Source organism: Sabethes cyaneus, chromosome 2 (assembly GCF_943734655.1).
Source record: "Sabethes cyaneus chromosome 2, idSabCyanKW18_F2, whole genome shotgun sequence".
NCBI classification, from domain to species: domain Eukaryota; kingdom Metazoa; phylum Arthropoda; class Insecta; order Diptera; family Culicidae; genus Sabethes; species Sabethes cyaneus.
The window spans coordinates 220,377,253-220,443,389 of NC_071354.1; the positions used below are offsets into that span (position 1 = coordinate 220,377,253).

The 66,137-nt window shown below is 38.7% G+C and overlaps 1 protein-coding gene across 3 annotated transcripts; it reads left to right on the forward strand.

The window, feature by feature from the left end:
• Nucleotides 1-2,425: 2,425 nt before the first annotated feature.
• On the forward strand, nt 2,426-58,553 carry LOC128734934 (calcium-binding protein E63-1). 3 transcript variants are annotated; one of them, XM_053829343.1, is made up of 5 exons: nt 2,426-2,621; nt 27,983-28,126; nt 49,868-50,021; nt 50,107-50,255; nt 58,083-58,553. In XM_053829343.1, the coding sequence occupies exons 1-5, from the start codon at nt 2,585-2,587 to the stop codon at nt 58,103-58,105; spliced, it is 507 nt and encodes a 168-aa protein (XP_053685318.1). In that variant the 5' UTR covers nt 2,426-2,584; the 3' UTR covers nt 58,106-58,553. The 3 variants fall into 3 exon arrangements, with proteins under 3 accessions (XP_053685318.1, XP_053685316.1, XP_053685317.1); XM_053829341.1 differs by lacking the exon at nt 58,083-58,553 and adding an exon at nt 51,471-51,966; XM_053829342.1 differs by lacking the exons at nt 2,426-2,621; nt 58,083-58,553 and adding exons at nt 4,331-4,414; nt 51,471-51,966.
• Nucleotides 58,554-66,137: the final 7,584 nt, after the last annotated feature.

The following is a 66,137-nucleotide window of genomic DNA, read 5'->3' on the forward strand; positions in this document are numbered from 1 at the left end:
CCAACGGGGTAGCAGCATTGCAGCACCATAAATACAAAAGATACAGAAAAACTTTATTAGGTAATATTGTAGATAATAACTAGTTCAACAGATGTCTAATACATATTTTTTCTAATTTTACTCGGCTGAGTCGTTACGGTTAAATGAATCAAATTGACTACTTTTGAAAACGATTGTTAATTCGAAACCGAGATGCTAATAAATTTCAAATTGAGTGAGATTTGCGACCAAATTGAATATGATAAATAACGTACAATACCAATTTAGACAAATTAATACTAACAACAAGACCTTAGGAAAAACTTGAGCAGGCAGTAAAACTATTGCGACAAAGTTTAATCGTTATTTGGCTCCCATTTATACAAGTTTCGACTTTAGGCTGCCTCTTGATTTTGTCTAATTTCCAATCATTTTTGTCACTTTTTCTTGCAATGCTGTCATAATTTTGCTTCTTTTTCAGTTTGGTTTAGTTTTAGTTCTAAATATGTCGCCTAATTTTACATTCATTTTGAGTCACCGTTTTTTTTCTTAATTTCGTAGATTCCTAACTTACAATATACAGTGTCAACTGGCACAGTTGGCACACTACCAACTTCATATATCGTTTTAGGTTTGATTGCTTATGATTGCCCTTCACGTATTGTCTCACCCTGGAAATACTATCAACACCTTTGTTGCATTACTTTCATCCGCAATTTCCATCTTCTCTTGGAAAGACTATCGTAAAAAATGGTTATCAATATTTCTTTAAAGTGCGAAATTCTCCATTTCTTCCATTCGAAAACAAAGAGTACTTTTTGAATGCTGCTAGTAGCAACAGTACTGCCATTAATTTTACTCGTGCTAAGATCGACCACTATATAAATCTTAAATTTCGAGATGGCTATTTATCATGTCGCACTATTTTAAACCAGAGTAAAAGAAGCGGAAAAATGCTAGACATGACACAAATGAAAACACTTACAGACTCTGTAAAGAACTTCATACTTAAACTACCGGTTCGCTTTTGTTTCAGTTTGCTTAACTAGAAGAGTCTTTTCAAGCTTGAAAGCATGAAATTCTAGAGCTAATTTGTTTCCATTTTTAGTTGTCCTCCCCAGCGGATATTCCAGTTCGTTATTATGGTAGAGCAGCGCTTAATCTGACCATTTATTCAAGTCGTCCAGTAAAGTAATGCAATACCGGACTCATCCGCGTTCTCGAAATAATTAATTTGAATGCTGAAAAGTCTGCTGTTTGCCCAAGTTATATATTAGTCTAATAATTAAACAAAATTTATCAAATTTTCCTGTGTATGTGTGTTTTCCGAGCGGATATGACCATGATTGAAAGTGCAAATTTGCGCTTCCCAGCTGCACTTGATAATGATTCAAAAATGTCGTAATATTTATGCAACCACTCCTTGACCCTCCACATTTGCGATGAAAGATGCAATCGACCGACAAATTCATCCAAACTTAATTTGGTACGTCCGAGATGCAGATGGAACATTTAACTTTGCTGGGCTTCCTTTTCGTCTCATTGACTGCGATGCGAATAGATTTTTTTTTGCTCTCAATAAAACAGTTTATTTTACAATAGTACAACATCAAGCAAGCGGATTTAAATGAATTTAATTTACAAGCGGAGCGCTTTGCATTGCACCTATTGGCGGAAAACGATTACCCAGGGACTTGCAAAAATCAAGTACCAGCGAAGATTGCATGCTTTCGATAAAAAGTGATTGATTGATTCCATTTCCTCATTAATAAAGTACCACTTCTAACCTAACCATTCTGAAAATACACAGTGATTCAACCTGGTGCAAAGGAAAATTGATTGAACCCCTGCTTAGTGAGCCACTCTTAGTAGTTCCGGATAGACGAGAGAAAAGTAAACTGGAAAAAGTAAAAGAAACTCGCTACTGAAGTGAAAAGTAAAACCACTTATGTAACTGATGGATCATTGCATCTGCCGGTAGTTGCATTGCTCCCAAACTACTAGCGAACCAGTGACACCGGAGAAGCTCCCGGAAAAATCAAACCACCCTTCCTCCCAACCCGTCGGTAATGCATAATAAACTGCCCCTCTGATAGCATACCGAACCCGATCTTTTCTATCCCGCTTTGATCTATACACCCATACACTCATACACAACCGTCGAGAACCACTTCGTAAGCCTACCCTTGTGATCTCATCTTCAAAATTTTCCAATCGCCAAACACACCGAACCAACCAGTCGACCGACCACCCACTCTCTCTCTTGGGACTAGGCGTAGTGCACACACCCATTTATTTCTGCGGACGACGCGACGCCGGCGACCGCAACGACGACGGCGACAACAGGCTGGCTGTGCGGTGAAAAGTGAAGAAAATCGTTCAAGGCAGTCAGCTGATCTGAACGGCGACCACTACTGTGAGTGCTTCTTTCCTGCTGGCAGGAGACACAGAGAAAGAAAAACTGTTTTTCTGAGTGTGCACGGCTAAGTGAGTGAAAATTGCATCACAACCGAGAGAAGAAATTTAATCGTCACCTTTAAAAGTCGCCTAGCAACAAATACAACAACAACAACACCAACAACACCAAACAGCAGCAGCAGCAAAAATGAGTCAAAATTTTATAAATTTCTCCGAGATCAGAGGTAAGTGCCACGACCAAGCAGAAGTTAGATATTTTCGTTTCCCTGGTTCCCTGGCCCCGATCCGCCGCGGTAGCGCGTTTCGGGAGGTAGTTGTTATTGACAGAATTTCACTCTCCTCGAGTCACATGACAAATGGCTTTGTAGAAATGCCGTCCTGGCGCTTTTCGGCGCAATGGATGCCGCTGCCGATGCCACCGGTTTTGAGCGACAGGCGGCAGTGATTGGAAATGAAATTCCTCCTCTTTGAAAAACAATTTTATGTGAAGAATCCGGTGCGTGTTTTTGTTCGAACCTTCCCGTGGCTACGATGCTAGGTACTACGAAGGTGAACCGGTAAGCCAATAATGGAGATTTTTTTCATTAAGCTTCTGTTCTGGGAAGAAAATGTCTTCACAGTCAATTATTTTAGATTGAGCAGTCGTTTCGACACCGAAAAAAAAACTTCGGAACATGAAAAGAATTCGAATTTAGTCTTCAGCTTGTAAGTTGTAACGTAATTGGTATGTCACCGCATACCGGAATGTTGCTTTTCAAGTTCGTCTAGTCACTACTATTAACAATTCATACTGCTGGACAAGCCCTCGATAATATGATTGATAATTAGCATCCTTTGCTAATTTTAAACCTTTGCTTTCCTTTATTTACATCACATATTTTCACAATTAAACCAAAATGTTAGAAACATATTTTTCTTAGTTGAGAAAATAAGGAAATAATTTTCAGCCCTAAACTTGAGGTTAACCCAAAAGAATAATTATAGCGGATATTCTTATCAAACAGGCCGTAATAAGCTGAAAGGCTCGGTAGCCCTTTCCATTACGGCTTTGATTTATTCCGGCGAGCTCATCTTTTCCACTGCAGCTGAGAGTGTTCAAGCTGCTTCAATTAGATCATTAGATCAACAAGCCAATATTTACTTTCCTGTGCCACGTGGTCCAGTCATTGGCGACGTTTACCGTCTGCAGCTCTACTCTACGGTTTACTGAATGGATTTTTTCCATCCTGCGTACGGCGCGAACGTGTGGGACTGATTCATTATCGTTAGGTTAAGATTAGCACCGGTCGCCTACGCGTGCCCCGGGTGCATGACAAACCCAATTTAATAGGAAAGTACACTTGTAAACAAAAGCGCAGCCCACTACTGTGTGAATCGTTCGATTTTCGGAATTACGACTTAAAGACGACCGAATTCTTATCTCGAGTAAATCCACGAACCTATGTGTTGATACTACTGCTTCGTTTACCACTTTTACCGAAATAATCAAATTTATTTTATTTACCAAATTACTACTTGAGTTAAAAATTCTTTACCATCACCTTGATTCACCTATAAATTAAGGATTAAGCAAAACCACGATTTGAATTACTTATAATAAATCAAAAAACTTTCCCCTCGTGTGAAGTGAAACGCCTAGCGTAAGCTGCGAACATTGTGCTGCGTCTTCGACAGCTGTCAACCATCCCCGAAGATGACATCATTATATCAGTAGTGGCTGATGTGATGAGAAAATACATTCACTGTCTGTGTCGGAAATCGCTGCGCTGCCACCGCCACCGCCGTTCTGTCGACTGTAACCGACCCGACAAATGCCGGCCGACTCCGGTTCCGGTGAGCTAATTAGTAATCGATCAGCTCCTAGATTAAAACAGCCGGTATCCGCTTTCGCTGTTCGTCGTCCATGAGCAGTTGACGCATAATATGTTTTCTGGTTTCTTGTGTTGAAAAGGTTGCAGTTAAAGGTTAGATTCAATCAATCCAATGAAGAACGTAAGAACGTCCCAGTCACGACCAGGTAGATAATTATTTAAATTTGAGAATAGTTTGGGGATGAAATGCTTATAAACTGACTGACAATTTCCTTTTGCTATGTTTTCATGGGCTAAAATGGAAATTCATTTTTAAAGGTGATGACTAAGCATTTGCAAGTACTGATGATCAGGTTGTTTAGCGCCATTATTTTGTAAATTGGTTGATAAAGCCTTGCTATAACTTGCAGTCCTCTGTACCGATCGTACAGAGAAGAATATCTTTAGATCAGCAGCGTATAGTAGCTTGCAGCCCGATGGGATCACAGAGCAGAAGTCATTACAAATATGCTGAATAGTCGAAGTCCTAGGTTGCTTCCCTGCGTAACTCCGGATTCATTTTTTTTTTTTGAAACGGTAGTACTTTTACAATTGATGAAGGGACGGTAGAAGTAAGTAATGAAATTTTAGAGTGGAGGAGAAAGAGCGGAAAGGAAAATTTACTTGTTCGTAAATTTACTTGTTTGTGGGATACTCCTGTTGTAAGTTAATGTTTGAGAATGTACATGGTACATGGTGCTAGCGTTCAGGAAAAATGTGCGTGTAGATAATTGTTGTTGATTTTTTTGCCAACAGTTATGTATGTTTGTCTGTGCTTAAACAGAACGTCGAACACCAATGTGTCGGAAGCTTGTTTTGGCCTTTACCAAATTATCGCGAATGCTGATTACATTGAAAACTTTGTACTTCCGGGTGTTACACCATTAGGAGTTTTTTACATCAAATTTCACACAGCACAAGTGCCCCAGTGAACTTGAAACTTGATTTGAAATTTTACATAAAATTGGACATAATGTTAAATTAGCATTTGGATTAAAAGTTGAACTTGAAATTGGTATAAAATTCGACTTAAATTCATGTCAATTTAGACTTGATGTCTGATCACAAATTAGACTGATCATTGCCCGTTGAATTTGAATGAATTTGGACTTTAAATTCGAGTATGAAACAGGACTAGAAATTAGGCAGGAAATTTTAAATCAAATCAAGACTGCAATCAAACATGACATATCAGGCCATAGCAATTTATTTTAAGGGTGCATGTCATCCCTCCATGAAATTTGCTTGAAAATCGGAAGCTCTACAGCCTAAAATACTCCAAAAATGAGTATAGGGAGTATTAACGCTTCTAGCTCAAAACCGAAGTGGTATCTCTATACGTAAACTCTTTTTTGGGAATGAGAAGTGTCTCGTGTGAAGAATGATGAACTGGATAGAACATTTTGAAATGGACCAAAAATATATTGGAACGTTAAATAACAGGTGGGGTTCGCACCCACGTTGTTTCAGTTGATACCCGAGTGTTTTACTAACTGAAGTACTGCCGTCAAATTTTGTTTTTATTCTCCCAGTTCTATTACTCTATGCACCTAAAAGTAGATTTGAAATGGGAAGTGAAATTGAACTTTGAAACAAATTGGTTGAATTGGTTAAATTGAGGTTGGTATGAAATTAGCCATAAATGTGGACTATTTTAAGCATGAAGTTTTTCAGCAAACTGATAAATGGACTTACAATTGAACTTAAAATTAAACCTAAAATTGAACATGAGCTTAGACTACAAATAGGACTTGAAATTAGGCATAAAATAAGAGTTGGAAGAGGACATGAAGCTGGACAGGAAATTGGACTTAAAGTGAACTTGAAATAGGACACCATACGAACACATCCCTGGCACGAACGTCATTCTCATACATTTTTCTTGAAGCCGTTTGAGCCAGGCTTGCTGGCTCGATTTTACGTCAAATTTGACAGCATTTGATACATGCGTTTTCTCGTATTAATTTTGTTTTAAAATTTGTTGTCTCCCTCTATTACCACCACTATCGGAGGCGGCTTCAGTTGACAGCTGTCGTGACAGAGATCTGCATACAAACCGTTGCTTTTCAAGAGATGGCGCTTTTCTAGTGGTAGTAAAATCAAAATTTCTCACTTATCTATGTTTACCTATCTGAAAAACAATCACTAATCACATTTTTTTCACTCTGTTATACTTAATTTTCATGACTTCTGCCTAATTTTGATAAAAAACAAACTTTTCCTATACATCTCCTTAGCATCTTACTACCATTCATCCGGGAGTCCGGAAAAGTGATTTGATACCGTACGAGAGCTGAATAGGTTTGCGACATTTCAATTCGAAAAAATTAAATTTCGCAACATTAACGCAATAAATAAAAACAATGTTTACCAACTATTTATTGGTTCAGGTGTTAAACGTTATATTGCGATTAGCGATAAACACAAAAGAAACTGAGATGCACGAGAGAGTAATGTTGCTGCGTTGAGTAAATTTATAGTTGCGCAAAATTGGGCTGTTTCCGAAATGTACAATATGCGTTACAAAGTAACGACATCTGTTGTATTCAACAGGGAAACGTTGATAGTTTCAAGTAGGTATGCTCTCACGCATGGCGCATGATGAAACACTAGCGCCATTAAACATGAAACTTTAGTCAAAATAGGACCCCAAATAAAGATCTTTTGCTAAAAAAAATTTTCGTTAAATGTTCGATTTTGACTCCTCGAAATGATCCTCATATAAAATTTTATTTTATAAAGCCTCTAACTACTGTAAACATTTAAAACAATTAAAAAATACGTATATTTCACCCCATCGCTACACAGATATATGCCTTTTTATAGCAGTGTCCTCTATTTTCAGCACTTTCAAACCACACATTTTGTGCCACTCTTTACTCGTATGGCAAGAAACACTCGAGACGAAAAAAGAAAGTAATCATTACCTTACATTCGTTCTGCCTTTTTCACTTAGCCGCTGATACACATTATAGGTGTCCCACATCAAATTGCACCACGAAAGAAACACTGTACAAAATTACCTAATCGACCGATCCTTTTTAAACTTTCAGACAACAAAATACAACCCATTAGTAAGCTTCTGGCATATTTTTTCTAATCAACTTCAATACTATAACCGTATCCTCGCTCCTTACGCTTAACTCCACTCAAAAAGTTTTGTACAGCCTAGCTGCAGCTTCATCTGTACGGAAATCCACTTTTTCTTCATGTCTTCCTCAGACTTGACCTCCTTGGGATGCTTCCGTAGTGCCTGCTTCATAATCCGGTGCGTAAGAGACGTTCATGTCTTTGGGTACGAAAGTGACTCCGTTGGATTCGTACCACTCCAATACATCCTTTGAATATTGGCACGAAGATAGATCCGGCCAGAAGATCCTAGTTCCCTCGTGTTGCTTGGACAGAGAAGCGACAGTAAACACTCCTTGAGGTAGATCTACCCGTTTACAGTCCCGGTAGTCACGAACGGAGGACTCCGTTTGCCACAAGATGTATTTCTTGGCCAAAACATGTATTTCTTGACAAACTATGTAAGTTTCTGCGTCCTTACTTCCTCCGGAACATCAAACTTGTGCTGGGCGGCGAAGTACAGTAGCCCCGGAAGCTGCCGGAAGTCCGCCTTAACGTAAGTCTCATCATTCATGATGAGACTTTTGAGGATTTGTGGAATTGAGGAAGAGTGTAAACAATACACTCTAAATTAATTCTACTCAAATTTTCAAGAGAAAATACCCAATGGGTAATTTTCTAAGCGTTTCTTCCGTGGTGTAATATGATGTGGGGCACCTTTTATGTCAAAATATTTTGTGCAATGATGCCAGAAAATCTAAAAATTTTGAAACAGTGCAGGCGAAACGAATTTTTTAAAATTCAACATTCATCATTTGGTAAAAAAAATCCACATTCTTGCAATTTTACGTTGTTTAAAAAACCATAATAAATTCTTGACGCAATGAAAAAAATATATTTTTGCACCAATTTTACTCGAATTGTAAGCACTTTCGAGAAAAAATAAGAAAAGGACGGATATAAACTCACAGAAAACCTCTATTGAACATGAACATGAACATTCGTTTTGACTCCTACCTTTTATCCAATGCTGAGTGGATGAGTGTTGTGGGTTCGAATCCGGCAATAATCCCAGATAATAGCTTGGTTCGACCCATGCACCTTCCAGCATGGAGCAAAAGGTAGGAGTCACAACGACAACTTGCTAAGCGTAGCTACCTATTACCCCCCCCCCCCCCCTTCCTTTCCACTCTTTCCCCTCCATTCCCAAAAAATCCTTCTTCATTACCGGCAAATTTTCAGATTATTAGACGCCATCTTGAATCAGTAATGGCGGCTAGAGTGAATTTCTTTTTTCGCAGTTTACTCCGAAACCAAATATCATAAAAATCTGAAAAAAAATCACAGATGTTATGCTCATTGCAGGACACATTTCCATTATTTTTTACACTGTAGTCCTGCAGTGAGCATAACATCTGTGATTTTTTTCAGATTTTTATGATAATTGATTTCGGAGTAAACTGCGAAAAAAGAAATTCACTCTAGCCACCATTACTGATTCAAGATGGCGTCTAATGATCTGAAAATTTGCCAAAATGCTCCCCAGATCAAGTACTTTATTTGAATCATTTCATAATGTAATTAGGTTCGGGGGCATTTTTTGTATGAAAAAACCGGCTAGTTCCTTTTGATTTAAAACTAGATCTATTACGCAGTTAGCAAAAAACCCGGGCTATTAATTAATTATTTCTAGGCATACTTTGTGGAAAGTTCCTGAATTTGAGTAAGACCCTGGAATCATGCAAGATTGTACAGCTCTAAAAAATCATAAGTTTAGAAGGAAGCCTGATTTAGGAAACGAGGGGCTCCAAATCGGGTCTTCGCCAAGGGCGCTACAATGTCTCGCTACAGTACAGAAAAAGATATGGGAACTGTGGATAAAATGCTGAGTCGAGGCAAAACGTGCCACGGTGATGTATTTAGCATGTTTCGTAGAATTTACAAAATTTAGCAAACTTTTATAATCCACACGGGTTTATAATATAAAATAGAAGCGGTTGGCATCTTAATGACTGTTAGGAAGCGTGTAAGTATGTGTTCAATGTTACAGATGCGCATTTTTCCCGGACTGGGTATTTTATCCACAGGCATGGGCGTAGCGACGGGGAGGGGGGGGAGTTGGGGGTTCAAACCCCCCCCCCCCCCCCCAGATGAAAATATGTTCTACACTTTGTTAAGCTTCAAATGTCTGCTACCAATTGCTTAGAACACAGGAAAATTTACGGAACTAGTTGTACAATCCCCGTTGTCGTCATCAGTAGCATAGACCTCGTGCTGTTTCAACTAGTCGACTGCATGCAACTCAATCTTGGGTTACTCGTCGCCGATTTTCCAGGCGTTTCAGAAGGCGCAAATCGCAAGACCAAGTTGAGCCATCTCGCACGTAGAGCCCCTCTGTTCTGGGTGCCCGTGGGGTTGTTAAATAGAAACGTTTTCCTTATGACTGTCCGGTCCACCGTAGTTTACCGTTTGCTTCACCAGATGTCCGATGATAATCTTCCCAAGTTGTGTCTGCTGCTCGTGATTCATATACACGCAAATTTCGTTTTATGTCCACTATTATGGGGCGTAAGAACAATCGGTCGAAAAAACAGTGGACGTTAATTCAAATTTTAGACGTAAAACGAGCCGGATTAATTCAAATTCCGTATGTAAAAATATTGACGCAAAAGAAAATAACGTAAAATAAAAGGACGTAAAAAGAGATTCTAGTGTACCTCCGCCGCTCTTCGCTTCCAGCTTTTGCTCCGTGAAATATCGTCCGTAAGTGCGGGCATGTCCTCCCTGAGTATCGTCAAATCCATAAAAACTACCGTCTAATAAGGGCTATGTACTTTGTCAGCATCGTACGGTGGCTATCGTTTGCTAGCGGATGGAAGCGTTTTGCGAAGGGCAAAGTAGACTCGATTTTCTGCTTAAATGCGCCGCAAGATCTCCTTATTTGTGTTAACCGCGGCCACCAGCGATTCCAACGATTACCAACGATTACGTCCACGAAAAATGCACGTTCGTCTTCTTGAGCCTCTACCAATGATGTATTTGGTCTGCGACGCATTTATTTTTAGCCCAATCCTACTAGCTTCCGCTTTCAGTCTAGCGCAGGCGGCCTCCGCCGTTGCGAAGTTTCGGCCTACAATATCAAAGTCATCTGCGTAGCCAAGAAGTTTGCTACTTTCACTGAAAATTGAGTCTCTCGTTTCGATTTTGCTCGCCGGATCATCTTCTCTAGGGCGATGTTGAAAAGCATACAGGTTACGCTCTCAACTTGTCTCGACTTTTGCCGCGCTTGGAAGGGACTCGATCCTATTGACTCTAATAGTCTCTCCCAGCCAAGATTTGAATATACAACGTACTTCGATGTCAACTGGGAGGTGCAATTTCAACATGTACCTTCTTTTATATCAATTTGTTTTTTTTTTAAGTCAAATGAAGAACCCGGAGTATAAACCAAAAAAGCTTATGATGATTGAAAATAATTCCCCATTTCCTGAATAAACCCCTTAAGGTTAGGCTATGTAAATTTTTTTTGTAAACCCCCCTCCCCCCCCCCCTAAGAAAAATTTCTGGCTACGCCCCTGTCCACAGGTATAATACAACAAGAACACACTGATAGTGATAGTTTTTCCTCCAGAATATGAAGAACAGAAAATGGTTGCAAGATACGACGCCAACTGGAATAGTCAATATGGGGACAAATGAAACTTCAAAAGTGCAAGTAAGTGTTATTTTTATATGCCACGTGGCATATAAAAGTATAAACATAGAGTATAAACATAAATGGTACTAATGTTTATAAAATTTCTCATTGTATGTTTTTTAAGTCATAATGTTGGAAATTAAGTTTGGTTGCTATGGAAACATATTGTAGAAAATTTTTCGATAATGGAAACAACGATATGGAGCTGAATAGGTAGAAAACTGTTTATTTCAACGAATTTACTGTCGTCACACAAAAATAGAGAGTCGCAGAACAGCAAGCCTTGCATAGTTTAGTTGAGAGCATCATGATACTTTAGTTAGTTGTCATTACGAATTAATTTTACTACCAAAAACTTGACTATTCTTTGATCCATTTCCACACACGGGGGGATAGCAGAAATAGGTATAACCTCACGTCGCGCTGTATTAGTTCGAATGCAATAAAAATTGTATTATAATAAACCATTTATTTAACGATTTTCTCGCACAGTACAGCAAAACTATTATTTTCCTATAAATTGTTCGGAAAATTTTACATAACAGAAATGCAAACTTGTTCCATAACCGACATTATTGAAACTAGGAAGGGCCCATTCGTTCGGTTTTCAAACAACAATTACGAAATAAAAATGACATCCACAAAATGTTATTGCCATTCAACTTTATATAGAATTATGTTGTTCGATATTTTCCGACGTAATTTTTCAACTGAAATCGTAAAATAATTGTTTCCGTGGTTGAAATTGTAGTCCAATAAAATCATCGAACCGGGCGGAAACGGAAAACAGGTTTGATTGAATGATTTTCGCTTTACCGTCCGTGCCGGATGATGTCGAATAAATGTCTGTCGGTAGAAATATTGGTCGGTACTAACGCTGGAAACCCTACCACCAGCGGTGCATGTATACAGTGAAACACACTGAAAACAGAATTATTCTCCTGGAGTTGCTCTACAGAGCTGCGACCAGATAGGACTAACCGGAAAATCAAACAACAGTTCCGATATCGCATCACGGATAGCAACCACTAAATGTCTATTTGTCTATGATAGGAGACACGGCTCCTTCATGGAGAAAAAGCAATCAACATTTAGACACGTGATACATACAACAATCGCGACATAACTGGTTTAACCATGGCATATCGGAACGATTCATACTCGGGAAAGGGTCGAAAACTTTGATTGAATGTTAAAAGTGATAAAAGTCATTTTCGCACACAACCATGCGAAACTCCCGAAACAGCCATAAAAATGCAAATCTAAATTGATATTTGATTGATCGAAAATATTTGAACCAAACTAACCGTTCTCCGATTCCTGCAACGCAACGTACAGGATCCGGCGGCGAAGTGGCATGACCACCACAAGCGGTGATGGATCGTCGAGTGTGTATGATGCCGGAAATCCCACAGACAAATAATGCAATTTCCATCAGTGCAAGCAAAGAGCGTCATATCCATGCCAACCAACCAACCAACCAACGCGAGCGCCAGGACGGATGCGTACGCGTGTGCATGCGGGCGCATGTTTGCATTCACGGAACGATGGCCGGCTTCGCGCGCCCGGAACGGAAGTTGAAAATCCTTTTTTAAAATGAACTCTTAGCGTGGTGATATATTTTACGGTTTTGCTGTTGTACTCGTCGTCTGCATACTAATGAGATAGCCCCGTCTAAAAGCAAGCGGATAGAGAACATATTTTGCAGGAAATACTAACACTTAACAGCAAACCAAGCGAGAATAAAGCTGGACGATAACGACTTTCTAATTATTGCTCGAACAGTTGTTCATTTCACAAATGCTATTGCGTTCGTATCGTCATACACTAATCGGTTATAGTTGTGTTTGAATCTTCGCTTTTGCTCTATTTACAAAATTAATCTTAAATCTTAGCTCATATTAAAGCCAAAATCTTACTGTTGATTTATTGATTTTCTTGAAATAAAATTGTTGTACTCGTTTTCCGGTTTCTCTCCGCGAACCAAATCGCAGGATATATTTTCCACTTAACGGTCTGCGGATAACACGTTAATCATAAAATTGTTATGAACAGTACCTCTTCAAGGGTAGCTATTCGTGCTATTGCGATAAAACCCACTGGCAATATATGAAATTTTCCACCCGAAGGACTGTGTCGCTTTTCAACTTTGATTACCACTTCTATTGCATGTTATGATGACTGCCAACGCAAAAAAGCAGCATTAAAGTATGTTCGGAATCTACATTGGATGCCGGCAGGTGTTCGCTTGCCTGTACGATTGCTAACCTCCCTCGAACGAACCGGGGGGTAAAGACGGGAAAAAGCTCATTTGTCTGGAGCGGGAATTTTAATAACTTTTCTTTCCATTTTCATGCCCGCTTCCTGTCTTCTGGAACCGTCGCTCTTGCTAGTTTATTTCTCAATCATGGTCTGCGGGGAACGATGTTGATTGCGATGGGCGCCTGGGGAATCCACAACTATAACGGCGCACCTTCAGACAGGTGGCAGAAAAATATGCAAATCCCGTATATATTTATCACAGTTTATTTTTTGTTCTCTACTTTAAATTTTCTGCTTCATGATCATGAAGATTTACAGAAATTTGCTCTTAAACTAACAATTTATTTTTCAAATAAAATTTAGGTTTCATGGTCATGTTAAAATATAAAACTGTCATGTTCCAGGCATTTTACCTTGTCAGACCAGCTTAAAACAATTCCATTCATCTTGATAATGCGATTATTATTCGATTTGAGGACAGAAGCTCTTGTTGGCTTATGTTCCTACCGATTTTCAATACCTTCGCTATTGTATAACGAGGATAGAAACGACAGCCCAACCTGTACACCTGTACCACCGGGGCAACCATTCGTCGTTGAAAGGAAGAGAATGTAAGTAGTGGCAAACGTCGAATGATAAAGTTCTGGTCACTTAACTCCTACACAATTTTGCTGCCTAATTGGTTGTCTAGATTGTCGTGACTCCTAGCTCCTAGCCAGACAGGACACGACCCGTCCGTCCGTGTTGTATCCGCACTAGTTATGTATATTATGCGGCGGTAATTATCTGTTGGGTCCAGCGCACGGTTCACGCTCGTTAATATCATTACATACTAGCAAATAACAAACAACGAAAAAATAAATACTTTTCCGAGTAAATTATGGCACAGGGCAGCGCGGTTGCGGACATGAACGCAATGAAGCGGTATAAATTAGTGGGAATAATGTAATTACAGTTTAGCGGTTTTCGTCCCGGTTTTTGTGGATATTACCAACCACTCATATGGTTTTGGCTTTTTCTTTTTTGTTGTGAAATTATTTAATAGACGCTAATACCGTAAATGTTCGCATTGACGACGTATCATGACCCGAATCGATATTACTAAATTGTTTTCTTCGTTTTTGTTTATCTAAGATTCTTCTTTCTATCAAAATGTTGACTAGGATGATCATTCATTAATGATTTTCATTTAAATTTGGATGAAAAATACACTTCCCTTAGTTGCAGTTGAAGATGCAGTTAATATGATTTTATACAAGTGCGCTGAAGAAATCTCTAATTTGGTGCTTCAGTTGGACATTAAAAATATTGGTTTCTTTCATGTTTTCAAGTTTTGAGGACAAAAGAGACCTCCAGTCAGACTTATTATTTTTACTAAAAAACAGAAACTTTTCTGCGTATCTTGTCAATAACTCAGAGATGGTTTTTGGTTTGGTTTCGAAATTTGGTTTTCGAGAGAGGTATAATTTTTTAAAAAGTTAGGTTGCGATAAGGTAGTTGAGACGCATGGTGGGGTGCGGGGAAACAACAAGTGCCAGTGCTCGAAAAAATGGGCAGCCCTGCATGAAGGCGCATTCAGTATTACCCCTGGTAGTATTCTTTTGTCTGTCAGCCCATGGACATGACTACTGAACTGCTGACAGTGTTTGTCTTTCTTAGTTTTCTACCCTTCAAAAGAATTCATTCATAAGCTGTCAGTCAAATTTCTTGCTCTTGATTGATAGTTTAGATCTCAAAGGTTAGTTTTTTAAACTGCATGCGTTTTAAAATCAGCCAAAACTTGGATGAAAAAAAATTGTATTTGAAATTGGACTTAAATTTAAAGTAATGGGTTGGAAATTTTACTTGAAATTATACGTAAAATCGGACTTAAAAGAGAATTTCAAGAGTTTTTGGTTAGGTGATGGTTAGGGACCTCGCACCTCACTAAGAGGGTGGGCTCCCATACAAATGAAACACAAATTTCTGCCTAACTCGAGAACTAATCAAGCAAATGGAACAAAATTTGGCATGTGGGTGTTCTTGGAGACAAGATTTTTTTCTATGGTGAATGGAGATCCCTCCTCTCTTTACGAAAGGAATTATGACCCCTCTCCCCTTTAAGAGGGGAGGCTCCCATAGAAATGAAATACAAATTTCCTCATAATTTGGGTACTAATCAAGCAAATGGAACCAAATTTGGCATGTGAAGGGTTTGGAAGCAATAATTTGTTTTATGGTGAATTATGACCCCTCCCCACTTTGAAATACAAATTTCCTCATAACTCCAGAACTAATCAAGCAAATGGAACAAAATTTTGCATGTGGGTATTTTTGGATTAACATAATTCATCTTATATCAGGATTGACATAATTCATCTTATATCTAACACGTTTTACCTCTTTCACGTTCCTTTTTTCTTCTTTTCTGTACCGTTTTGCCTTCAGTTTTTCCTCATCCCTTCCATTTATCCTTTTTTCACTCATTTTTTTGTGTCCCGTATTTTTCGTTATTTTTTTCTTCGTTCCCTGTCCATTTTCTCTTATTTTAAATTCAGTTATTCCTCTTGTTTTTCATTAATTGATTTGTAAGTTTCTGTCCCATTTTCTGTCTTTTCTCTTCCCTTTCTCCTTTTTCCTCTCTTCATTTCCAGTTTTCGTCATTTTTCAACGCTCTTTCTACTCGTTTTTCATCTTCGTCTGTTCCGTTTTTCCTTCCCTTTTTCCTTTCTATTGCCCTTTAGCTTTCTCTATTTTTCTAATCAGTTTTCCAATTCTTATCTCATTTTCCCTCGTTTTCTTTTCCATTTTCTCACCGTTTCTATAACGTTTTTGCAATTTTTGTTCTCTTCACGGTCCCGTCTTCCATCTATTCGTCTCGTTATCGGTCTTTCACTCACTCTCTCGTCTTCCTTTCTTCCTCCCCACTGCTTCTTCTTTCTCTTGTTTTCTCCTTTTCCGTTTTTCGTCCTTTCAGTCAAGTTTTCAGTCCTATTTTTCTCTTTCATGTCCCGTTTTTGCACTTATTTTATTATTTTCAGGCCAGTTTTTCCTCTTTTCCAGTCTCGATTTTAGTTTTTTGTTCCGCCAACTCCTTTTCAATTATTTTGTAGAATCATCGTTCCAAAAAAAAAAATTATTTTGTTTTCGTCTGTTCAGTTCTTTTTTTTATTATGATCTTGAAATTTTTTCCGTTTTCGTTTTTTTTCTGTTTTACTCTTTTTTGATTTCGTTTCTCAATTTTCCTGCTACTGTATTTTCTTTTCTTATTTTTCAATCCCGTTTTTACTCCTTTTCTGCCCAATTTGTCCTTACTTTCTTTGTCGTTTTTCCTTTCCTTTGCTTTCCTTTCTGCGTCTTTTTCTATCTAGTCCCCACTTTTTGCTTTGTTTTATATATTTTCTCCCATTTTCCTCTCTCCGTTTTTTTTTATTTTTACGTCCCATTTTTCTTCCACTGAGTCACGATTTTTTTTTCTCGTTTGTTCAACCAATTTTTGTCACCTTTTCCCCCGCACTCTTTTCCTACCTCTAGATCGGTAATCCATCTGTGAATATGCTAAGCAAATTAATTTACATTTAAGAAAAAACTGTCAATACAGCGTACAATTTGGTTCACGAGATATAAATTCCTGAATTTGTTAAATACTCAGGAAAACTAGTTTTTCGGGCATAACTCAGGAACAACCAAAAAAGCAAACATGAAAATTTAATCAATAAAAGATTAAACTTTGACAGACAAGAAAAAAAAACATTTCCAAAAATTTTCATGCGGCAGAAAACAATTTTTCGACTTTTTTGGAGTTTTCCACCATCACCTAACTCGAAATCGAATTTTAAAGTTATAAAGAGGCTTAAAATTGGCCTTGAAGATGGATTTGAAATCGAAGTTAAACCACTTAAAATTGGACTTGAAATCAGTTTTCAAATTTGCACACCGCATATTTTCATTAAAAATCATATCATTCTCAAATGAATAGCTCTATGTACACATATTTTCCTAGATGTGTTAAATAAGATAAAAATTTGCAAGCATTTGGAACTTTCGACCAAAATGTGGAGTGCGTAGAATTAGGCACCATGCACAGAATTAGGTGCGTTTACAATACTTGAAGATGGATTTAAAATCTAATTTGAAATTAGACTTGACTAGAAATTAAACTTCACTCTTAAATGAGTCTTCCTGAAAATAGGTTAGATTTAGCTAAAACTTGGTAAAAACTACTCAAAATGCCCCTAAAGTGCGCAAACTCAGATTTTGAGTAGAAAATTTAATTAATTTTGGCTAATTAGTACCAAGAATTGAATTTTTCGCTGTGACAAATAACACAGTTTTGCGTTTCTACTACCAACTTTTTGGTTAAAAAACTACTCAGAATCTGAGTTTGTACACTTTAAGGGCATTTTTAGTAGTTTTAACCAAGTTTTAATTCAATCCAACTTATTTAAATCCATTTAAGAGTGTTGGAAATAAGTTGCATTCAAATTGCACTTGAGTGTTTGGAATTGTACTTAAACTAGACTTAAAATTGGACTTGAAACCAGTGTTGAAATTGATTTGAATTGAATTTTGAAAAGCTTTAAGCCTAAATTAGGCTGGAAACTAAACTTGAGATTCAATTTATTACTGGACTTGAAACTGGATCTATGTTTAAACAATTAGTTTATTTATCGCAAAAATATGTGAAATTAACTGCTTACTAAAATCGCCTCCAACTTATCCATTGTTTCGCATGCTGTGTGGCATTTACGCTGTCTTATTGCAACTACATATCAGCTGGATTCAATGTTTGTATTTGGTGCAACACAATAAGCCGTAATCGATATCCGATAGCAGGCTCCATTGAGTTCTCGATCGAAATATATATTCTCCTTCCAATTCATAAAAAAACACTAAAATAATTAAGCTCAATTTAAAATTACCCAAACACATAATAAAGTACCCACTCAAACGTTTTTCTGTAACGTTCCATTCTTCCGTTACATGATTGTTTTAATCCAGCTAGCCTCAACAACTCATTTCCTCGTGAACTCATTTAATTATTTAGTTCTTAATTTAGTGCGCAATTTTCCCCGAGACCGGCGGGTCTACGACTATTTACTGTAGTACTGTACAGCATCCGCTCGCAGACAATACTTCAATCCGAACTTTACTCGTTAGGAAACACTCCACTCGCTCGCTCGCTCGCTTGTAGGTATATTGTTCCACAGCTCATCTCAGCTCGTGCTCGTTACAGTCACAAGCAGTGGTGCTGTGCTGCCGCAGTTTTTGCCATCCTCAGCAGCAGGAAACATCTCCTTTGGGTATTTCCGGTCCGCTCTCTAACGACGCACCACGATCCGTCAATAAGGGATGTTCAATGTTTTCAGTATAATACTGGTAAAGTTCAGATTTCAGATCTTAATACCATTACCAATACGAAAAATTCAAAATAATATTCTTTGTAGATTATAATGATAAAGTAAAATGGTTTTCGGCAGAAAATTTCAATGGAACTTACATTAGATTGTCAACCAAGCATCTCTACCATTGATAACGACATAAACTTCAACCAATTAGTGCAATTGTCAAAAGTGCATGCTAAAGCAGCAAAGCAAGTGATAAACTTTCACATATCTACATGGTAAAGACTTCATGACTGACTGGCATATCACGAGTGTTTACGTCTATGTCAATATGAAAATCATTAAATTCTGAGCATTACGAGTGGTCTGTACATTGTTTATGGTAATGATGATGATGATAATTATGATGATACGCCTTTAGCAGTTTCCTTTTTCTTTTATTAAATAACCTTTTCATCGTTTAGAACCGAATTCTTACTCTTTTAAATACAATAAAAATATTTTCGAAGACCGAACATCGGGCTTAGAAATTTCATTGTTTTTCGAAGTCAAAGGAATTCTTCTTAGTATGCGTCATCTCTACTGCCTCTTACGCGTACATTTCATACAATTGATGACACTAGGCGTTCAGTTTGCATTTGATTTAAAAAACTTGTGATGAGCAGTACGACTATGAAATCCCATCACACAATCCCTTTGTTCCAGATGAAAACATGTTGAAAATTTTCATTTCAGAACCATACATTCCCTTCCAGGGCAGTTGTGTGGTTTAATATTTCCCGACCCCATAAAGTTTGTCAGTAGATAGATTTGCAATCTGTTCCAGTGGAAAATAAACTCTCCATTGTGTGTGTGTCGTTGATTTGCGGCCCTTGCTGTTGACCGCAGCCAGTTGCTATATTAATGCCACTTTGCCGGAAAACCTGGTCACGATATTTTGTTTTTTTTTTGCGACACCCATTTTTCCACACTGCCCGAGAAAAAAAAGCAACTTCCATTTTCCACCAGTGCCAATCGATTCGAGAAATACCTCCTAGCGGTAGTGTGAAAACAGATTGTAGCTGTCTTGCCGAGTAATAAATAATTTTCAGTGCCGTTTCACACTCGACCATGGTCTCGAGAAAAATCCAGTGCTGAAAGCAACCTTTCACAAAAGAGAAACAAACACAATTTATTATTCACCACCAGCAGCAACCAACCGGTGTGGAATGGAGAGCAGCTTGCTAGCTAACATTATTCTGTGGAACACAGGAAAATGATCATCAGAGAAAACTCGTTTTGTCTCGTCCAACAAATGGAGAATTTTTTCTGTCGTGATTTTTAACTGTCATAATGGAAGGACGGTTAGGATACACAAAAGGTTTTAACCCAATTCAAGGATTTCAGTAGACTTAACTGGTGACGGGAAAAAACGGACGATGAATAAAAGTCTAATGTTTGCCGCCTATGGTTGCCATAGCACAAAGTGTCATCCGTCGCCGTGATTCAAACCCACGCCGCATTTTTGGCGGAACAAGAAAAAAACGCTCAGCAAAAAACTAACTAAATGATATAGGTAGTCTTTAACTATGAAACTTTCACAAACGTAGGTGTATAGAAATGCTGATTTTCCAGTAAAACTCTTATCTTGCACCAATCTAACATCGAATTAAACCACCCACGCTCACCGCCTAATGACCATTGAACATTGTTTCGCACGATTTTATGAAGGACCGTACGTACAGGTTATGGTCGCTGTAATTGGTCGTGTCCATCATCGCCGCCGAGATTTTCCACCCTGATACGCCTTTCGCTTGATATCGTTCTGTTCTGCCTATATATCATCATCGTCAGTGACGTGCCCGGCCGGTCCTTCTACCGAGGAGGCACAACAAACTTTTGCAAAAAAAGTTGGCTTTTGATTTGAATTATAACCAGGCTTCTGCCGTGCTCTGCAAAAAATCTCAATTCTCGGCGTTTTACTGGCAAAGCGCAGAAGACGAATTGATTTGCTCTCACTCTCAGTCGGATGTTACCTTCTCCGACGTGACAAGTTTTGTTTTGCTTTTGCGGTGCTATGCTACTTTGCTCTACCGGCTAGTGAGCATCAGTTTGGTTCCATCTTTCTTTTTCACGGAGCTCGTCGTTGTGCTCCTTCTGCGCAAGATGAGTGGTCGTAAGAGAAAACAGTATTCACGTATCATTCGGAGGGAGAGGAAACGGTTGAACAGAAAACGAAAGCAACTTGATCGTTGTGAGAAGCGTATTGCTCTGCCTCTCTATGTAAGATGAGCAAAATGAAGCCTGATTATAACATATTCTCTAGTGTTTTTCGATTCTGTTTACTGAACCGTGCTGTCACAGAAGAATATTGAAATATAAGTGGTTCATTCTTATATTATTGCTATTTAATGTAGTTTTAACCAATTGGTCATTCACCACCACTCTTATATTATTTTTGAATTCTTTTAGTCATTTTATGTTCTGTTATTTTTATGCAATTATTGTGTCCTTTTGGTGTATTTTTTGTTTTTTTTTCGTCGTTTCTAGCACTTTTGTGATTATTGTAATGTTTTAACCAGTTGTTGCATTATTTTTGTGCCATATTTGTGCCATTTTTAGTTACTTTTGTGTCATCCAGAAATCAATTTTGAATCATTTTATATTATTTTATATATTTTATATTTTTGTGTCATTATTAGGGTATTGTCGTTGTCGTCGGGCCACTGTTATGGTCGGGCCATCACGATTTTACAGTTTTAGTAATTCATGATATCTATGATACAACCATTGTAAAACTTCTTACTGTGATAGCTAACTTTTCACTATATTGTGAGTTTCAATCGTGTATTCAAAACACCTGTACTAAATTCAGTGACTAAATCTTACAAAAAAAGTTTACCAGGCGCAATGAACTTTTCTTCAAGAAATAATTCATGAAATGCCATTATCGAGATAAATTTTGAAAAGGTATGAAGTGTGTTGTGCTGCACACGAAGACTGTAGAAAAATCCCCTCCAGTAAGGTGTTTTGGAAGGCTAAGGTGAAATACTAGAAAAGCGCTATTTGTAAAGGTCGGGCCACTTGAGTAGTCATGATTGGGCCACCATAATTTTATCACGTAAAATTTGATGAAATAAAGCAAAATTAATACGTTAAAAACCTGGATTTTTGTTGTTTTTTCATTGTAGTTGTACACTTCGGAAAAGGCGATTGTAGCAATATTGATTTTACAAGATTGCCAAAATTTCGCAAAAATGCAATTAAAAATAGGGTATTTGTACCTATATGAGCCGGAATTCGCGGAATTCATTCTTTTTATGTATCTATATAGAAATTCAATACGTATGTTTTAGCTTTTCTGCGGTGGCCCAGCCTGCACAACATGGCCCGACTATGGCAACCTTTTTTGTCTTCACGTGAATGCCTTTAACTTTTTTATTTTTCAAGCAATCAGTTCAAAACTTTCCGGAAATTTACCTTATTCTTAGACCTTTGCAACGATGCATTTAGATTTCCAAATTTTCTTTTGAAACGAAAGTTATAAGCGAATTCCAAAACGTGGCCCAACCACGACGACACTCCCCTATATCATTTTTACGTCGTTTGTTGTTTTCTTATCAATTTGGGCAATTTTCCTCCATCGATGATAGCGGCTGATACGTACAACTTTCTGAAGGGCACAGTTTGGTTTTGACATTCAATGCAGGAGCGGTTACTGCGGTTACTATGGAATCCACCACGGTTGTTTGCCGGTTGAGTGGAAGAATGTAAACATTGTTTAGTTTTCGTAGAGCAGCCGAAAAGAAATTTGGTTACACGGAAGCGCAGTTTTGGGGGTATTTTTTGCTGAAATATTGTCACATTGACCCAATGCAAAGATTATTAAATGATAGCTCAGAAAGCACAAAAATTCACTTCTATTCAATTAAATTCCTTTTCGGCTGGTCTGCGAAAACTAAACAATGTTTACATTTTTCCACTCAACCAGCAAACAACCGTAGTGGCTTCCATAGTAACCGCAGTAACCGCAGTAACCGCTCCTGCATTGAATGTCAAAACCTAACTATGCCCTTCAGAAAGTTGTACCCATCAGCCGCCATTATCGCTGGTGGAAAGCTGGATTGGAGGATTGCTAATGTCCGCACTTTTTCGAAACCAGACCACTGTACAGTGTTTCCCAACCTCTTTTGGTTCACGAGTCGCCATGGAATTTCGTATACTACTATTTTGCTGCGAGATAAATTTTTGGTAAACTCCTATTTGGGAAACGCTGTTTTACGCAATAAAAAAACACTAATTTTCGAGTGCACGCGTTTGAAAAATTACTAAATGTCATGGCATGTCCTACTTTTGTCATTTTCAATACATTTTGGCAAGAAAACGGGGTGTTTTACTAACACAGACATCAGTTTTATGTCACTGTGAAACATGAGCTTAACAAGAAAACTTTTTCTGCTCATTATATCACCAAGTTTTTAGGTACTGAGCGCATAAGATTTGAAACCATTCTTTTTTTTTGTATGCCAGACGGGCATTGGGTTAATAGGCCACTTCGACAGTCTTAATGATCGTCTTTTGTGGCAGATTCCAGAAACCATTCTTTGTTAGACCACCAGTTTCATTATCGATACAATTGTAGAAACTTGTGCTAGCAATATTCTAAATTCTGCATTTACTAACAATGAAGTGTCTTGCCAGGGCAAGTTATAATAGTGGTACTTGCTTGAGGTGCGAATAGTTGGTTTCAAGGTCCGATGCTGGTCTAACAAGCCAGTCGTCGTATGTTTGATTCTCGGCTAGGCGGTGCTGCTAGATAGAGTAAGTAGGATCGTTGCACTAGCCCCGTAACTGTCATGTACTCTAATAGCCGACTGCGAAGTCTGTCGATAAAGAAGGGTCAAGTTCTCAGGAGGACGTTTATACCCATGGCTTTGCTTTACTACCAGGTTCTAGGAACGAGATAGGTAATGCAAAAAGGAGTAAAAAACACATACACACCCTCACTTTGAGCTGAACTCTGCTTTACCGCCCATCAAAGGGATGAAATGCGGAATACAACACCTGGAGGATTTCAAAATAGATCAAAATACTGGTCATCCATACAAAAAATGGCCATGTTGCGAAACATGCTTTTTTGGAAAATGAGTGGTTTTTGCATGACCGATGAAATTTTGAGCTACACTGTGTTATTACTTTATTATTGCCACTCTGATTTTCAAGATTAGGATTTGATAGATAACATTTATGCAAAGGACAACAGGAATAAGATTTTAAATTTGGCATTTCTCGATTTCATCTCTATCAATAGCATTTATTTTTGGCAATACAAAATATCTCGCCTACCAAGGCTATGGTAAAATGCTAACTAGGGTAGATGCTCCATTAGTTGCGCCACTAAGCACAATATAACTTCATTTTTCTTGTTTATTGAGGCATATGCTTCAATTAACGCTTGTGGGATATAAATTTATCAAATACAATGTATTTGTCACAAGGCAAGACAATTTCTTTCGTTGTACGACAAGCTTTATAAAGAAAAAATAAATTTTCCGATTCAATTATATTGTACCAACAGTTGCGCTAATGTTTCCTTAATTAAGTTAGGTGTTCCTTTAATTGTGTTATTCCATATACATTGCTAGGTTGCTAAGTGAAAAAACATCGTAGCAAAACTATAGATGAGCGCCTATGTTGTGCGCTCCAATTGGGCGTTAGATTTTGGAAAATTGGCATTTTAGCAAATAATGCTTTAATTTTAAATGGTGTAGTCTATCTACCAATACTTCTAAAAGCCTGTTTTATATAATGAATGTAATTGTTTTATCTAAAATGCTACGGTGACGAAAATATGCATTAATAATGAATAGTAGCGCAACTATTGGTACTACCACAACTTTAGGATCAACTATTCTACATCTAACAGATGTATTCGTGTCTATAAACAAGCCTTCTGATTTTTTTGGGAAGGGAAGAAGTGTCTGATGCGAAGTTAGGTTGTGCAATGGCAAATGGGACACGAACCACAAGAATCTCTCAGTTCCCGGCCGAGTATTTTAGTCTTTAAACTATTGCCTCACCCTTGGAGGAATTAGTGAAATAACAATTCTAGACGAAATGGCAGCTTCTCAAACGCAAAAAACCGATTCGGCGTAAATTTTAACTAAATCCCTTAAATCTTCAAAATTCTTTATTTAAACAGACACGTTTGAAAATTTTCGCAGTAGTCTAGCAGAAGTTGGGGCAAACGCCCCAGTGTACTCCACCCTGGGCACACCCTTATTCATCCCACTTAGTCGCCGAGCTCAGTTTAATTTTCCAAAAGACGAAAGAAAAGTGCCAACGCAAATGTGGCCGACAAATTTCCCCCGGCCCGGCTAGGGGACAGCTGAAATCAGACGTCGTGAAATGTTTATGCATTGAACAGATGAATCGGACTGGAAAATCTCATTATGAATGCTGCTCACCTGTTGCGTGGGGTGGGCGGTGGGTGTCGATGTGAACTATGATCCAAACGTGTGAATGTCAAATTGAAAAGTTGGAAATAATAAATCGATTTTTCGAAATTGGTTTTTCTTTTCAAGCATTAAATCGTGAATTACTTGCACTTTCAGCAGAGTGTTTGCATGTTTATTTACTCACGAAGGATGACTCAAAAGGTCACAGGAACCTATAATTCTTCAATTTGCCCCTCCTCTAGAGAGGGGTGTAAATCACTAGACGACGCATTGCTTACTGTGTTTCCCTCCGTCAATATTCACCCTTCAGCTGTGACCTTTCAATGTACCATCAGTTAGGTAGGTACCTCTCTGTCTGGTTCCGAGTCCGTTGCTGGTAAACTTTCTTAGTTAAGTAAAGACGCAGTTGGAAATTGCTATCGCGATGGCAACTTTGCATGTCTAGAGCCGATTTACTCCCGCTTGATGAACGCACGGTAAATTAGGTTAGTTCGAAATTGAGTGAAATTTGCAATTTTCTCAAAAATTATCCTACCAAGTATTGGGGTTGAGTTTGATCAAACAAAAAAAAAAGTCTTCGTTTATAATAAAACTTTTTAAGTGCAGTTTTTTACAATTTCGTCCACCAATTATTCACTGTGTTAAAAATGCGAACTTCGTCCTTCCCTATGGGCAGTAGCACGTGTTACTGCTCCTGGTGCCCATGAAACGTAGTTCCTTCCCAACCTCAATCACGCCTTCACAAATCTCAAACCCATCTTAACGACTACTACTACCACTACTACCGAGGGTTTCCTTTTTCACTCGTCCACCCACGCATCGCCGATTCCAGTCCCCGCCGGGAAATTAATGTGCCTTTTCATAAATTACTACCGTTATTTTATTGCTCCACCCTCACACAACGCCGAGCTGCGATGCGATGGTACTGTGATTTTAGCAGCCATATACGGCATATCCTTTATTACACCCCCGGCCATGATTGTTAGGGACTTGCAAACTAGGCGCCAATAATGGCTGACCTTGAGGGAACCTTGCCTGCTGGCTTGTACGGTGTCATGTCACGGCAGCTTTTCGCTGAAACTTAGACGGCGGCACGACGTTGACGTGGTCACTACCAACCGGGGGGAATCCTCTTCCTTGAAAAGCAAATGGCCAATTTGTCCGACATCACGGAGCAAGCTAAGCATGTGCTTGTATGATGAAAAGGATAAGGAAAGTCATCTCATTTCGGTAGTAAGATTGACAGTCAGAAACAGGAGTTTTAACGAAGAACAGAAGAACGGCAAACAAAATGGCAAAAATCTTGTTGGCAAATCATGCCGATCAAACGCGCTTACGTTCACAGATTTCCCGTTTCGTGGCATTTTCTGCTCATACTAAGTAGAGCAGTCGGGTCTTTTTTCCCACCCAGCTATAGAAGGAACTGAGCATCGCGTTACGGACTCCCAAACCGACGATAAATATATCTTTTAGGGGGGAAATTTGAGTGAAATGTTTTTTTTTTTTTTTTCAGACCGGATATCGTCTCAAAGGCACTTACGTTCTACGAAGTAATTGCCTTCCTAATTAGATACCCGAGCTTCTCAAGTGATATAGGTTTTAGCAGCTGCGATTCATTCCAACCAGTTCGTGGGTTGACTCATGAATGTTGTTATGTGCCAAATTTAATTTTCAGCTTGCAAACTTTTAACTTACCTAACTGACAAGTTCCGCTTTCAAATCCTTCGTAAGTTGTTCCGACACTAGCAGATCGTTGGTGGCAAAAGGTCAACTTCAACCGGCATTTCTAACCGAGAAAGACATACGACCTGCCGAAAAGTTTTCAACAGATAGGAATATACTCAGCAAAAAGTCTGATTTATTGTGCAACTCTCTACGCACGCAAACTTTTGGCGACATGGAGAAAGCCCACAAAACTTTCTGTTTTTGCTTTCTTTTGTTGGTAAGACGAGAGGGTGTAATTTCAATCCGAAGACAAGCTTTTCATTTAAAAAGTTAAAAAGTGGAATACATTATGAGATCGTATGTTTTATACTGACTTTTAAACACGTTTTCTTCGAGGGGAAATTTACCCTTTGTTCTCCATTCCATTCCATTTGGTAACCTTTCCTGGGTTGACACATTGTGGAATTTTAAAAGTTCTTTTATTAACAGTTCAATTTAATTTGGGTTGATAAGATTTTACTCGGATAGTTTTTATCGCATCAACCAGTACTATTCGAAAAAAACACTGAAGGAAACTTAAAAACTATTTCAAGAAAACATGCCCTCACTAGTAGGTAGATTACAGTTGGTTTTTTAGTTGTGAATTTGATTATTGTATTATTGTCGTTGCCCCTCGGATACAGTTTTTCTTTTCTCGCTGATACAATATAAAAGTAAAACAAATCAGATGCTTTGTATTCCAAACGAATGCGCAGCAAGAAAAACTTGAAAGCTTACCAACATCATGATGAATGAGTTCTCCAGGAAAACCTCAACATCTTCCTTCTCCCAGCAACCGATACGACCGCCCACAGCATTCGATCCAAAACGCAGCTCAGTGAAGCCATCTCGCTGCTTGTCTCCTCTGGGGACATACTATCGAAAAAGGGATTTTTATGCTAATACTGGAAAGCTTCGGTAACAATTTGCACCGAAAAAAAGTTATGTGTGCCACCGGAGAAACTTCGTCTGTCCCTTCGAGGGCAATACGTTGTTTGTTCGTTCACTTCGAAAAACCATTATCAACTTGAGGCAATTCGACCACTGCTAGCGTTGCTACGCTATTGATGAGATTGCCCTCTACCACTTCGCTAGCAGGGCCAGACCGATCGAATCAAATCGAACTTCGTACGAAGTCACGTTTGGTATTTACTCTTTCGGCCAGGATTTTATCCTGCCCTAAGCCATCCGATTGAAGCACTGAAATGATTTGCATGTTTATTTCTCTCTTTCTTTTTTCAGATTTACGAACGGCATTTGACCTGTTGGACCGAGATCAGGACGGCCACGTGACACCAGAGGAACTGCAATTCATGCTGCGGAACCTAGGCATTCACGTGCGCGACGAGCTCATCGATGACCTGCTGCGTGAAGCCAGCCGAACAGGTAGGGTGTGCCGGAAACGCAGTTTTCCATTTTTTTAATCCGTAAATAAGGCTGTATAAAACACGTTAGTTTATCCATATAATGAAGCACCATTTAACACTTGAGGGATAATGCTCAAATCAAACTATTTGGATTTAGCGTGCTGTAGCAACAATGGCAGGGTAATTAACTCAATTATCGATAAGCTCAGCCTCAAATTGGATTGGATAAATGTGTATAATAAACATTGATATGGATCAAAAGCGTTACGGTGAATAATGACGATGGCCAGCGGTCTACGTATTACCACATAATAGTGGACGTGCACCTGGACACCAGTGGCAGTGCCATGACCTGATATCAAGGGCAGCACCAGAAGAAGTACATTCAGAGTGAATTAATCTGCAGATTTTACTGGGTACTAAGTACGTGACAATGCATAACTTTCGTTTATTGAGACGATTGCAGGCATTGTGAGATCACCTTTTGACTTTAGTGCAGCAATTTTTGTTAAACAAGTTTTGCTAGTTACAAGTTACAATTGAGTGCAAATCTCGAATTTTATGTTCATAGTCGAATCTTAAAATATTTGCATAGTAAGATAATGTATAATTTTGCTAATGATGCCAAAAACCGGATCATGCAATGCAGATGCACTCAAGTGCATCTCTATAAAACTCTACGAAAATGGTAAACAATCACTAGCAACGGCACTCACTGGAAAATTTTCGGGATTTTTGAAGAGGAGAAACTACCGAAAGACTGGATTAAAGGTGTAGTTTGTCCCACCAAAAAGAGTGTTCTGCTTGATTAGTGTAATTACCCCGGCATTACACTGATCAACGCCACCAACAAGGTGCTCTCCCAGATTTGGTTACGTCGTCTATCCTCATTAGCAAGAGATTACATAGGGCAGTATCAGGCAAACTTTATGGGGCTATTGCTATTACGGATCAAATTGTTGGATCAGAAATGTCAGGATCAAAACCTGCCTACGTATCATATTTTTGTGGATTTCAAGGCATCATATGATACAGTTGAGCGTGTTACTTCGCGTGTCGGAAGGACCACGACAATCGACCCCAGTCCCTGGTCGAACCACTGGGGACTATCCGGGGCTGGGCTCCGAAGGCCTCTTCTTATGGCTAGCTCGAGCGTGAGGTCCGGAGGCTCAAGATCGGCTCTGGGACAATGTGACACCAATCGGAAATCCAAACACGGTCTTTTTAGCAAACTTTTTATTCTAACTTACTGGATGTGTAGGGTACGTGTACGGTGCTGGGCCGGCCGGCTGATGCTGGATCTGGCGGTGTCGAATCGGGTGGTGATGATGTCTGGTGGATCTGCAGGACAGTTGACAATGTCCGAGGGCCAATTTACAGGCCTAGTAACTTCAGCTACGCGTTATTACCGCTGCCGTACGTTCCGCTCGGATGACATAGACCGCGGCTTACCAGCCACGCGGTTGACTTTGAGCAAATTAGCAATAATGGGTCCTGGAGGTTGGGGAGGGAGGAACAAAACGAAACTATAATTTTCTGCCTTTAATTTTCATTCACTTAAGCCAGTAATACCTGATTCTCTTAACTTTTACTCGTCCTTAACTTTTATCTTCCGGTTTTTCCTTTAACTTTCTTCACTCGTATCTCTTTTTTGCCTTCGATACGCTATCTTTCCTTTTTCAATAACTACTTATAGTATTTATCCTCTCTGTAGTCTTTGGTGGTTTAGCAACGAATGGTATTACTTTTTAGGCTTCTATCGTTTCTAACCTAACTGCCCCTTCCTCCCTTTTCCAACCTCCCTTTGCACCTCTGACATCCCTCCTTCCAGTGCTCATTCCATCCAGGTGTTTCCGCTTTCCCAGATCCAGCAATATTTTGTGTTTAGTGTGTTAACAATTTTATTCCTTATTCTAATCCTAGCCTTAGACCGTAGATCTTTAATTTTAGTGCCTAATTTAACCCTATCTCCTAATATACAAATAACATTTATTACAAATTATTCAAAAAACTACCAATGACAACTATGACGGGACTTTAGACAAATTATAGCAACATTAAATTGACGCAACTCATGCTGAATAGCAGTATACCCGTTCTCTCGCGTTGCTATTCCTGTGTGGTATATGGGGTAAAATGTGCAAACGGTAACAAGCGTCTAGAGCTGTGGCAGAGAATGCATGCATTCTTCGGACAAGCTCACGCGGTTCATTAAAGCCTATGTTGCGAATCGAGCGAAAAGTCAACGATGCCTACTAACACTCGAAATAGTATGAGAAACATAGCATTCAACGCTTACACCGCACACGCCGCTGTTTTGTGCGGACATTCTGCTACCCACACACTCGCGCACCCTCATCCGCATATCGTCTTCCTGCATAGCTTATTCGCGAGTCAAAAAACTCGTGAGGAATCAGCTGCCCATGAGGTTAGTGGCGCACTGGGATAGAAATTTTGCATTACTTTTTCTTTTTTTCTTGATCTTCGCTCTCGATTCTACTCACGGGCGAGAGTGCAAGCCGTCGCGAGTAATCGGTATCAGCAGATCGAGCTGCAACGACGAACGAGAGCTACGACCGTAACTGTTAGCTAAACACATACTCACAAAAACTCGTTGCAGTGCATGAATAAATAAGAGTGAGAGTCCAGAAGGGATGCTTATACCGACGTGTTTATTAGAATGAGTACGCGTGTGTGAAAAATTAGACCACACGAATATGGGCTTCGCAACACTGATTAAACTATGGACTATGGACTACTATGGAACGAGTACGTACGCTATGCTACGTATGCTACGTACGTATTTCGGGAGCACTTTCGAGTCCCTCCACATCGCGCAGAAGTAACTTTACAACACTATTTTCTATTTTTTTACAACTCATCTGAGTTATCAAACCTAATGAACTAAACTCGATAGTGAACTAGATCCAGTAACTAATCGCTTAAAAATAATCAAAAGTTCGCCGTAGTCAAAATATTTTTCAACACGGTTGAACTTTCTAATGCACGACGCAATCGGTTTATTTCGGGCAAACTTAATGCGGTGTAAACGGTTGGTCAGCAGTGACAAAAACTTACTAACAAAAGTAATTGCGATGAATCGACCTTGCCGTGTAACAGTTTTGCCACAAACAAAGTCGGTTGAGTTTTGTGTCGACGTTCTAGTGTATCTAAACCAAGCAAGCGGTGACGATCGGAAGCTAGTTGGGGATCGAGAATTACACCAAAATCATTCATATGCTCAACTCGTTTCAAACCGTGATCGTCAATTTCGTAGCCGAAAATTAGATGTCGTAGCCGGTGGAAGGAGCGGAGTGGAGGAGTAACTGCCTAGAAGGGTAGCCTTCCTTGTCGGGACAAGTTTTCTTTTCACGGATAACACGAATTAACTTTGTCTACTTTAATCTCACATATTTAAAATACAGCGACTATATACAACTATGTACAATTTAATACAAAGCGACGTGCACTATTTGGCATCTACATGCCTACTGGACTATACGGCATCTGAATGCTTACTGACTTTCAACTCACTTTGCTGCTGCTGTTCAGAGTGGTTTTATAACTTTTAGTTACAATGTCAGTATTGTTGGCAGAGGAAATAAAGGCTTAATTGTCGACAGCAATTGCGCGCGAACTGGTGCGCTTGGGTTAGCAGTAACTCACCGTTGGCTTACAGCGAGTCGACGCTTAGTACTGGTTGGAGTATTCCAACATTAGAAATTAGAAATTTAGTGACACTTCCAGTCAAGTTATTTATTTTACACCAATTCACAAATGTATACAAAAGAAATTTAAGACGGTGACCATCCTGGATGTAAGGAATCGTCAAGTAGATTTGTTAACTAGTCAACATATACCAGCCTGCAGCCTGTTTCAAGCGCAGAACTAGCGTCGTTAAAGAATAAAATGAACAAAAGTGATCCCAGGCTGCTGCCTTGCGGTACACCACATATATTCGTGAACGGGAACGATGCTTTCGCGTCAAGTTTTACCCTGTCACACAAATACGAGCGTAACCATGTGACAAACCGTTGCGGTACACCCAGTCGTGACATTTTGTCAAGCAGTGCGCGATGATTGATGCGATCGAAGGCAGCTGTCAAATCAGCTGTTGATGGTGTGATCCGATGAGCGGATACCGAAACAAGAGGCTCGTTTTAGAACAGTTTCTGAACAGTTTGAGAGCAATTTAGGGAAAAAAAATCAGAGTAGTTTCAGGGTTATGTCAGAGCATATTTTATCAGTTCCTGAATACTTTAAAAATTTCAGTTCTGTGAAGTTTCTAAACAGCTTTAAAGAATTTTCAAGAGTATTTAGCGTTTTTAAAGCAGTTTTAGTTTAGAACAGCGTATTTTTGGAATGGCTTCCAAACAGTTTCATGGCAATTTTAGAGCAGTTCAAGTGGGGTGTACCCCACAGACGATGGGAATATGCACGCTCAGCATACGGACGTTAGGCATAATGGATGTTAGGCATAGTGGACAATAGGCATAATATGCGCAAGGCATAATGTATGGTGGCCAAGGCTCCGTAGCCGCAAGGTTGCAGAGTCTGCTTTGACAAACGAATGGTCGTGGGTTCGAATCTTAGTACAATCAAGGACATTTAATGTCAAATGGCTTAAGCATGGGTTAAATCTTAGACGCCTCACTATCCTTTCTTTGAGCTGAGTTTCATATTACCCCTATAACGCCTTTCATGGTTTGTGTACTGGACGGAAGACCTGTCGAGAGAGCATTTAGCCACATCTGATGAGGCTACGCCAGGGTCATTTAAAACGAAGCGAAACTGGTTAGTAGAGAACTTCGAAAGAAGGGTTAGAAAAAACCTCTATACGCTTAAGTCGTTTTTTACGCGAAGGATACGTTCCGGCCCCTGGGCAATATCACAATAAAGGGTGTCCCACATCACATTGCACCATGGAAGAAACGCTGTAGAAAGTTACTCATTGGGTATTTTCTCTTGGAAATTTGAGTAGAAGTAGTTTAGACTGTATTGTTTACACTCTATTTTTATGGCGGTTAGTTTTTCGAAAATTGGAAAAAATGGTGTCACCCGAAAAGTAAGTTTATTTTGCGCAAACACCTGGAAAATCCTTAACTCTCCCATCATGGGTGATGAGACTTACGTCAAGGCGGACTTCCGGACACCGGAACTAATGCCCATCGAAAAATACTAGGCTATTATCAAGCAGACATTACGGGATCATGCCAGGAAGGTCATATCTGAGGAAGACATGAAGAAAAAGTGGGTTTCCGTACAGATGAAGCTGCAGCCAGGTTGTACAAAAAATTTTGAGTGGAGTAAAGAGTAAGGTGCGAGCATACGGTTATGGTGTTGAAGGCAATTTTCTACAGCGTTTCTTCTGTGGTGCAATTTGCTGCGGGACACCCTTTACATCTAAGTGCTGGTCGCGATGATGAGACCAACAACAACGCGATAACAATCTGCTTATTGCATCTGGTCCGAACTTAGGAGTCTTCTCCACGCTTGTCGGTCTTGGGCTACTACTCTCCAACAACCGCTGTTCTAGCATCCTCGTCAACAGCGCTAATCCAACAGGTACAGGGTCTGCTTCCAAATCAGCGGCCTCTGCCGGGTTTTCAGCTGTATATTGTTTTCGCTGATCACTCATCCGACATCCTTGCTACGTGTTCAGTCCACTGTAGCCCGCCGTGTTTTATTTGCTTCACAGTAACCACATCTTTGTATACTATACCTGGTAAATTAGGGATAAACCCATACAGGAAAAAATTACAGGCCTATGGAGTTTCATATAAAAATGAGACTGTTAGGCGAGTAGTGGCAGTAAAGGACACTAAGAAATTTGCCGTTAGCGTAATAGCAGATATTAGAGCAGTCTCAAGGTTATCTCGGAGCATTTCTTATATCACTTCCTGAAGAAGTCTCTGAAAAAAAGTTTCAGAGCAGCTATTGACCAGTTTCTAAACAGTTATAGAGCAGTTTCAAAACAATTTTTAGCGTCTTTAGAACAGTTTCCGAGCATTTTTGGAATGGTTTCTAAGCAGTTTTAGGGCCATTTTAGAGCAGTTTAAGAGATTAAGCATAATGTGCGGAAGGTATAATGTATGGTAGGTATAATGGACGTTAAGCAATTTGCCGTAAGCTTGCAAGAGGTTAAATCAACTCATATTAAAAAAGCATTGCATATAGGGTGAGTCGGATTACCTACGAATGGCCGAAACCCGAATAACCGAATCACGAATGGCCGAAACACAATTGGACGAAATAACCAATAGCATAATATGTCTAATAGCCGAATTACAAATGGCTGGATGTCATAGAAAATATTGGACCTGCTCAAATATTTGTTATAAACTGTCCTTAGCTAATACCCCATCCCCCCCCCCCCCTCCCGTAGTGTCTGGAACTTCCGACGGCGGATCACGACAACACGGCGCGCAATGATTTAATGACTTCAAAGCTCGAAATCATGAATTTTTGTACTAACTCTTTTAATACAGATTTTTATTACATAGTGCCTTTGGAATAATTCTGCAGTGCACTGATTCTGCAGCGTCACCTGTGATTGAGTTCCGGACTAAACCTAATGATCTACCATTGCGCCTATTGATACTAAACTAAATCTGAAATTAATTAAAAGAAAACTTTTTCCAAATTAAATTCTACTAGGGTATGTTGCTGCTTCGTCGTAATTGCCTATTCCCGTCCTATCCAACACAAATTATTAAAAATATCAGCGATTTTTATGACACACAATGCAATTATTCCCTAATATTTTAGTTTGTTGACTATCATACGCGATCAATCAAAGTGAGCTGAGTTCTATTTAAATGCTTTTTTCATTAAGGAATTCCTAGCAGCCAAATTTCCTACGTTTTTTCGTGCGACGAAGAAGAAAATGTCCACTAATTGTTTCAATTTTCGTCATTCATAAATGAAAATAACTTACGCAACGCATTGTCGTTATTTTGCAACCGGGAAAACTTACATGACCTGCAGAAATGTTGCAGAATAACATCTGTCATGCCGTCCTACACAAATACATGCGCGCTAGCTTCATAGACATTATTGTGCTTCTAGTTCGGACGATGAAAAATTTTGATGGACGGATTTTAAAGCGGTACGATGAATTTTAGAAATAAAGTCTGTTGCGTAATTTTAATAAAATGCTTTACTAATCACTTTTTAGTGAATTCAAAGTGCACGGATCGGGATCGATTTCACTCAGTTCGAAAACAGTATCTGTCGCGAATAAATATAAATAATAGAATTTGATTTGGAAAAAGTTTTCTTTTATTTAATTTCAGGTTTTGTTTTCTACTAAGACGCTCCAAAACACTTCAGACTAAACTAAATGTTGTGGAAGCGTGTGTCAAATAGCATTATTTTTCATCATTATGCCAAATGGCTTTATGTTAACTGGGCAATACCTATTCGCATTGCATTGTGACCGAATTATGCTATATGTATCTATGACAAATGGTGCCTTCCAATAATGCCAATATTTTAGTGGCAAACGATGTTATAAGGCAAACAGCCTAAAATGTTAAATTACCTCGTGCTAAATGGACGGCCCCGATTTCCATTGTATTGTGACGATTGGCTCAAGTGAATATTCATAGGAAAGGGAAGTTTTGTAAATTACGCCTGCCGTTCATTATGCCTATCATCCATTATACCTAAAGCCCGAATGCCCAACATCCGTATGTCGAACATCGCGCACCCGTTTAAGAGCACTTTCTGACAAATTTCAGAACAGCTTGTGGACAGATTTAAAGCGGTTTCTGATCGTTTAAACAATTCTGAGCACTCAACATACTTAAGCTATTTACGGTGGCTACCTTGATGATTGCAGTTTTCCGAATCGCTTCTTGGATGTGAGTTCCGATCCTAACGACATAATAAGTGTATAAATGGATTTTCAATCAACATTAGAGAAGATAATCATTGTGTTTTGTTTTCAGCTGTTTTTGACTTTATTCTGCTGATCATGATCATGTAAAACCCAAGTAAATCCAGGTTAAATGAGTAAACGATTTTACATTGTCTTCTCCGATTGCAATGAAACTTTCGAGATCCGCGGATCTCCCAGTTTGGTTAGAACTGACTGTAAATGGAAGTGAATTAAAAAATAAACAATAAATCCTACAAAGTGCGTGACTTGAAACGATAACTGTTTAGAATTCACTTTGCTCTTAATGGACGGAATAAAATAGTTGTTTTGCAGAATAAATGAGCCTCCTGTGTATTAGCTTTGCAGCTAATAAATCCACACATTATCAATAAAGTACTTAGAAATACCCCAGGGCCCTACCTAGCACCGCAAATATTATAGGATATACAAACAGTCCTGAAGTACAAACAGTAATAGCCTCATTTACAGTTATAAATATTCCGGTCTCAGCTGTTGAAATCAAATTGTGTTGATTTATCGAAGTTGACTGACTGGATCCCACTTCCTGTTTAACTAGCCAGTAGGGCTTCGATATAAATGAGAACCATTAGCCAGAGTTAGTCAAACAGAACCGACCGACACAATCGGCGAAGCCACGTTCAACAGCACTGCTATACTTCTGCTACTCTGTTGTTCTAACGGAGGTAATTGCGAAACCATTACACCGATCTGTTGCGATCCTTTCGGTCACCAATCGGTCGTGGCAAACTCCGTTAGTCAATTGCGTGTGCAGCACTGGAACACAATAGGAGCAGTCTCTCTCTCTCTCTCTCTTGCACTGCATCAAAATTAATTTACTGAAAGCAGCGACCAACGGCAGCAGCGGTTTCAATTTAATTTAATTGGATTAGTTTACAATTAATTTTCATCGCTTTTTGTTTGCGCCTGCAGCCATTCGTGACGATTGTCCATCATTACACTTAACAATTAACAAGGATTGTCTGATTGGAATTGTATTGTTTCGTTGTTTCGTCGAACTTTTACGAGTACCGATGAATGGATCACCGATCAATGGATTGTCATGAGAAAAGGAATGGAATGTACGATGTCTTTGATTCACATTCAATGGTTTTTGCCTTTCTACTATATAAATATATAGTATAAAGGTATAGAAATCACTTGGAAAACCGGAAATGGAAAGAAGGTCCTGCGGGCCGAATGTTATATACCATTCGACTCAGTTTCGAAAACTGAGCATTTTCTGTGTGTGTGTATGTATGTGTGTGTGTGTGTGTGTGTGTGTGTGTGTGTGTGTGTGTGTGTGTGTGTGTGTGTGTGTGTGTGTGTGTGTGTGTGTGTGTGTGTGTGTGTGTGTGTGTGTGTGTGTGTGTGTGTGTGTGTGTGTGTGTGTGTGTGTGTGTGTGTGTGTGTGTGTGTGTGTGTGTGTGTGTGTGTGTGTGTGTGTGTGTGTGTGTGTGTATGTGTGTGTGTGTGTATGTGACGCTTTTAATCTCACTCACTTTTCTCGGAGATGGCTGGACCGATTTTAATGTTCTTAGTGTCAAATGAAAGGTCTAGGTGTCCCATTGGTCGCTATTGAATTTCATACTGATCGGAATTTTAGTTCAAAAGTTATGTATAAAAATACGAAAAATATGGGACTTCATTATCTCATAGGTCTCTTAACCGATTTGAACAAAATTGATTGCATATGAAAGAGGAGCCTTGCAAACCCTTAACTTCCAAATTTCATGACGATTGGACTTGTAGTTTGAAAGTTACATAAAGAAATGTGAAAAAATAGTATTTAAAACATATTTATGTAACATATAAGCATTAATTTAATGAAAAACATCACACATTTTATGATTATTTGAAAATTACTGCTGAGATCTATCAAACGAAACCAAGTTATTTAAAATCGAACGGTTCATTCAAAAGTTATTCAAACTTTAACACTTAAGCACCGTATATTAAACCGTTAAAACGTGTGAAATCAAAACATATCAATCAAATGTTGATTGTATTCAATGTATGAGATGTGTGTGATGTATGTATGTATATATGTATGTATGTATGTATGTATGTATGTATGTATGTATATATGTATGCATGTATGTATGTATGTATGTGTGTATGTATGTATGTATGTATGTGATGACAATTTGCAATTTTAAAATTTGCAATGAAATTCAAGAAAAGTGAGAAACATGTCAATTGTCTGAAGTTTTTGAAGCCTCTTAGTGGAATACGAACTCTGAAATTAAAGAAAAGAAAAAACTTTTACCGACTAAATTCCACTATTTAATATTTATTCGCGACAGATACGTATACGCTTTGAAATAAGACACTGATGAAGCCTGCACGTCGTAGGTGAACTACGTGTCTGTTGCAAATAAATATTAAATAGTGGGATTCAATCGAAAAGTTTTTTCTTTTCTTTGATTTCAGATTTCAATTGTCATTTTCTTCACTTGCTGTTACTCACAATTGTACAAGAAAAGCAAAAAGCGAAGAAAAGCAGTTTATTTAAGCATGTAGGTATAGGGGTGTATAGAATCAAAAATACTAGTGAGTTGATTTTTCCAAATAAATTTGTACAAATTTCAAACAAATTCTGCGCATCAATAGCTGCTCTTTTCAATCAATAGATACTAGAGCTTAGAAATGTTGTATGAAAAATAGGAAGTAAACGTTGCACGGTAGATATTTTGTAAGATTTGTTTTCGTTAGTGATATTTTAAAGGACAGATGTCATGTTTTAATAAATAAATCAAAAAAAGACAAGCACTGGGAATCATATCGATCGTATTTCCCATTCTCAAGCATGTTTATGGCGCAGCTTTGGCACTATTTTTCGACCTCATCTTGTTTTCCTAACCCTCTAACATTGTAAAAACGATGCGATCAAGCTAATGACTATCTTTTCATGAAAGTACATTCAAAAGAAGCTTAAGTTTTGATTTTCATGCAAAAATAATTATCTGAAGGAGCGCTAGCTAAGAAATAGTTCCATTTCTCGTTTTCATATCTAATGCTCTATTCAGTTTTTTTTTTAATTCAGATATATTGCAAAATTGAAGCCAAGCAAACCAATAGTAACATTTTGAGATCAATCATTTTGTTGTAGATATCCTTTTTCTTCAAAAGCGAAATATAATAATAATTTTTCTGAACTCTTGTTTTTCAAAGATGCTAACTTTTGAATGCATGGTAGCAATATCAATATATCAAAAAATCTGCTATGAACAAATACTTCATATTGTCAATTCAAAACAAGTTTCGTATGTGGCTCTGAAGCCCGATAGTTAAGGCCTTCTGTAGACCCGTTAGAAGGTTAATTTCTAATTTTCTACACATATTCATTCAAGTCTGTAAAAATTATCTTTTGTGTTTACATTATTTTTTTATAAATATTATAAAACTAAATAAGGTGTTCATCAAGTAACATAAATGACGCTTACATGTATTTACGCACCCAAGAAAAGAAAATATAATTCTACACAATACGTTGTGAATTTTACTGGCAAATAAGGAATTTGAGGAATACGGAACGGATATTTAAAAATATAGTCTAATATAACATCTATACATCTACAATTAAGTTCCTGAGAAATTAAATAATGATTATTGTGGCAGTAGAAAGGCTAGATCACGCCGCTAGGTGGATTAATTCGGGTTTTTTTTTTAATTGTTATCTACCAGTCGATGGTGCTCGACATAGGAAGGATTTTAATTCTGAAGCCAAGAGCTATTACGACGAACTCTTCAGGAAAGCGAATCATTCGAAATGCAAGCAAACTTTCATAGTCGCTCAATTGTGCGGATAGCCTTAGAGCAAAGCGTAATTTAATTAAAATAAATCGAAAAGAAATGAGCTTGAACCACTACTCGGGTCGGCATCAGAACGGGGCGAGAAAGTACCGATTGCAAAGCAAAATAGCCTTCAGTCAGGTTGCACGACGAAGGAAGCAGGTTTTCATTGTGCTGTTGCGGTTGCAACTAATGAGCGGAGCGGGAAACCCTCGAACGGAAAATTGAATCATTATTCTCGCTGTGCAATTACATAAATTGATTGAATTCAATTAATTCGGCATATCAATCGGCGGTCGGTGGGAACAACACGATGCATTAGTAGCCGATGGAAGTTGGTCGAAATCAACATTTTCAAATTCAAATTGATTCACCAATAACGATAGGTTATTATGATGATTTTGTCATCTTCATAGGAAACATATATAAAGGTCGACATACGCTTGATAGCACAACGGTGAACCCATAGGCAAATGCAATATTCGAAACCTTTCGACTTCCCCAATAATCGGGGGTTAGATTGCCCGATTCGCTAACAAAGGTCGAACAAGAGGATGCCTATTAGGGGAGTATTTCGTTTGACACAGCACGCAGGACGGCAGGCGGGCAGTAAAGGCGAAGGAGAAGGTTCGAAGGAAAGCGATTGAGTCTGATCTCTTTGACTGACATCACCGCAAATTCAAAGAATCCGGCAACAACCGGTTGGGGCGAATAACTCTTTGAGCTTCAAAGCTATCTCTATGCGACTTTGATCTGAAAAATTCAAAATTTTGTTTGATACCAAAATAATCTACATTTTTTTCTCGATGCCAGCTTAATACTAAGCTGGTTTCGGAAACATTCAAGTGTAGGTATTAAAGAGTTGTCCGTTTCATTCGCATTTGTTGGTTGAATTCTATATACCTCTTGATGTAACCAATTTGATTAGATTATGTTATCCTTGCTTTTCTAGTGGTAGGATTATCTCATTTACGTGCGGATCCTTCTCAGTTCATTGTAACGAGCCGGTCCTTTTAAACCTTTTTTCCGAACGAACTCCGTTGTTTTTGGTAAATATAAAAGAGGAGACACCCGCTTTGTCAATCTATCGATTTTCCATAAAAACGAAACGGTTACTGCTAGTACTTTGCCGTGTGACAGGAAATACTTCTATCTTCTAATCGAAGAAGGTTCTAGCGCTGGGTCGGCTTTTGAGAGACTCCAGTGCGAGGAGTCTAGTAACAAACAGCGATATCAAACTTATCACCGTTAGCCCACGCAATCGAATACGTGCGTTTCCTTTCCAGAGTGAGTGCGCCTTCACGGTGAAAGTTCTGTGTTATTTGCCACCGTGAAAGGGCGAAGATATAACCGAAAAAGAGCCATTTCGGTTGATGTAAGAGCAAAGTAGAAGGCATCCAATATTTTCCCAAGCATTATGACACTTGACTGGAAACTTTGGCTTCACTTCAAGGCAACGCGGCTGGTGACTAGGACTGGGAGGCAAAAATGAGGGTGAAGCTTTGCTGAGATAATTGCTAAAATGGAAATGACGCCCACACCTTGCGGTTGGACTTGGCGACAGTGAATCGAGACACTAGATGCAAGCAAAAGCACAGAATGAAACTATTCTAGAAGAACGACTTAGCTGAGTGCAGTAAAAATACATTTTCATTTCCATTTTATGGTTTTTGAATGGACGATTAAAAGTATTCAATAACAATTTCAAACAGGGCTTAAGATAAGGGAAGAACAATTTCAACATGTTTAGTATCTTTTAAATTGTACTAATAATTCGCAAATCGGTTTAATTATCTCCGAGAAATGGGTGGGACGGATCTTACGCTCATCATCGCGTTTCTGGTCTCTAACCATCTGGTCACAAGTCACAACGGTAAAACAAAATCTGTTATGTAATTCGTTGCTTAATACAGTCTACCATTAGTTAACGTTCAAAATCAGCAGCACAATCAACACGAAATTCGTACTGAAACGGAAACTCACTGGATATGCCCACCCAACTGCAAGCGGAATCAAAGTTCACTCGAATTGCTCACGTGTAAGTAATTAAACCGGGTTGGTTTCCGTTTCCTGCCTGCACGCAGCTGTTGCTCAAACACAATCCCGGTTTCACCAGTTGGTATCATAACAATAACACCCGAATCGGTTGATGGTTACGTCCTTGTTAACTGTGTGTATGTGTGGTCGGTACGTGTGGCAGTCGGCAGTTCAGCAGGCAGTCGTCGTTCGTACAGAAACTAGGTTAACGGCAGCTACGGAGCAATAATCGGTTCATGAATATTACAGGCTACCCTTTTCCGTGCAGTTCCGTGCGGTGCAGTCAATGAGCACGGAATTGGTGCCAAAGGCAGACCGACCGATGCCGCACAAAACACGACCACCGGCTGTCACGTGTCGGTTTCAAAGTGTGCCGTCGTCACGTGTGAGGCAGTAGGGCGCTGCCAGTGAGCTGTGCCACGATGCGAAAATCATGCACTGAGGATTGAGCAATTTCAAATTTAGCCAAATACTAGGTTGAATGGTTTCAATATGTTCACAGAGATATTATTTTAAGCTTTGTTCTTGTTTAGTGTATAGAACCTATTTTAAGCGAACCTAACACCCATATTAATTCCCGTCACTGAAAAATGGTGTTTAATGCACCATCTGCAAATGGTTGCTTAATACTTGAGTTACAGTGACGATAATTTACGCATATAGCACATACCTATAAGCTAAAACGTCTGTATCTGCGATAAGACGGCATATCCTTTGAAACAATGGCGTACCGGGGGCCTCCATTGAAATTCTTTTGTGGTCGATAACTACGACTGACTTGAAATTGATCGGAAAATTGCATAAAAGGTCAAAGGAATCTATTCAATTAGGAATTTCACCCGAATTCCACTCCTTAGTAATCAACTGACTCTGTTCTGTTCTGTTGATACCATGGCTGTGCGCTTTTGCGATGCTTCGCTTATATGGCTAAATGATAATTTGCCTTTTGTGAAACCGGCTTCCTCTGTTGCGTGGAGCACACGTTACGTGCGTCGTCGTCGTTTGAAGCGTGTACGCAATAAATGCCAACGTAAGCATTATCGGTGACGCTAGTCTTTACAAGTCGTACGTTTTGGGCGTTCAAACAGACCTACGTAGATGTCCAAAAAAGCTTTAGACGTTTTTGTATTCAAAACAATGTTTTCCAACTCCCTTCGAAGCTTACTTTAATGAAACTGAGTCAACCACTGAATCAAATTCCGATGAATTATTTACTGCGTTTTTCTCGTCTATTTTCGATTGCAATCTCGGATTAACAGGCGATGTTGATTATGCTACGTTGAATGTATTGAATGTTCCTGATCATTGCGTTGATTTTGATATATTTAAGATTGCTCCTGATATGATTACGGCTGCTGCCAAAAATTGCAGACATCGTATTTTTCTGGATCTGATGGAATTCCGTTATCCTTTGCCGGTGCCACCGAAACTTTAGCTGTACCTTTGTGTTGCATTTTTACCCACTCGTGTGAATGAGGAAAATTTCCGGAGGTTTGGAAGCATTCTCTTGTGTTTCCGGTCTTTAAGGGTGGGTCTTTAAGGAATACCGAAGTGTAAGAAACTACGGTGGTATTATTAGTTTATCTGCTGCCTACAAATTATTCGAAATAATTGTGAGTGTCACATCAGTTCAACGCACTAGATACTACATTTCATCGGACCAAATGGCCAATGCACAGTGGTTTGATTGCTCGGACTCGTGAACTTTTTTAACAACTCTTTTCATAGTATTTTTTTTCAATATGGCGTCTTCGGAAGAATTTCTGTATATCAATAGACGCAACGACTGGTGGTTAGTATTAGTTCGGAACTCAAACACAGGTGGCGCTGCAAAATTTAACTTTCTAATTTGATGATAAAGAGCTATAGTACATTCTAGAAAGTTTTAGATAATCTTATTATGAAGCTTTTTGCTGCAAGCATTATTCCTCTAAGTATCACAGTTTTTGAGATATTGAGCGTCTTTCATGACGGACTCCCAAAAATCGGGGTTTTCACTGTAGCTTCAAAACTATATGATTTAGGGAAAAATAATGTTCTGAAAACATTTGCATCTATTAAAATCACACACTTTTGCAGAAAAAAGTGAACACGTATCTTATATACAGAGCGAGTTAATGAACGATTTAGGTAAAAATTAACCATACTTCATACTGCTATACAATAAAAAGTTGGAAAAACTGGCGACCGTGATATAATTAAAGTGAAAGTACATTCAAAACTGATCTTAAAGCATGCTAAGTCATTTGTCTCTTTTAGTATCTTCATCTTTTAATTTGCATTTCCAAAAAGTGTTACTCAGAGTTTGGAGACATATATCATAATGTTTACTATATCCCATTGCCCTGCTAGCAGCAAGATACGATGCTAATGTAGCAAGCCAGTCATTGTATGTACTAATCCCGGGTGTGCGGTACTGCTAGAGTTTAATAGGATCCTTACACTCGCCCTGTAATTGTCCTGTACTCTAATAACCGGCTGCGAAATCTGTCGTTAAAGAAGGGTAATATCTTAAAGACGGTTATACCCAAAGCTCTGCTCTACTTGCACCTAAATCGTTCATTAACTCGCTCTGTATAGAAGATATGTGTACACTTTCTCCCGCAAAAGTGTGTAATTTCTATAGATGCAAATGTTTGCGGAACATTATTTTTCCCAAAATCACATAGTTTTGAAGCTACAGTGAAAACCCCGATTTTTGGGGGTCCGGCATGGAGACGCCTAATATCTCAAAAACTGTGATACTTAGAGGAATAATGTTTTCAGCAAAAAGCTTCATAATAATTGTAACATGTGACCATGTCTCATAGCGAATGTAAATAGTTGTAAAAATTGTATTTTGTATTTGCATGTTAGGAGGTAGGAAATATTGTTCATTTTTAAAATAAAATTCCCTCTCGAGACGCCGCGGTTACCAATGGCTCCATTATACCGACCGAAGGGGAGCGGAGAGATCGCGTAACGCTTGGGAGTTGGGCTGAAGCCCGCAAGAGGGAGTTGCCAGCGGACGGCAACTGGATCGGAGCTTTTGTATTCGGGCAAGCAAGGCGATCGAATGTGCCGTAAAGTCCGCTCCTTGAGTCGGTTCGGAGTTTTACATGCGGATCCTACGTGGCGGTAAAAAGTGGTTATAGATCCCATCGTCGGTGGATCGAAAAGTGTGTGCGTGGCCCGGGAAAAGTCCCCGCCACATAGTTATCGTTGAAGTGCCCAGAAAATCGTGTGACCGTGTTCAAACCCGATAGGATGTAATTGCGCCAATCCGTGCCACAATACCCGTCCGTGCAAGTGGGAGATTAATGTACCAGAAAATCGCACCAGCCACCACGGTTTTTACAGTGTTCTGTGAAGTTCCAAAAAAATTACCCTCCCGTCATCGACCCCGGTCCGAGCCACAAGGAGCCGCCAAGCGTCCGGGGAAAGTTGCCGCGTTTATATTCGATCAGTTAGGCAGATCCCTGGGATATGGCAAGTCTACAACCCGTACTTACATAATCTAAAACTTTCTTGAACATACTATAACTCTATATCATCAAATTAGAAAGTTAAATGCTGCAGCGCCACCTGTGTTTGAGTTCCGAACTTATACTAACCACCAGTCGTTACGTCTATTGACATACAGAAATTCTTCCGAAGACACCATATTGAAAAAAACACTGTGAAAATAGTTATTAAAAAAGTTCACGATTCCGAGCCACTTCCGAATCAAACCACTGTGCAATGGCTGGCCGTCCAGGGCGGTCAATCCCCGCTAGGCCATCTGGGCGTTTCGCAACAGTTCAACACATAATTACTTGAGTCCCATAGAGTTCTACAAATGAAAGTCCCCATTCACAAATAAATCTTGTGTAGCCCAAAGCAGTTACTTAGGACCATTTCTATTTATTTTCTTTTTCAACCCTCTAACAGGCAAAGCCATCTGTAGCCGTAAGCGGCTATCGTATTTAACGATGATAATTATTAATTATATGTGTGATGATGTGCTCGGTGAATTTATAACTTATTCTGACCAGGGCTTGAAAAGGGATCGCAAGATGAATGTGACTGCCGTGAATGCGAACTTTCCGCATTCAAACTCCGCTTTTTGAACGATCATTTGACTGTTTTTTGAATCCAGTCAATCTGCCGCTTGCGCTGCTGCCGTCTTACAATTCATGCGGCATCTCAGCAAAAGCAAACATCCGATCTCCCGTTTTACTTTGCGCTTTGAGAATATAAACTGCAAACTGACTGGAAGCATACGGTGACGTATTTTTTCGTTTCTCTTTTTGTCTCCAAATCGGCTGCTCACAGTAATAGTTTGTCACCCGGACGTCGGTCCGACGCAAGCAAAATATTCGTTTGTATTGGACGGAATCCGACCGACTTCTTCCATGCACATGTAATGGTTTGTTTTTTTTTTTTTTTTGTAGTATTGAATCATACGATTGTGCGGTTGCTTTTCGTTAGCGTGGTGACTGCCAGTCATTTGACTGTTTTGCAGTCATTCGCTGCTCCAAACGGTAAAGGTAACTTGATCGAAACGAAAATGTTAAAAAGCTTAAGCACGCGTTCGTTCTACTGCGTGCAATCGGCGTTTGACTGAGCAAACTGCCAGTTGTGTTATGCATAGCGTACTCCACCACTAAACGGACGGTGTGAACTTGAATGCGCGTTAGTGTGACTGCGGTAGAAAAAAAGGATCGGTCGTAGCCCTGATTCTGACAAATCCCACGCATTTCTCATCATACCACTCATTTTCCCTGCGAATCTGAGCCTCCTTTTCCGACGTAAAGTCATTCTGAATGTTGAATGGCCGCCAAATTTCCTCCGATGTTTTACCTTTGATCATATTCGCTACAGTTTTACAGCAAGTGTCCAAAAAGAGGCTTGATATCCAGATAGTTGGCCGTCAAAATTAGATCAAAACACCGTTCCCTGATCGACCCGTAGGAAATCCTGTTTCCACGGACAGATATCATCCGTCCGTTTGATTTGAAAGTGTAATTAACTTGATTACTTTTATCTACCATTTTAAAGCTCTGGTATCGTCAGCGTCGTAGACCTCCCCCCCCCCCCCCTAGAAGGTAAGCAATGACGTCGACTATATTCTTCCGCGCCAAATACCCCAGTAACATCCTTCTGTGGCTGACGATCAGCAACAAAAGAATGTTCAAGCCGCTGTTGTTTTGTTCGGGGTTCACGGCAGATATAGTACGAAGTACCTACTGGAAGTTGCCGTCTTCATCAAGAAGTATCGCGCAAAGGTGTCCGGACCTAGCCTTGGTCCAGAAAATCACTAGAGGAAATGAACCGGCCGAAGATAAACGTTATACCGTCGATCACCAACTCTCCCAATGTTCTCCATCTGTAACCAATACAAAATTTTTGTGGTGAAGCTCAAAAGTAGCATTTACTCCTATAATTTTGTTACCCAAACGGAGCGGGAGCTGATTGCCAACGCCACAAAACTCATACATATTTCTTCCCGCTTGATCACATTATGCTTTGCTTCATCTGCTACCCGGAGCTATGCACATATACATACAAACTCCTTGTTGAACATCATAGGCATTCTCTCGTGCGATACGTAACTGTGAGTGAGTGTGAGGGAATAAATCTCTAAATAAATCGCAAAGTTAAACTAAAACGCACATTTAAATTACATGTTTATCTAGCTCTTATTAGGACTGTTATTTTTTAGTTAAGAAAATGTCGATTCCCGCGAAGGAAAAATATAAATTCCGCCAATATGTTTGCCATCTTAATTCATGAATGTGTGTTGCATTTTTCGCTGCGGATGTTTTCTCTGACGGTAGATTCTCTTTTGCTCTCTGGTTCGTTGTATGAAATACCAGCTGTGGAAGAAGTAAGCAAAATGCTCACAGCTAAATTTGGTTCACATCGCATAGCAACAGAGACATCGCGTATAATAGCGAAAGAAATTCACATGTGAGATTCGCACTTGTGATCAAGGTTGAAATTTCATGTTTGAAAACTCATTGAGTTTTTTGCTGCTATGAATTTTTCAACACTGCTCCCTACGGCCACTTTATCTTTCCAGGACAAAACATGGTTCTGGAAGCTTAGGTGGCCCACGCAGGTAACCAGTAAGCATTTCCAATGCAATTTAAATGCAAGACAATAAGCATTTAAGTTGCCATAAATGCTACTTAAATGCTATTTTGGCAAAATATGCGGCTACTTTACTGCTAGCCCTCTTATAGTGCTGACAATGCTTATTTGCAGCTAGTACAAGAAGAATTTAAATAGAATTGTGGATGCCAATTTACAACAGTTCTGCAGTCAAAAGGCTGATAAACAGCAACCTACAGTGTAAAACGCCAGCGATGCTAATAAACGATTGATTTACTGCTTATACTAATGCTTATTGGTTACCTGGACATCTTCTGTTTATGTGTGAGTCAACTAGTCTGCATTTAGCGGAGCATAATAAAAGTGCACATTTCTCTTAAAAAGATCGTAAAAACCTCTTGAATAATACAGAAACTGCTCCTATATAATGAGAGAGAGAGTCAATAGGATCGTAGCAATTGGCCTTGCAATTGTACTGTACTCTAACAGCTGGCTGCGAAGTCTGTCGTATAAAAACAGAAGGTCAAGTTTCGATAACGGAATGTATCACCTAGGCTTCCACGTCCACGGTAAAATTGCAACAACAGAAAAGGAAAAAGACACCAAACTCATTCGTTCGGGATGTGACAAAAAAACAGAATCTGAGCAAGAGTATCGTGTAGAGGGCCAAAACTCGAACTGCCCAAGTAGCACATTTTAGGTTCATTTAGTTGAAGCAACCGAATTACGACTAAAATTTATTATAATTCGGTTACCACAACTACTTTGTAACAACCGTGCTAGTAGGGTGGGATACGTACGTTCAAGGTTCAGAAGGCCCCAACTCCTCGTAATGGACGACGAGACCTATGTGATAGCGGACTTCAACCAAATTCCGGGGAACTAGTATTTCACTGCCAAGGATAAGTTTGATGTTCCAGAGAACCTCCAAAACCAGAAATTGTCGAAGTTTGTCAAGAAATTCTGATTCTTTGCTGGAGTGGCAAATAAGGTCGATTTTGTGCCAAAAGATCTTAACCCCCAAACCCAAACAGACCAGAGCTGCGACCGATCGAGAAATTCTGGGCTATTTTGAAGCAGAATCTTCTGAAACGTATTAAAGTAGTAAAAACAGTTGAAGAAATGAAGCAAGCATGGGTAAATATGCAAAAATATGTCGGTTATGCAGAATCTCGTGGGGTCCTGAAAATTTGATGGCAACCGAATAAAAACTCGAATTTTGCTAATTAATTTTGTGTGTGGCAATTTTAAATGGTTACTTGGAAAATGCGCTCTGAATTAGTTAGCTTGATATTGACATAAAAAAAATTCAAAAAACAGTTCCCATTACATCGCCATCCGAAATCAACCTATTTTTTTAATGCATACGAAAAAAGATTCTCGAAATACCGTTCAATCAAACGGCAAGTGAATATCCCTTTCACAACGCGAAATAAGTTGACGGAGATCTACATTCGTAAGCCCGTATGAAATGATTTGGCTGAACGGACAAACCAGTTAACCACAACCAGACATAAACGAACCAGAAGGGCAATAAATTATTAGCGCTTGAATTTCGCCGCTTTAATTAGGCTGTCAATTTCTATCCAAATATATAGCCGCGGCATAAGCAACGCATTCGGCTAGACTTTTTCGGATAAACTGTGCTGTTTGACAGAATTGTGTCATACCTGTAGGTACATGTTTACTGAAAAATGATTCAAGCCGGCTTAAAACTAAATGAGATGTTTTTTTTTCAATTTTTTACGACGCCACACAGAGAGGGTTGTATGAAACAATTAATTTAATAAAAAAAAACTATTAGAGCAATTCAGGCAGATAGGTATTAATAAACATTAAAATTAGTGACCTATACCGATTGTTTCAATTGTTTCAATTACGAAGATGAATGCCAGTTGTATCGAAGTAGACAATTTTAAATCTAACCTTAATTTTTCTATCTTCCTCCCGCAGGCAGCGGACTGATAGACGAAACCGAGTTCCTGCAGTGGGTGGCCCGCATTCAAGCGCTGAAAGAAGACAGTAGCACAAGCAGCAGCAGTAGTAGCACCAGCGCCACCCAAGCGGCGGACGATGACCTCACGCAGGACTTGGTGGCGGCTTTCAGGTATGACACGGAAATCGACTCGGCGACAATGCGCCTACACGACATCGGGCAAACAGCAATTAACTAATGTCAATTCTAATTTTAGGGTTTTCGACCGAGACGGCAATGGTTACATTACGCGGGACGAGCTCAAGTCAGCCATGGACATGATTGGCGAGAACGTGACGGAGTACCAGCTCAACGAAATGCTGGAACTGGCCGATGCGGACAAGGACGGCCGGATCAACTACGAAGGTATGGAGGATTAACTTTTGATCTTTGATTTGGGCTAAACAATAGTAATATTACTTCATTCAAATGTGGCTCACATTGCCGTTCTACATGTGTTTGTGCGCGTGTATTTGTGCCCACAGAAATTGGTCATCTGTAAATATGAATATTCATTCGCATTGGAAAGTTGCTGGCGTTAAATACTTAGCTGTGCTATGTAATATTCAGTACTGAATTGTTGATTTTTGGAACAAACCAGCCCGAGGCTGATAGACTAACTCATACATCTAATTGGTAATTGGGGTTTTGTTTGGAAAATGTATTGGTCCAATTGAAAATAGTTAAATTAGCATCATGTCACGCGCGTCAACAATCGACTGCTTAGGATCACCATCACTTAACGCCACGTTCATCAGTGTATGTCTATGCTAAAGCGTTTTCTTGCTGCTACTTGCCTGTTTTGAGACTTAATCTTATTTTAGAATACTATTACCTAGTTCTTTCTCACCTAAATCTCCCTTCAGTTCTTCTATCTATCCGCACAGTTTTTCTTAAGTTATTTCGAAGCTTTAAAACTCCATAATTTGGTACTACAGTGACAGATTTATGGAGACGCAAGGTCATCTGTTAATTGTAGGTATCAAATTTTTAAATTTATTGTAATTAAAACCAGTTTACTTAAATGACATTATCTTAACAGTGAACCTACTTCAAATCCTTGTGTTTCTGTATTTTCGTTGGTCATATAAGCTTGCAATATTACAAAATCTTCTTTTCCATGGACTTTTTAATGCATAAGACGTTACATACGTGTGAGAATTCATGAAAATATATATTACAAATGGAAGATACATATTTATTAATAACATAGTGTTATTGATCTTCAGCAAATCCATAACAAATAACTTAAATAAATGTGCAAAATTCTTAATTTAGGTTTAAACGTTAGTTTAAAGCAACAGCAAGTTCATTCACTTAATAACAGCGTTCATCTGCAGTTACCAGTGCCTTCATTGCTAGAATACAGTCCAACGGTTTGGAACACCGCGCCAAAATCATCCACTCCTTCAATCAAAATCCATCAGTTTTTACGAACGACCAGGGTCTGTTCATTTGTGCGCTTTTAATCGTTTCTGAAAATCGTGTTTTGCCGTTTGCTCTGCTCCATTCGAGATTCGTTTGTTACCCGTTTCGTATTTCTTTTTTAAAAATCCCCTTCATCTGCTATTTATCCCACAGACTTCCAGAACTTTTTCCTTAACAATATCGACACGTTTGTGCAAAATGGACGCAAATAAGCGATGCGGGATTTAGCGAGCGCACGGTGACACAGGACGCACCGAACGCACGTACATATTATTATTGATCGTCCCTGCTTGGAATACACACAAAAAATAAACAAACAAAAAACGAAAGCGATTTTATTCGCCTACTATCCCTACAGATAAACAATATTATGATATTCTAGCGAGAGTGATACCTAGTTGCTACAACAATGGCGATTATTACTAAAACTTTGTGATTGTTACTGTTGTATTATGATAATCAACCTACAGATAATATACATAGTGATATATGTGATTCAGTGATGAGGCAATAAATAATGTTCAAAAGGAGTGCTGTGGTGAAACTATAGACTTTACTTGTGTCAAGGAACTTCCGTTGATCGTCGAAACAAAAACAAAACAACAACAAACAGGTTCGATTGTGCGAAGAAAAATCGTGTGCTGAATAACTAGACCTACTAGATAATAAACAGTTTAATTTTATGTTCGTCTTTTGCTTTATTTGTGTTGGTATACTAATAATATCTTCCGTTTTAGAGTTTCGGTAGCCTTACCAAAGTGCAGTAGAGATGCATGGCTGGCGGTGGATATTTTGTTATGCTTTCATTTCGTTCTATGCTCATTGGAAGGAATAGAAAATTATGCGAAACGTTTTTCGATCATTTTGGTAGAGACCAAACTTCATTTAAATGCAATAGACAGGGTAATTTATATAATTTGGACAGGCGATACGCGTACTCTATTTCGGACTTTCACGGTAAATCATATGGAAAATGTCAAAAATAGAGTACCCGTAACGCTTGTCCAAAATAGATAAATCACCCTAGTAATCTAAAACTAGCCCATAGGTCTTTCTTTCGCTCTTACTAAAGAGGACGAAGGTCTAAAGAGTCTACTAAAGAGTACTGAAGTGAGGACAGTAATGTTCTCAGCATGAATATTTTATTAATCTTATATTGCCGAACCGTCGCGTCAAGGTAAAGGGAAATGAAAGTGTTCCAGCGGAACACTCTCAAACGCAAAACTTATATAAAAGCCATCGTCGTCGTTGTCATCAGCAGCATAGAACCGAGACGCCTCGTGCTGTTTCAAGCAGTCGTCTCCATTGAACTCGATCTTGGGCCACTCGTTGTCAATTTCCCAGTCATCTCAGGAGTCGCAAAACACTTTCGACCTGGTCGAGCCATCCTGCACATTGAGTCCCCCTGTTCCTGGTCCCGATAGGGTTGTTGAAGAGATCTATTTTTGTCGCATTGTCGTCCGGCATCCTTGCGACGTGTCCAGCCCGCTATAGCCTACCGACTTTCGCCAGACTTTCATATCGTATGAATATCTCCAGGCAGTGCCTGTAACTCGTGATTCATACGCTTCCACCGCTCTCCACTTTTAGTTTGTACTCCGCCAAATATAGTCCCCAGCACTTTTCGCTCGAGCACTGCAAGGCCGCGTATATCCTCTGTGAGCAGCGTCACGACTTTAAGTCCATAAGTCCGTCCAATAAGGGTTTTGTACATCTTGATCGTAGTGTTTTCCGAAGGGCAAAGTAGGCTAGAATGCGCCACTGGATCTCCTTAGAAGTATTATTGTCTGCGGTCACCAACGATCCCAAATACACGAACTCATCTACCACTGTTGGTTCGTCGCCGTAAATGGTTACTGTCCGTGGAATGCACACGTTTGTTTCTCTCTGGTGTAGATTGGCAGTCTGGCGTAGACTGACTCCTCCGTCGCAAAGTCCCTGGTTATGATATTAAAGTTATCTGCAAAACCAAACAGTTGGCTACCCTTGACGAAAATCGTGTCGGCGCCTGCTCGTTAGATCACGCCCTCAAGAACAATATGTTTCTTATTCTTTATTTCGAAGGTTTTCGACCTGCAGCTGGTTCGCCTCTTGAGTATGCAGCTGAAAAAAAACAGCTCAAAAAAAATCCTGCTATTTGCTGAAGAAATTTTGACAACTGCAAGGCAAGCAACTATACCTCAGTCATTTTTTCTTGTGGTAACAATTGAGTCGGATATTATTCCGTTCAGAAAGGTGACGTTATTCACTTGCATATAACTGCGCCATCTGAGCGTAAAATAATATTACTTATGAGGTACGTATGTAGGGTACTCGATCCAGTAGTTGTGGTAGTACCAATAGTTGCGCTACTATTCATTATTAATGCATATTTTCGTCACCGTAGCATTTTAGATAAAACAATTACATTCATTATACAAAACAGGTTTTTATAAGTATTGGTAGTTAGACTACACCATTTAAAATTAAAGCATTATTTGCTAAAATGCCAATTTTCCAAAATCCAACGCGCAGTTGGAGCGCACAACTATAGGCGCTCATCTATAGTTTTGCTACGATGTTTTTTCACTTAGCAACCTAGCAATGTATATGGAATACCACAATTAAAGGAACATCAAACTTAATTAAGGAAACATTAGCGCAACTGTTGGTACAATATAATTGAATCGGAAAATTCATTTTTTCTTCATAAAGCTTCTCGTACAACGAAAGCAATTGTCTTGCCTTGTGACAAATACCTTGTATTTGATAAATTAAAATCCCACAAGCATTAATTGAAGCATATATCTCAATAAACAAGCAAAATGAAGTTATATTGTGCTTAGTAGCGCAACTAATGGATCATCTACCCTACTGGTTAAGAAACCATTAGAGAAGTCGAGCATTTCTTGTTCTATCTTTTTACCCATTTCTTTTCAGCAGCGTACTCCGCTTTAAGGTGAAATTAGTCGTCATCGTTTGTTTGTTTTGTTTGAAACAAAAATTCTGTTCATGAAAATTCATTTGAAGTGTTCAGATTCGCAAGAAGAATGCAGTATTTACAACTTTACGAAGAAAACTCCGCTTTTGGGCCCAAAAACTGCTTCCAAAATTAGGCTTTCCGACGAAAAGTTGATGACTGCTAATTTCCCGTTAAGAGCGATGGTGAATAATATACAGAATAAGCCGTCATCTTGTCTCAACACATCACTCGATCTAATGTACCGTCATAAGACAGAGAAAACAATTGTGTTTACAAGAAAAATTCACTTGGTTTCTAAATATTTAAGAACAGTGCCTTTTTTGAAAAAAGACTTTTTTTATGGGTGCCATTTACCGCTCATATTTTTTATTGTTGCCAAATAAAAAAAAACTCCGCGTTTTGACCCATGTTTTGGGTCTGGCTTTTATAGTAAGTAAGAACGCTAATATGAATACTGTTGGCATGTTTCACGTTATTTAGAAGAATAGTTTCTAAATAACCAAGGCAACAAGCTCGCTTGAGCTAAAACTTAATTTAGTCATTTGCACGCGACTAACTATAAAGATTATTTATTTTGGAAATGAGCTTTTATGAACATAGTGGAAATTTCACGGGGCGAATCACTTCAAATTTATTAAATGTATTAAATCTATTTACGCATATTTACATACTTTTACCCGGGTGCTAAATATATTTACCGGTATTGTTGAATATTTTACAAATGTTTCCACCTTTTTCAATAGGATCTTGAGCTGTCAAGTCCCATGAGTCCACCCCGGTGGCAACTTTGACGTTTGCGAACAAAATAGGTGAAGCCAACATAGCTGGATCACTGGATCACTTTTATACGTATTGGATCACTAGTGTGCGTGTAAAAGAACGATTCACACGATATTTCTGCAGCACCACACGTGATTTTCGCTGCATTATTATTTATTTCTTGTCCTAAAGGCAAAGTTTTCTGTTAGTTGATAGTAAATCATTTTATCGATGAATTGTTATTGAGATTCATGTAAAATTCTTCACTTCTACGTGATTATGTTTTGTTGGCTTGATCGCATCACTTCACTGCCGTGTGAATGCTGCGTATTAAAAGCAAAACGCCTATAGCGCCACCTCATTTTGTGTCGGTTTCAGGAAACATAGTAGATGCCCGGAGGTTGCATGAGTCCCATAAAAGTATGTGGCAAGAGTTGTTATGATGAGGTGGACACATTTAAAATAGTAAATTACCACATATTGAATATTTACGCAGGAAGTGATTTACCCCGTGGGAAATTTATGTTTAATTCGTTTCATCAAACATACAAAATTATTATTTGTTAATAGTGTTTACAATATAGGGTATGTTGCTGCTTCATCATAATTGCCTATTCCCGTCCTATCCAACGTAAATTATTAAAAATATCAGCGATTTTTTGACTCACAATGCAAAATTAGTTATTCCCTAATATTTTAGTTTGTTGTCTATCATACGCGATCAATCAAAGTGAGCTGAGATTTATTTAAATGCCATTTTTCATTAACGGGAATTTAGCAGTCATCAACTTTTCGTCGAAAAGCCTAATTTTGGAAGCAGTTTTTGGGCCCAAACTCGGAGTTTTCTTCGTAAAATTGTAAATACTGCATTCTTCTTGCGAATCTGAACACTTCAAATATATTTTCATGAACAGAACTTTTGTTTCAAACAAAAAACCTGTTTTTGAAATTGGCAGAATCGATGACGACTAATTTCACCTTAAAGAATTCCTAGCAGCCAAATTTCCTATGTTTTTTCGTGCGACGAAGAAGAAAATGTCGACTAATCGTTTCAATTTCCGTCATTCATAAAATGAAAATAACTCACGCAACGCATTGTCGTTATTCTGCAGCCGGGAAAACTTGCATGACCTGCAGAAATTTTGCAGAATAACATTTGTCATGCCGTCCTACACAAATACATGCGAGCTAAACATTATTGTGATTTTTAGTTCGGACGATGAAAAATTTTGATGGACGGATTTTAAAACGGTACGACGAATTTAAGAAATAAAGTCAGTTGCGTAATTTCAATAAAATGGTTTAATAATCGCTTTTAGTGAATTCAAAGTTCACGGATCCGAAGGTAAGTGTGTCAAATCAGCAGCAGAACTTTGGGATATTGATTAAATCCACCTAAGAAATGATGAAAATTAGAGTAGGAAAGCCACTCTAATTTTCATCATTTCTTAGGTAGATTTAATCAATACTACTACGATGGGAATTAGAAATAAACCCTATGAGCCATTTTAAAAAGATATAAGCATTTTTTGTTTGAAATGCGCGGTAAATGGAGCTGAGCGGTGAATGGCGACCTTATGGTAGCTCTGATCAGTCGCGTCAGTTTATCTGGAAAATCATGATTGTACAGAAGTACTTTTTTACACGGGCTATTTTTTCGAATATTAAGAACGGGCCAACTTAGGTACCATTGATTTATTTCTCAATACATTTGGGAGAGGCCCGACATTCGTCACGTATTTTGTAAATGGTCCCTAAGTTGCACCGTTCTTGAGTAATCGAAAAAAAAACGTGTAAAAAAAGAGTTGAGTGATATCTGGTCTCGATCAACAGTATCCTATGCTGCTTTGAAATCAATAAATATGTGACGCATGGGCACGTTGTACTCCCGACAGTACTGCAACGTCTGTCGGATGGTAAAAATGCGGTCCGTAGTTGCGTGAGCTCCCATGAAGCCCGTCTGGTAATTCTCTACGAAGCTTTGTGCTATCAGTGACACCCGGCGTAACAGGATCTGGGAGAGTATATTGTAAGGAACGTAATCCTCAAGCCACAGAGCAGCGTTTGCCAGCGTTATGCCATGATTGTTGTAATAGTCGAGTTGATCACCCTTTTTATTGATGGGGCAAAACACTCCTTCCATCCATTCCTCCGGTAGCTTCTCCTCATTCTATATCTTGGAAATAACTGAAGTTTTAGGAGCGTCTTAGTAGAATGTGAAACCTGAACTTAAATAAAAAAGAAAACTTTCGTGTGCATCCAAACACGCACACGCTACTTTCTACAGATGATAGCGAACCTGGTGTTAGCAAGTAACTTTTTTGCACGAAAACACACGAATGCACACGAAATCATTTGAAAGCATGTAGAAGTGATAGGTACCGAGCGTTCTGCTTATATTGCTGTTATTCTTTTCTATGCGAAATCAAAAGAGATTCTGTAACCTTTTTTGATCGCCGCGATGTTTGAACTTTCACCTATGTTCTGTGGTAATGCCATCCAGGTGGTTTTTCTGTATTCCGCTCTTCGTTCTTTTTGTTGTGGCCATCCTTCAATACCGGAATTGTGACCGACGTTTCTCCTAATGATGCTGAGATTTATTTGTCAAACGCGTTACTTGAACCCAGCTCATTGCACTGTGATCGATTCCCTGTTGAAGAAGATCCGTGATGGTTGAAGCGAAGAACATGTTGTCGAAAGCGCCTTCAATATCAAGAAAAGCACAAAGGGCTGTCTCTTGTTATTGGATCGATTTCTTAATTAACGCTACTAAGCAGTGGCAGTACGGTTTTCGTAGATTTAAAACCGAATGAGATAGAACATAGCTTTTCCGACCATCGTAAAACATTTGGTAGCAAATCTTCCCCACATAATATTTTTTCTAGACTGTAGAGATTCTCTTACATACCCACAAAAAATATTTGTTCTACGATGCTTGATTCAAAAGCCACGAAGTTATTAAAATAAGCTGGCGTGCTGTAGATGGTTGCAGATAGAAAAAATTATTTATAATGTAATAACTTTTACTGTTTTATTCATTCCAGAATTTGCTCGGTTGCTGTTGTAATAAGGAACCTCGAGACAACTTCCGTTTACTCACACAGAATGAACGCGAAAATAATAAGCCGACGACAGCAACGTGGAACTGAAGACACGGACATTGCAGTCTGTTTCGGTCATGATCGGCAGTGTGCAAGGGTGCATCAAGAAACTTCTCATTGAGCAGATGTACCCTTCTTGTTTTATATGCAATAGCACTAGACTTACAAACGTTACTCATTAGGAAACGCAGGACTTTATTTTGTTAGCTTATTCAGCATGTTATAATTTAGTGAGACGAAAATTCAAAATGGAAGACCAACATAAAAGTGTTACTAAAAGTAACGTGCTGGCTCTACATTCTTTTTTTTTTGGTCCATTTTGCACACCGTTATTACGAGTCCGGCGCTGGATGCATAGCTAAGCAAAAATATTTAGGATAGTTAGCTTAACATTGTTGATTTTTCATAATTTATTTTACCCGTTTTGTTTGTTTGATTGTTGTTGTTATTACCACTGAAAAAAAAACTATTAGTGCTGCAAAATGCATTATAAATATCCCCACTAAACCTAAACACATAATATAAACTCCAGAATACCTATATCTAGTAATAATCACGAACGGTGAATAAAAGTATATATAATGTTTGAGGTTATGTTTAAAAGTAAATTTGTACAAATCTATTTCCAACTTCTTCCCCCGATTGTTTCGATTGACAAAGCTTTGTACAACTAACTCACACGACTTCTGATGGTGCGTGTGTGTGGTCTTTGTCGCATTAACACGGCCTCCTCGTGCTCGCAGCCGCCAGGCCCGATCTATTTAAGTGAGTGAACTAGTTAGGTTCTGATATGTTTTAAGTTTGAAAATCAATTAAGACCGAAGCAAAGCAAATGTGGGAAAAGCATATACGTTTACTGCTACTAAAGGATAATATCGTTATAGAAAAAAAAAAAAAACAAAGCAAACATTGAAACTAATATTTAAGACACATACACAAGCTGCTAACACAAGTGAAACAAAAACAAACAAACATTACTCAAGTTGGCGAATGATTGCACCGTGAAAACACAACTAATAATTTACAGCTGAAAGTGGCAGTGCACCTTAATCTGCACCAAAAGTGTCGTCATTGGTTTGTTTTTCGTGAATATGCTTCAGTAAGAAAAAATATGCTTTCAGTGTGGCAAATTTCACTTCTTCCTTTTCATTTGTGAAATAACATCCAGTAGAGTGAATACACCTTTGATATTTTGTTACTAATCTACTTTTTGTTTTAAGTTACTCCGATTGAACCGAAGATATTAATAAAAGCTGCACAAGATCCTGACGCATATTGTCCAATTCTTGCGATGATATGAGGTGGGGTAAATTCCGACGACACCACTCTTGTGTTGCTTTTGATTAATGAAAAGGAGTAGAATCTTGCTGAAAGTAGTAGTTTCCATTTGGGAATAACTTTGTAGCATAAATTGGCAAATAATTCTTCAAAACTTGTTTTATAATTGGTGTAGATTTGAACCCTCGCATCTATGAAAAGTGAAATTCCACCTCAAACCATCACTCTCAACACATGTTGAAATTGCGCAACAGTGAACAATAAGGTACATAAATATTTTTTTGTTTTTTTTTTTCATTTACTGCTTTGCATTTAACCTGCTCTAAAAGATGCTTTAAATTTTACCAAAAACGACATACAAATTAACTTCGAACCTCTCAATACAGATGTATTAAAAACCTACACTTTTACACAGTATCAACGCAGTTGAAAACATGCCTATCCTGGAGTTCTAGAAACATGCGAAAAACGAAATGACAGAATATATACTTCTTACGCACGATATCCTCAATTGAAAGTATGCTTAAACATAACCTCACTGAAAATAAAACAATTGTGTACCAACACAAACATGTTAAATAAATGTAGTTCCAATCCTAGCAACCCTAACCCCCTATTCGATGAAATGAAATGAAAAACATAAACTTAAACCAACCAAAGTTCAAACCGAACAAAAAGTTAGTGCACCAAGTACTGTTACTGTCAATAATGAAAAAGACAAAGTACAGAACAACAGCAATTGACGTCTGGGCCACATACATTAATAAATTTGCGAAAATAGACAAAAGAGAGATGTCAATATTATATATATTGCTATAATCGTAATGTTACATAATCGTTATTGAATCGTATAAAATATTGCAGAGAAAAAAATATAGTGAATGTTGCAAATACTTTCAGCAAATGAACGCTTATTTTATACACGCTCGTTGTTTTCCAAAGAGAAAGAAAAAAAACGAAAAATAGAAACTAACGGTCTATTCTTCTGATCATTGAAGAATAAGGGCGCTCAATCAAAACGACACTTTACGGATACGGTAGAATTGGGTTTCAAAACAATAATACAGAAGAAAAAACTAATTAAATTGACTGATTTTTACACGTAATAGCAGAGAATATAACGTTTTAATGTGAAATTATTATTGTTATCATTATAGAAGAATGTACATCTGCAACAAAAAACACAGAACGAAAGTGAGCAAATTGCAATTTTAGAGGGATTGTTATATCACAAAATATTCGAAATAATCATCAGAGCTAACAACGTGAGCTAGACAAATAAACAAACCTATTTGAGCCTAAAGTTTTCCGAATCAAAAATCTACAAATTGCAAATTAACAAAACACTCTACTTCAGGAGTTGGTTTGCTCCCCCTTGAACTTCCTTGCCATTGACACGTGCGTATGATTTGCCCCATCCAATTCAGGGTAATTGTACCTTCACAATCTCAGCAACCCAATGTGTGCTTCGCAAGTTTGTGTTGTTGAAAATCCTCGATTTGAACACTCATGATACTGGCAACACTTTAGGTACCCCTCAGAAGCAATAGGAAATGGTATGGTTTTTGAATGGTGAAGAGAAGTCCTTTTACTGTTAGCAATATCCATCCATATTACGAAATGAATCGCAAGCGTTTCGCACCTGCAATACTGTTTGTAGCAATTTGAAACACAAAAGCACCGAATGTATTTGGACAGAATTGAAACAAAATTGCAATTGTTATAAAAAGTGGTCCGTGCTTTCCAATCGTTTGTTGATCAGTATTGCCAGAGTGAAAATGTTTATCGTATTAATCGAATATTTTGATTTACTAGTTGATATACGTTACCATGCCTCTCCATATTATTTTGGTTTCTAGATTGCAGAACATGTCAGCAAAAAACACACATCCGTACGTAATATAGTCAGAAAGAAAGACATTAAAACGTGCTTGTATTTTTGGAAGCATTTTCATGCACATCATAAGATGTATTACGTTTTTCGCTTCTATTTGATGTCTATCCAAAAAATAAAGCAGCAAAAATGCTAATGTTTTATAGAACATAAAAAGTAGTGAAGCGGTTCTAAAAAAATTAAGATCAATGCTAGATAATAAACACTAAACAGTCAAAAATAATATTTACATTTTCATGACTATATAGGACTAAAACAGTCGCATGAATTAAGTGAATGTAAGATGTAAGGGTTAAGGCACTATTATCAGAGCTGAAACAATATTCGCTTCCAAATGAAACAAATTGTTATCAATGACCTTAAGTAGCTTTTTACCGATATATCATTTCCCCTATAGTTTCCTTCATTTCTGTTCCAACGATTAACGTTTAGGCAAACGATGGTTTAGTTATCAGAGAAAGTGCCGTTTAATATTAAACGCAGTTGACCATGGCATCCTTTGTCTAAACCAATGAACTGCCACGCAAGCAGAATCTAGTCCGACCCTTGTATAGCAAAATCTAACCAAAAACATGCAAACAAAAAAAAACGAGCAAAAGTTATTAACTGAAGAAAAACAAAAAAAAATATCGTGGCCTTTTTATTAGTCAAACCGATGATGCTGAGAGCAGCAAAGTTAAACAGGAAACAAACAAATATTGTTACATTTTTATTAGTGCAGCGTTTTCGCCGGATAAGTTGAAACATTTTCATTTTTTTGATCTTCTTTATGAGTGCGATAGGAGCATGACAAAAATAAAAACGTGACTACATGATAAGTGATTATTGTCATTCAAGATTATTGCTAATGGTTTTTTAAAATAAAGCAAGTAATCTACAGCAAAGTACGTCGTCAGTCATTGTGTTACTACATGAACGGACATTAATAATCAAAATATAATCAGATTATTTTACGTGGTACGAGAATAAAAGAAAAGAGATGTTCCAATATTCTCGCTGACAAGAACAAGAACAAATCAAACAAATACTACAAGGTAGTAATCAACATAAAACATCAAACAACAATAGCCGCAATATAGACAGACCGCAGACAGCAACCATTTTAACAGCAAATATCGCAGCTACAATCAAAAACTCCGTACAGGCGTACCATCATCGTACGAAATTTGGAAAAGCATGAACAACAACAAAAAACAACAGCTGCATATTATAAGGAAGAGTTATAATAAAATAAATAGTGGTATTTTAAACGTTACTATTGTTTCATTGTTACAGAAAATGTTCCTGAAATATGTGACAAAGGTCGTGCAGTATGAAGGATTTACCTCCATTGTATGTAGGGGAACAAGGGGTAAGAAGGCCCGGCGGGGTAAGAGGGACCACATCGATTTCGTCAAGAATTCCTTAAATTTTCTACAAATGCCCCAGTATGTTTTGTTTATTAGCCTATCTAAACACTTTCGAGACAACCTATAGCACTCGGCCGTATCCAACGTCAAAACTAGAATCAAAACAAACTTTTCGTTCGCAGTGTTTTCATGCGATATAATTTCAGCAGCAACAAATTTAAGGTTTTTCAGCAAAAAAAAGCTAAGTATTTTGACGTTTCTCTTACCACTGACTTTAATTGGGCAATTCTTGTTCTGCGTGTGGCGAAAAATGTATATAAAATAGTACGGATTGAGAGATAAAAGCAAAATAATTTAAATTGTTAGCTAGGGGTAAGACGGGCCATTTTTCACGGGGTAAAAGGGCCATACGTCATAGTGCTCATAATTGCCTAAAGTTCTTCTGTGTAGTGTCTTAATAGATTTTAAAAATATTGAATGAAAAAACCAACCTCTTTCCTGTTAAATTTGACTAACTATTTTATTATTCTGACAGATACGCATTTCGTTTACGACTTGCAGGCTTCATCAGTGTCTTTTTCGAAATAGAGTACACCTGTAATAAAAATTATCCCTGAATCTGAGATCATCCTGTCTAACACAGAGCCTCCCACGTCAAAAGAAGCCAACAAGTGCCATTCGAATAACACAATCAATGTAAATTTGGATCTAACGGAATCAAAATTCGATGATTCCAATTCACTTAACGTTGCCTTCTTTACCTTCATCTAAAGTTAATGGTATTCAAAGAGTAAACGTCCTGCTGACAAATCAACAAAAATAACGCCAAGAAAAGAGTAAATAAAAACCAGTGGAGTAAAATAACGTCTACTCTTATTTTCAAAATTGAACTAATAGTAAAGTTCCTTCTTTTAGCAGGTGTCTAAATTAAACTATACCTTCTTTTAGCATGTACCTAAAAACCCCTTAAGAACTTCCCAGATAACACAAAATCGTAATAGAAAGTTCACATTAAATCCTTTTCATGTCAATTTCACATTGGAATTGTATAATGATTAGAATATGTCAAATCGAAGTGAACAATAAGTTGTTTTGCAGTCGTGCGTGTCTTCATATACAATTCATGACTGTGAATTATAAAGCAGTATAGACAATTGCAATATTTGATTATATCTTAATCATATATTCAGGAGTATTTAGTTGCGTGTTATAAAAACTACGCAAAATAGAATTACAAATAATTGTCAAAATTTTCGCACGTATATCGCCTCCACTTTGGTACATATATGTTCTTATATGGCGTGGAATATAACTTTTTCGTTCAGATATGATTTCGTATATCTCAGTTGCAATCGAGATATACAAACCAAATGGTTTACTGGGTTGTTCTTACTTAGTTAATAATATTGAAATTGTGTTTACAACTCAAAGAAACCTTCAAATCTGCCACAATCCGCCTTACTCCGCCATGGTCCGTCTTACCCCTTTGGTGGTCCTTCTTACCCCGCCTGGTTGTGAACGAGTAATTTTTAGACGTTTCGAAAATTGATGAAAAATCACGGAAAAATAAACTAATTTATTCTTTATATAATTTTTAATGGTAGATAAACGAATGCTTTTCCATGTGTGGAACAAGAAAATGTGAATTTTCGTACACATTTTATGCTAGCAATTTATTCGCTTAGGGGGGCCGTCTTACCCCGTCTTCCCCTACTTGATCCCGACTCGTCGTCAATTCGTTAAGCGTCTCAACACTCGCAAGTTAGCTCCAACCTGGTCGAGCCATCAAGAACGCTGGGCCCCTCTATTGCTGGTCTCAGGGTGGATAACTTCCGTTCCGCCTCCTTCTATTATCTGTTATATCGCCATTGAGATGGTCATCGAAGAACTGATTCCACCTGTCGACCAACTTGCGCTCGTTTGTAATCAAGTTTCTCTCCTTGTTACTCATCATATCAGACTTCGGTGTGTATCCTTCCCGAGAATAGTTCACCTTTTCAGAGAACTTGCGCGTGCCGTTAACCCGAAATGATTGCTCTAGTTCTTCACGGTCTCTGTTTTCCTTTTGGCGCTTTTCGTGCACTCGAGATTTCTTCATCTAGCACCGCTGTTTCGGCCGTGCGCATTCTGCCCAATCCATCTTCAATTTTAAGAGGCTGATGAACGGCTGAATAATGCGCGCCGTCGGTGTCTTGCGCACCTGTTGGCATAAAACAGACCCTACACAGCAGTGGTTCACAGCCTCTTAATCAGCAACTCCTATCCCTACCTCCTCGTGGTATCGGCCGGGATACGAGTAACCTTGGTGATGATCGGTTAACTAACTCCTTAGGAAGCCAAGGTCGTATGCTGACAGGCTAGGAGGGCTCTTTCCAGCTTCGTTGGTCCTTCGGCGAAGCAGAAAGTTGAAGGCCTTGCAACCCGCCACCACGAAAAACTGTTAAACAATGGACGAAGAACATTGAAATACGGACTGGAACAATCGGAATAGAACGCGATGAAAAAAGACTATATGAATTGGAAACTCGGGACGTGGAACTGCCGATCTCTCAACTTCCAAGGGAGCACCTACACAAGTACACCTGGAGGTCACCAAATCAAACAGAATCAGCAGCCAGACGTCCCCTCAAAATACGCGCACTCATTCGAAGCTGTGCTGCCGGAAGAGGACGAGCTGGACGAAGCCCCTCTCGAGACCTGTAGGAACACCATCAAAACAGCCATCAGCAGAGGGGAGCGGAGAACTCTATCGGGCATGTGGCATGGAATCAGGGGAACGATTGGTTTGACGATGAATGTGGGATGGTGCTGGATGAAGAGAACGCTGCACGGACGTGGATACAGTGAAGCTAAATCCTCCGGGAGAAAAAGCGCTACCTGGAAAAGCAGGAATATGCAGAGTTGGAGCGGCTGTATCGTTTTCGTGGACGATCGTGGGGTGACCGATAGGTGGGAAGCAGCACTTCAATGAACACCTGAATGGCGCCTAGACGGAGAACCATGGCGGCGGGGAAAGCGAAATCGACGATGCAACAAATAGGGTTGCCAAGTGGCCGGTTTTTGACCGGCCCGACCGGTTTTTCACCTGCAAAGCCGGTGGCCGGTTAATCCTTTAAAAAGGCCGGTTTTCCGACACATGAAGCCTGATTTGTACTTTTAGCCTGATTTGTAAGTTTTCTGATAAATTTGACCAAACTCGTGACTTTAGTCATGACCTTGAAATGCGGTCAGGCATATATTAATATTTTTTTGAAACGATGATTCTACAATTGATGAAGGGACGGTAAGGGAAAGTAATGAAGAAGGATTTTGGCCGGGAATGAAGGGGAAGGGTGGAAAGGAAGGGGGGGGGGGTAATAGGTAGCTATGCTTAACAAGTTGTCGTTGTGACTCCTATCTTTTGTCCAATGCTGGAAGGTGCATGGGTTCAAATCCGGTTATAATCTCTGATTACAGCTTGGTTCGACCCATGCACCT

Excerpts from the sequence above, each read along its gene's own strand:
- LOC128734934 (XM_053829341.1), top strand. The coding sequence starts at position 2,585 with ATGAGTCAAAATTTTATAAATTTCTCCGAGATCAGAG. Across the intron at positions 2,622-27,982 it reads AAATTTCTCCGAGATCAGAG|ATTTACGAACGGCATTTGAC; the intron begins GTAAGTGCCACG and ends TTCTTTTTTCAG. Across the intron at positions 50,022-50,106 it reads GACTTGGTGGCGGCTTTCAG|GGTTTTCGACCGAGACGGCA; the intron begins GTATGACACGGA and ends TTCTAATTTTAG.